This window comes from Papaver somniferum, chromosome 4 (assembly GCF_003573695.1).
Source record: "Papaver somniferum cultivar HN1 chromosome 4, ASM357369v1, whole genome shotgun sequence".
Lineage (NCBI taxonomy): Eukaryota > Viridiplantae > Streptophyta > Magnoliopsida > Ranunculales > Papaveraceae > Papaver > Papaver somniferum.
The window spans coordinates 125,508,864-125,580,952 of NC_039361.1; the positions used below are offsets into that span (position 1 = coordinate 125,508,864).

The following is a 72,089-nucleotide window of genomic DNA, read 5'->3' on the forward strand; positions in this document are numbered from 1 at the left end:
ATGCAAGATCACATCACACAACTACGATAAAAGTAGTATCAGTCTGGCTTCACAATCCCAATGAAGTCTTTAAGTCGTTAACATGGTTTTAGAAGAAGAAAACCAAAGGTTAAAAGAGACACGACTCTACCACGCAAACTAGTATCACACGTGAGGTGTGGGGATTAGTTTTGCAGAGTTGCTAGATGTCCCCTTATATAGTCTTTCAAATCAGGGTTTCTCCTTGGTCACAAACCAGCAATATCCACCGTTAGATGAAAACCTTATTTAGATTCAAGTTAATATTTCTCAACCGTTAGATCGAAAACTTAGCTTGTTATACACAAGTGAAATGGACGCTTCTAGGTTTGTTAACCGTACCCAAACGTGTACATTGTTGGTTCAACAATAGTTAACCAAAAGGTTAGCCATATGAGCATTTCATATCAACCATATTCTTCTTCACCATAACTAGTTCAAGTGACTCGAATGAACTAGTTAGAGAGTTGTTCAATTGCAAGGAAATCTTATGTACTACACAAGACACAATTGAAGCAAAGATGGTTTGATTCACTTGAATCAGTTCATGAGCTTTATAGCCATGGTTTGCAATTTGCATTCCTTAGTCTTTATAAGTTTAAGTTCAGAAATCATCTTCAGATATATAACCTTCTTAAGTTCGCACACTAGGTTCGCGGACTTAATCAACCGAGTAGAGTTTACAAACTCCAGCAGAAAATATCGGCAAAGACTTTCCGCCAGTTCGAGGACTGGGTTCGCGGACTAGTACTCACGTAACAAGTTTGTCAGCTCCAGCAGAATTTCTCGGGATGAGAATTTCGGCAGTTCGCAGGCTGAGTTTGCGGACTTGGCAACAAGCCATTCTTCCGGATTCTCTTGATCAACAAAGTTCGCAAACTTTGATTCAAGGAATAGGACTTATGCACATATGTGTTTCCACAACAATACTTATGTCCATCATTGGTTATGTAATCTAAACTCTCATTCCAACCATTGAAACATTCTTAGAGGAAGTTACATAGTTGTTACACCATTTCTCGTCAAAGCAATTTTCAAAGTGATTGAAACATATCATGACTTTCGTCACTAGGTAAAGATAAACATGGTCGAAGCGAAACGCTTACCAACACATATTTCGAGATATAGATAGGCGAGGTATACTCGGCTCGAAATACCAAATGTGTATAATCTAAGTCTATATATATCATACGACTTTTTGTCTCAAGAAATAGGAGATATAGTAGATATACTTTTGAGTGGCAGATAAGTTCAAGTCTTCACATACCTTTTTATCGAGAAGTTCCACCGGTTCCTTGAATAGTTCTTCTTCTTGTATGATGCATCGCCATGAAGTCCTTGAGCTCAACTACACTTTCTATCCTAGTCCGAGACTTAGATATAGTAGACTAGAAATCAAGACTTATAGTTTTGATCACTAACATTGACAAACATGCTTGAGATAGCAACGCATGCGAGTTCGGCCGATCAATGCTCTAACAATCTCCTCCTTTGTGAATTTTAGTGACAAAACTATCAATATAAAAAAGATAAAGAAACTTTAGTAGCTCCTATTCCACATGTCTAATCTTCAACATTCCTCGAAATCTTCGTCACTTCCAAGTACTCCAATGATCCCAAAGGTTGTAAGTTTAGCATCACTGTTGTTGAAGATCCGTAGCTATAACAATGAGAAAGCATCGATCTCGATCATTGTTATACAGTGTCATAGTATTATTACATAGTGTCAGAGTCCAATTGTATCACAACTTCAACAATAATACTATGGTGATATGTATCGCTCCCCCTTAGTCAATTCTCCATCTCACATGGAAACCACTCCCCCTTACAAAATGATCTGAAAACCATATGTATTTATAGTGTGAACTACATATTAATTCTCCCCTTATTGACAAAGGTACAAGAACGGGATCATAATGAAATTTCCGTAAGAGACATTTCATGACTTAAAAGAAAAAATACATACCAACTAATTTAGATGCAATCATAAAGATGAAGCTAAATGCATTCATCAAGGAGTTTAAAGATACAAGATAACCCCTTTAAAATTCCACAGCCGCACACCCCTCAAGATATGACCATTAAGCACAAGTTCAAAAGAACTCTCCCCCATTAGATGTCATTCCCAAGGGACAACAAGAGCGACCTTAATTTCAAAAGAAAAGAAGGATTTTTATTAGACACTAAAAACCCTGAGAATGATTTTTTTATATCCAAAATCTCAATCAAATTAATCACAAGTAAACCCATGATTAATTTAATCGGAATATGCAATCAAATTAAACACAAAAGTGATCAGCTTAGTTGATTATGCTCGACATAAGAGAACTTACGGAGCATACGACTAACATACCCATCAAAAAATGAATAGTATAATCGTTCATATACTCAACATAAGAGGAATCTTACGGAGTATGAAAATATTCAACTAGATTAATTACAAGAGAACCCATAATTAATCTAATTGGAATACATAATCAAACTAATTATAAAAGTAATCAATTTAATTGTCATTTGTTTTGCTCGACATAAAGAGACTTATGGAGCAATAACTAAATAACCAAACAAGATAATTAATTTAGTTCAAGAATGCTCAACATAAAGTACCTTACGGAACAACCAACAAAGCTAATAAAAAATTAATCAACTTGGTTGTATCGTGCTCAACATAAGACACATTACGGAGCCTCATAATATTACATAAAATATGGATCAGTGAAGATCAATATTGTGGAATACACAAGGATTCATTCTATCTTCCATCACTATTTGCATAACGATTTTTAATAGACATAATCCTTGAACACAAAAGATTTTAACCTATCTTCCATCAAAGAATTGACAATATAGGATTAACTTTTGCATATGTCAAAAGTCTATTCATCCTTAAATCAATACATGAATACCGATCATGAACGACGTTACTTTTGACTAAATATGGGACAACATAGTTCACAGACGTAAACACCATTATCCCATAAAAAATTGCAATATAACAATCCATAAAGATTAAATACTGCAAACCATCATCCTTCAAACATTTTTAGAATTTAAACCAACAAACCTAAAAAAGAAACAAGAAGATGAAAAATAATAGTTATGTGTAGTCACAATCATTGCTATTCAAACACTAGTTATTCTTCCAGTTAAACCAAAAAGAAGACATACTAGGCAACATAAATAAAACTCAGTTTTCCTTGATGATTTCATACCTCTAGAATGGTCCATCGAAATAGGAGTCACTGATATCCTTGATTTTTTTGATCATAGAGACACCATGTTCATGAGTCCGAAAGTTAGTTTTTCGATCAACAATGCGAACAAAGTGTTGAGCCTTAGCGCAGTCAAGAATAACTTTCTTCTGATTCCTGATCAAGATATTCTGAGTACTAAGGATTTTTGCATGTCCATCAATAAGTTGGTTGATCTGCAGTTGAAGGTTAGCAAGTTCGTTCTTTACTTCATTCTGAACGAGAATTAAATCCTTGACAGATTCTCCAACCCAAGAGTTATACTCTTTCCTTTCAAGCATCTTATTCAGAACAAAATCTTGAGATGGATCACATCCTTTTAGGTCTTCCTCCATTGTAGGGTTTACTTCTTCTTTAGGAATAGTTTCCATAGACATCCTTTTTGAAGATTAAGAACACATATATGAGATATATATATATATATGTTAAGTAGTACACCCTAGACAGAAACCCTAGTGTTCCTTGAGGAGATATGGACGTCCGTGGGCTAACCCGAACGTATGAACAAAAAGGATGGACCAAACATGGAAACTGCGTAGTGTGACATTTTCAACGCTTATGAACAGGTTAGAAGAGTCACAATGAAGAAATACCAAAAACTCACAAAGAAGCTATCAATTAGATAGATGAAAATCAACTAAATACTTGAGCATCTCTCAATCATCATCCTTGTATCTCTCAAGTTAGATATAAGAATGGAACTTTCTACTACTAGGTAGCAGAGGGAGACATAGTCTCACCATAGGTATTGAGAGAATAGTTATGTTTTTCACCTGGATGTCTGACCTCAGTATTTCTTGTCTTCCCTTGGCTGTTTTCAACCTTAGAGAAATTTCTCACAGCCCTTCCTGAAAGCTCAAGAAAAGAAGCTTTTGATTACTAAGTCTAGAACCTCTAGAGATTGGTTCAAGAGGATTTTCCGAGATGGGTTTCCAAACTCTAGACTTAGATTCACCAGAGTTGTTCTTATAAGCACAGGTCATGCTTTCATCAGCAGCATAAGACTTTATACCACTAGAATGCACAGAAGTCCTGTAATGATTCTTAGGAAGGAGATCATTTTTATAAGATGTCTGGTGTTTTGTGAGCATGAGATTCACTGCAGTAATCGACTAACTATTTACCCCATTGACAGTGGAAAGAAGCAAATTACGGAGTTTAGAAATTTGTTTCTTCCTGGCAAAAAAACGGATATCATAGTGATTCCCTTTTCCACAAAAAGTACAGGTTCGTGGAGAAGACGCAACAGATGGCATTTGTTTTAACTTTACAACCATGTGAGAAGATTGTAAGTTATATAAACTTTTCTTGACACAATCTTCTTTTGGGGGATATTTCTTCATGTACTGTATTTCAAGAGGAACAGTTGACACAGAAGAATTTTTCCTTAAGACGGAGTTTTCCTTTTCCAAGGTTATACACTTTTCATGGGCTAGTGAAAGTGATACATCTAGCTTCTCTTTTTCAACACGAAGTCCGTCAAGATCAGATGAATGCGTCTTGATCAAACTTTTTTCTCAAATTGAGCCTTCTTTGATAACCTTTTCAAGATCACAAATCTTTTCATGATGTAGATTATTCTCTTGAAGAAGTTTCTCAATATCCTTAGAGAAGGACTCAATAATGTTATAGAGGACAAGTTCTCGATCAATAGACTTTTCAAATTCATCGGTGAGTTGATCATGATTCTGAAGATCAACAAACTCAGTAGAAGTTTTTGCGATTCTAATGAGCTCCATTTCAGCTTTCGCCATTGTGTCCAGTGTCTCATTGGAGGAAGAGTGATTAACACAAGATGAGACAATCTTCCAACCTTGAGATTCGGAAGAATCAACTAAGGAACAATCCTTTGAGGTATTCTCGAGACAACTGACATAGTTGAAAGCTTTAGGAGGCATCCTGGTATGCGTAAGAGATTCTGTCCTCAGACTCAGATTGCTACAAACACAGACTTGTAAGGTCTTGTACGTGTTTGCCTGCTCTGATACCAAAAAGCTGGGGTCTAACAACACCACCCAATATTTCGCTTAGCAATCTGTATGTACAAACTCGAATATACTTTTAATAGAATCAACAAGACTCAATCAATTAAAAGTATATCAACGAGTTTATATCTCTCTCTTTTGATTTGATTTCCTCAAACAGAAACTGCGAGTACTAATCAAATACAAGGAATAACTTGGATGGTACCAAAGACCAATATCCAAGGATCAATCAATGAAAATCAACAACCAAAGGTTGGATTACTCTAATTGATGATCTAAAGCACAACCTGTATTATTTCAATTATAAAGATAAAACAATATAATGCGGAAACTAAAATAACACAAACACCAGAAATTTTGTTAACGAGGAAACCACAAATGCAGAAAAACCACGGGACCTAGTTCAGATTGAACACACACTGTATTAAGCCACTACAGACACTAGCCTACTCCAATCTAACTTCGTACTGGACTGTAGTTGAACCCCAATCAGTCTCCCACTGATCCAAGATACAGTTGTACTCCCTACGCCTCTGATCCCAGCAGGATACTGCGCACTTGATTCCCTTAGCTGATCTCTCCCACAACTAAGAGTTACTACGACCCAAAATTGCAGGCTTTAACAATAAACAAATCTGTCTCACACAGACAAGTCTATCAAAGGATCAATCTGTCTCCCACAGAAAAACCCTAAAGTTTTTGTTCCTTCTTTTGATAATAATCGAGGTGAACAGGAACCAATTGATTATCCGGTGTTATATTCCCGAAGAACAGCCTAGATAAATCAATCACCTCAAAACAATCTTAATCGTATGGTAGCGAAACAAGATGTTGCGGAATCACAAACAATGAGACGAAGATGTTTGTGACTACTTTTTATATCTTACCTATCGGAGATATTAATCTTAAGACAATCAATCTGATTGTACTCGTACGATAGAAGATGCAAGATCAGATCACACAACTACGATAAAAGTAGTATCGGTCTGCTTCACAATCCCAATGAAGTCTTTAAGTCGTTAACCTGGTTTTATAAGAAGAAAACAAAGGTTAAGGAGACATGACTCTAGCACGCAAACTAGTATCACACGTGAGGTGTAGGGATTAGTTTTGCAGAGTTGCTAGATGCCCCTTATATAGTCTTTCAAATCATGGTTTTGCCATGGTCACAAAGCACACAATATCCACCGTTAGATGAAAACCTGATTTAGATTCAAGCTAATATTTCACAATCGTTAGATCGAAAACTTAGCTTGTTATACACAAGTGAAATGTACGCTTCTAGGTTTGTTAATCGTACCCAAACGTGTACATTGTTGGTTCAACAATAGTTAACCAAAATGTTAGCCATATGAGCATTTCATACCAACCATATTCTTCTTCACCATAACTAGTTCAAGTGACTCAAATTAACTAGTTAGAGAGTTGTTCAATTGCAAGGAAATCTTATGTACTACACAAGACATAATTGAAGCAAAGATGATTTGATTTACTTGAATCGGTTCATGAACTTTATAGCCACGGTTTGCAATTTGTATTCTTTAGTCTTTATAAGTTTAAGTTCAGAAATCATCTTTAGATATATAACCTTCTTAAGTTCGCACACTAGGTTCATAGACTTAAGCAACCGGGCAGAGTTTACAAACTCTCAAGCAGAAAAAATCTCGGCAAAGACTTTCCGTCGGTTCGCGGACTGGGTTCACAGACTGGGTTCGCGGACTGGTACTCACGTAACAAGTTTGTCAACTCCAGCAGAATTTCTCGGGATAAGAAGTTCGGCAGTTCGCGGACTGAGTTCGCGGACTTGGCAACAAGTCATTCTTCCGGTTTCTCTTGATCAACAAAGTTCGCAAACTTTGGTTCAAGGAATAGGACTTCTGCACATATGTGTTTCCACAACAATACTTATGTCCATCATTGGTTATGTAATATAAACTCTCATTCCAACCATTAAAACATTCTTAGAGGATGTTATACAGTTGTTACACCATTTCTCGTCAAAGCAATTTTCAAAGTGATTGAAACATATCATGACTTTCGTCACTAGGTAAAGATAAACATGGTCGAACCGAAACTCTTACCAACACATATTTCGAGATATTGATAGGCGAGGTATACTCGACTCGAAATACCAAATGTGTATAATGTAAGTCTATATATAGCATACGAATTTTTTTCTCAAGAAGTAGGAGATAGAGTAGATAGATTTTTGAGTGACAGATAAGTTCAAGTCTCCACATACCTTTTTGTTGAGAAGTTCCACTGGTTCCTTGAGTAGTTCTTCTTCTTGTATGATGAATCTCCATGAAGTCCTTGAGCTCAACTACACTTTCTACCCTAGTCCGAGACTTAGCTATGGTAAACTAGAAATCAAGACTTATAGTTTTGATCACTAACATTGACAAACATTCTTGAGATAGAAACGCATGCGAGTTCGACCGAGCAATGCTCTAACAATCTCCTTATCTTGATCTTTCTTCTTTGATTTGGCAAAACGACTAGGGAAAGGAGGTGGTGTGGTAAAGGTGGGAACCGTGTCCTTAGGTTGGCCGGTTGAGGTTGGATTTTCTTTTGTGACGATTTTCTCCTCTACTTCCTTTTCAATGTCGTTATTAACCACTTGTTGTTGCTTTGGCTCTTCTGTTTGTTTCCCACTTCTTAGAGTTACTGCATTAACGTGCTCTCTTGGGTTCATAAATGGTTGTGATGGAAACTTTGTCGAAGCTTGTGCTTTCATTTGATTTATATCTATCGCCATTTTCCCATCTGAGTTTGTAAATCTCCAATAGCGTTATTAGTTTTCAACTGATTTTGATCAGACTTCTGTTGACTTTGTTGAAACATGGACATGAGCATGTCAATCTTAGATTCTTCAGTTGGAGATTTTTTTTGTGGTTGGAATTGTTGTTGGAAACCACCTTGTCTCGCATATGGATTAGGAGTTGCTGCTTGCTTATTCGCATAACTAAAATTTGGATGATCTTTCCAACCAGGATTATAAATATTAGAGTAGGGATCATACTTTGGCCTCTGATTAGGAAATATGGCATTTACCTCGGCATCCTCTTCATATGAAGGAACAACTGCAGATGTTATACGTTGTACCATTTTTTCCACATTACTCATCCGTTGCTCCATGTGTGAAGAATCTCCCATCTCACTAACTCTTCTAACCACCAATGAATCTCTAGTATAAAATTGTTGCGTATTTGCAGCCATGCTATCAATCAAACTAGTGGCCTCCTCGATAATTTTATTAGCCAGTGCACCACTGCTAGCCGCATCAATCAAGTGTCTCTCATGCGATAGTAACCCCTCATAGAAGTGTATAATGATAAGTTATGGTGGTATCTGATGGTGTGGGCAACTCGCCAACAATCTCTTGTACCTCTCCCAATAGTCGTACAAAGATTCTCCAGTAATCTGCACAATTCCACTGATTTCCTTACGAATAGCTGCACCTTTAGAAGCAGGAAAATACTTCTCTAAAAATAGCTTTTTCATTTCGGTCCATGTGGTATTACTTCCGGCAGGGAGATAATATAACCATGATTCTGCTTGGTCAGTTAACGAAATCGGAAAAGCTTGTAGAAAATCTGTATCATCATCATCGGTCTTTTTCATACTTCAAACTGTATTCTGAAACTGCCGCAGGTGTCGATTATGATCTTCACCCGGTAGTCCCTTGAAATTTGGAACCCAATGAAGAAGATTTGACTTAAGTTCACCTGTGTCAGTTAGAGTAATACACAATGGTTTAGATTCTAAACATGGTGATGTTAGATCTCTCAACGTCTTCCTCTCCGGAGGTGGAGGTGGAGGTTGATTATTTGTACCGCCTACCATTTTTGATGTAGAAGGTTCTTCTTACTTGTTTGAAGTATCGTTCCTTTACGGGTTTGAATTCCGCACCTCTGGTAATTCCAATCCTTCGATGCCAGAGATTAAGTACCTAAAACAAAAATCTGGAAAACAAAGTTAAAAACTAAAAAGAAATTCTGAAAACAAAATAAAACTAAAAGAAATAAGTAAAGCTACCGACTGTTCCCCGGCAGCGGCGCCAAAATTTGATGCGTGTCGTGAGTGCAATCAAATTAAATAACTTATTTCCACACAATTAACTGGTAATATAACGGAAGCAAGGATCTTTCCCATGAAGAGCAGGGAGTTTAGTTGTCAAAAAGGTCACAATTGGGGGGTTTTGTTTTTAGAGTGTAAACAAAGTAAATAAAGCAATCGAAAATTGAGTTGCAAGCAATAGAGAGAAATATGATCAGAGAATCCTTCTTCGTTACTAAATAGTCATCAAAGTAGCATATTCATCTATTCGTTATCATTCACAGATTATTATCAACCGTAGGAAAGCAGCTAGCGCAGTTCTATCCTCAAAATTCCTTAAGTCATTGGAGACCGAAGCGCTCGAATGCCAGATTCTATTCTATAAACCACCTAGAAGTAGCGCACTCTAAGTGTAATTTGTTCGAATGCTTTATATTTTGTGAATTTAGGTCAATCCTAGTAGTTGAACTCTTAGCGCAAGGTTCACTTTCTAGTGTTGTTTCTACTTGCGATTGTTCCACAGAATCCCTCTGCAAGGTTTCACAATTTCTACTCATGTATAGAGAATTTTTCAACAATTACGGATATCTTAATTATCTACTAGCATTAGGTTAACTAATAAACTAGTTCAGTTGGCCACCTAAACAATTTATCAATCAAACATAAAATTAATTATTGTAAAACAAACAATAATCATGTGAAGAGTTAAAATAGATTTATATGCTAAACTGAATCATATTTTAGAGCTTAAAATTCATCCCCAATCACTAAGAAGTTTAGCTACTCATGGGATTAGTGAAACCCATGAGATACATATGATAAAAGTAAGAGAAATAATTACGGTGATGAAAATAGCTCCAAAACCCTAGGTTTCTCCTCTTGTGTTCTCCTCTCCAATGGCTTGATAAAATATTAAAAGATCCCTTGTAGAAAAATCTCTTTTATGGGCGTCCCAGTTGTAGTTATGCCCGTGCGCCAATCCCGGTCGAAATAGGTTGTCGTTCTTGCAAAATAACACCAAAACCTTGTTGAATCCGTGTACACAAGCAAATTACGTCCAACGAGTCTTCACGGGCTCTGTCGTTAACACTAAAACCCAGCCCAATACATCTTCTCAGATTCACTTGGCTTGTCAGTTCTCGAAGACTGACAAGCATAATTTTCAGCTACCCCTTTAATCTTCTCGCGGACATACCAATCTCAGTGAAAAATAATCAAGGAAATACCATATAGTCCTAGGAATAATATATTAGAGAGAGTCTAGCCAATTGACCTAGTCAATTGTCCCTTTGGTCCATTTTGGCAATATAAATTATAGTTTGGTCCTAGGGTTTTGTCCACCTACACGGAATATTCTTTTTCTGTTACCAAAACACCCCTGCACGTGCAAAAATTATCTTTTGGTCCTAAATTTTATTGTTTGGTCCTTTTACCAACATATATAAACAAGAAACATCAACAATATATTTCAGGTTCAAGATAATTTTCTCTCTCCTACTCCGATCTCGTTTTTCTTCTTTTGCTGCAGATTTTTTTCTAGGGTTTACGAAATCTTCCTCGATTTTGTTTTTGATACCAAGATTGATTCGATTTACAGCAGATTGACTTGGTTATGAAGATTGATTTGATTACAGAGTGAATTTGATTACGGTGTTTTGATTTTTAGTGAATTTGATTCGAGATTTTGATTACAGAAGATTTGATTCGAAGATTTGATTCGAGGCTTTTTGAAGATTTGATTTGAGACTTTTTTGAAGTGAAGATTGATTTAGTTGGAGTTGATTTTTTGGAATTACAGATTCGTAGATCGGTGTTTTTTTGGAGTTTTGATTTTGAATTCTTCTTGTTGCTGGTGAGTTTTCATGCTAATCCTTTCCTTGAATTATAGATCAGCAAAGTTTTTCTTTGATTTGAATGAATGCAGTCGTTTTGTTAAGGCTTCATTTGTTAGAATGAACTCTTTATTTTGTTAAGGAAGAAGCTATTAATAGCGTTACGGCTTCATTCCAATAATAAACTCTTCTTTTACCATGGAATAAGTATTGTTGGTGCTTTGTTTTTTTTATCTTTTTTAGGATGTTAACGAAATGAAGTCATTCTATTAAGGCTTCATTTCTTGGAATGAACTCTTTATTTTGTTTAAGGAAGAATCTATTGGTGCTGTTCTGTTAAGAATATTTATTATGTTAATGCTTCATTTCTTGGAATGAACTCTTTATTTTGTTTAAGGAAGAATCTATTAGTGTTTTTCTGTTAAGAATCTTTATTTTGTTAAGGCTTCATTTCGAGAATGAACTCTTCTTTTATCATGGAAGAAGTACTGTTGGTGCTTTTGTTTATCTGTTAGGATATTAACGAATGAAGTCATTCTATTAAGACTTCGTTCCGGGAATGAACTTTTCTTTTTTTGTCATGGAAGAAGTATTGTTGCTGCTCTGTTTATCTGTTAGGATGTTAATGAATGAGATCATTCTGTTTAAGGCTTCATTCGTGGAATGAACTCTTTATTTTGTTAGAATGTTATTGAATGAAGCTATTTTCTTTCAGCTTCATTCCAATACTGAACTATTTTGTGTGTGTGTTCATTTTTCAGGTTCGGTATGGCCCTATCCAGTTGTTATGCTGTTGTGTACTACAAAGGGGATGGTATTCCGTTGAAAGTTTCATTAGATACTATGATTCGTGACTTTAAAATATCTGTTTGTGATTATTGGAGAAACTTGACTCCTCGGAGCATAAGATTTATTAGTCGTTGTGATAAAGCTCTCATTAATTGTGATTATTCTCTTCAAGGTCTAATTGTTGTTACTTGTTCAAGGGAATTGTCAAGTTTTGATCTGTTTGTTGAGGAGGCTTGTCATGGTGTTGCTTCTAGCTCTTCGTCTGGTATTTCCACGCAGCCGCTCAGTGACGATGAATCATGCACTGGGTTCACTGAGACTTCAAATATTAAATACCTGACGGAAGTTCATGAGCAATTGAAACCTCTTTTATCCGAAGGTTGGGAAGATATTTTTAAAGGTGTTGGTCAAGTTTTTCATGGTGGTGTTGATGAGGTTCGCTTAGCTGTCATCAAATACTGCAGCAAGTCTGGCTATAAAGTTGCAAAGGTTAAGAATGACAGACTCAGGTTCACAGGCAAGTGTGGTAGGAATGCAGAATGTCATTGGTATCTGCACTGTATTCCAATCGATACTGCTAAAAGTGTCTTTGCTATCAAGGAATTCAATGGGGAGCATAAATATGGTGGTGCTTATAAGCTGAAGGACCCACCTGTGAAGAAGAAATTGATTAAGCATCTATTCAAGGATCAAATACAGTCAAATCCGTCGATAAAGCCTAATGATATGGTTGCTCAGGTGAAGAGTTGTTATGGAATTGACATAAAATACCATCATGCTTATAAAGGGAAGGAAGCATCTAAGGCAGAGATATATGGTGATGATGTAAAAAGTTATACAGATCTTATTTGGTATGTTGAAGCAATAAAGGCTACCAATCCTGGCAGTTATATTAAGTTTGAGTATGATAAAGAGACTAAACGTTTTCAGAGGATTTTCATATGTTTTGTTGCCTGTATGGAAGGATACCGGTTCATTCGCCCTATGCTTTACTGTGATGCAACATTTATCAATGGGAGATTCAAGGGAACAGTGATGGCTGCCACTGGTGTGAATGGAAACCAAGGTAAATTTTCGTTCTTTTCTGAATAACTCATATTAGTTTGTTGTTTGATTTTTAAGAGCAATGTGAATGAATGAAGTTTCTCTGTAAAGGCTTTTCATTTTTTAGGATGAACTCATTTTATGTTCAAGAATAAATTAATTTCTATCAGTTTTACTTTTGTTATTTTCTTAAGAAGGTCTTCATTTTAAGAATGAACTCTTATTTTTTGTTAAGTTTTTAGTTGTTCATAAGTGGGAATGAACTCCTGCTGCTCTGATTCTACAGTTCATGTTATAGAATGGACTTCATTTTTGGAATGAAGTGTAGAAAAGTTATAGATTTTTTGATTATACAGTTCATGCTACAAAATGGAATTCATTATATAGAATGAAACCTTTATTTTTTTGATTTTTAATAGCAATGTGAATGAATGAAGCTTCTCTGTTAAGTTTTTTAGTTGTTCATAAGCGGGGAATGAACTCCTGCTGCTTTTGTTTATGTTTTACTTTGTTATTTTTTGAAGAAGAAGGTCTTAGTTCATGTTATAGAACGGACTTCATTGTTGGAATGAAGTGTAGAAAAGTTATAGATATTGATTATTCTACAATTCATGTTACAGAATGGACTTCATTTTTTGGAATGGTGTAGAAAAGTTATAGATTTTTTGATTATACAGTTCATGCTACATAATGGACTTCACTCTAAGAATGAAACTTTCATTTTTGTTATAGATATTTTTTAATGAACTGACACTTTTAGTTCTTTTTTGTGTTATTTTCATTCTATAGGATTTTTTCCTTTTGCGTATGCTTTAGTTCCTGGAGAAGACATTGAAGGGTGGGAGTGATTTATTGAGAACTTGCATCATTGTGTCGACTCTCGTCCTATCACCTTTATCACTGATCGTCATGAAGGGCTGAAGCAAAGTATTCCCAAGTATTTTCCCAACTCTTATCATAGTTACTGTTTCCATCATTTGAAGAATAACCTCCCCATCAAGAAATCACATGAGAAGTATAAACAAGTTCAAGATTTGTTCCATAAAGCTGCATACTGCTATAGTGTTGCTAAATATGAGTCTGCTTTAAATGAGATGTGTATCATAGGATGTGGTTGGGTTTCCAAGTACATCAGAAATATCGATCCCAAACATTGGGCAAATGCTTTCTTCGTAGAATGTAGGTATGGGACACACTCGTCAACTATTACAGAGTATTTCAATAACTGGATTCTTCCTAAAAGGGATCTGCCTCCATCTTCTCTTGTTGATGAGATTAGGATAAAGATTATGAGGATGAGTGCAGAAAGGCGTGAGCTCGGTAGAAATTATAGTGATAGTTTGACTCCCATCTATAAAGCTCTACTCAAGTCACATGTCGATATAGGGCGTCCATGGAGTGTCACGGAGTCAGGTAATGGTATATATGAGGTTCACTCTCCTAGCTCTCATGTTGTTGATCTGATGCATATGACGTGCACTTGCCAGAGATGGAAAGTGTTTGGTTTCCCCTGTGCTCACTCCACTGCTGCTATTACTATGACTGGTATTGAAATGTTGAGGTTTGTTCAGCGTTACTTTGGTTCGAATCATTTTCTCCATACGTATGCTCCTGCAATTCGACCCATTCTCAATTACGACAGGCCAGAAGCGTATGAACCTGAAGAGAGAGTCCTACCTGGTATTCCAAGGCCACCTCCAGGAAGACCACCAAAGAAGTTCATTTGTGGTGCTTATGATAAGGAGAGGAGGCCTATGAAGTGCACAAATTGCAAGAAGATTGGGAACCACAAAAAAGTTACCTGTCGTGTATTAATGATGGAGTAGTATGCATGGACCTTTTTTTCTAGTTTATGTTTTTTTATGTTTTTATGAACTTCTCTTACCTGTTTGATTATGCGCTGGTTGTAGTTTTTTTGTTTTTTTTTTAACTTTTTGATATGCACTTCATTTTCTGGAATGAACTTCATTTTCTGTAATGAACTCCCTTTTTTTTCTTAGAAATACTTTTTTAGATATTATTTCTTTTTGGATATGTATGTACTGATATTTTGTAGCAGGTTATGGTATTTTTCCTACAAATCAACTCTATGGGATATGTATTTTTCATTATCAGGGATATGTATCAGTTCATTTACTGAAATGAACTTCATTTTCAGGAATGAACACAAGTTTTCCTATAACCAATAGAGTTCATTTTGGTAAATGAACTGGTATACATAAGACAGAAGAAAAAATGCTGAAGTACTAGAGTTAATAGGTATCCATTAGATAGTAAGACAATGCATAATTTCTCATTATCTGGAATGAACCGCCCCTCTATCAGTTCATTTACTGAAATGGACTTCAGTTTCAGGAATGAACACTAGTTTTCCTAGAACTGACTTGAATTCCATAAAGTTCATTTTCAGGAATGAAGTCCACCAAAACATCAAAGAAGGAACATTCATCTACAAAATAAATTCATAAGAAAATAAGACAGAAAGACAAGGCATAAGATAGAACATTGATATTATATATTATCCAAAATATGATAGATGAAAATATAAAACATACTAGAGTACCAATTACATTAGAAGGTAATTCAGGTGATATTACAATAATAATTTTCTGTTGCAATAAGAATTAATCTAATGTGCTATATACTATAGTTAAAAAGAGTTTTGTCTGTTTAATCTGTTCCAAGTAAGCAATTGCTAAGGTATTCTGAGTTGGAAAATTCACCCCAGCTCTCTTTATCCCCTGATGCAGTAAGCAGTTTGTAGGCCATCCAACTCTTCTTGCTTGCATCTTCTCTATCATGTCAGCTTTCTTCAACACACTCCGCGACTTGTTTATGGTTGGCTTGACACTTCTCTTGATCCAATAGCAGGTGTACAACAAGCAATCTGGATATGCTCCTTGATCTGGCACTCCTGGCAGATTTTCAAAGTTGACGTTGCTGCATCTCACCCTACCATGAGCTTGTGGCCACAAGTTGATGTGTTTCATGCAGTACATAGCCATTCTGTTTGCGTCAGATTTGCATTGCTTACCAAGCTCTCCCTTTTTGATGGAGTTTAATGATCCCATGTGTAGTTGCCGACATCAAAAACCAGCAGATGCCAGTGTTCACCTAGTGACCCTTTTGATTTTGCATTACCACTGTGTGGGTCAGTATTCATAGGAATGAGCAGCTTTTCGGTTTTTTAAGGCATGCTTTTTATAAACTGGTCAACTTCTTCTGTTTTCTTAAGTTCATTGTGCCACGCAAAAAATGTCTGAAATACAAAAAGAGAAATGAATTAGATAAGCAGTTCTCATTCTATGCATGCTGGATTATACAGATCATTATACAGTTCAAATAGATAAAAAATCAAAATAACCTTCATAGGCATGCATTTTTCTCTAAATCAGACAAACTGCAAGCAAATAGTTCACTTTTTATCAATGGATAGGAAGAAACACACTTACGAATGTTGTTGAATTCATAATCTCGAAGTTGATATACTTTCTTCGAGTCTCACTGTCCTCGCTATCATTGAGCATTCTATCGTTGTTTGTATCTTTATACTTTCTGTATATATAGTAATCCAGCAAGGTGGTATCCAAGTAATCATTGAAAAACAGAGAAACGATTTCACTCCCTTGAACTGAAATTGGAATTTGCGTGTGATTCTCTGCTTTCCAAGCTGCTTGACTGCAAAAATAAAAATAAAAAATGAACTGTCAAAAGTTTATACCAAAAAACAATTATTGAAGAGAAACATATAAAGAGTTCGTAATAGAAACATACGTAGTCATAGCTTTGCCGAAGAAATCACCAAATACCGCCAGCGCAGCATTATCAAATCTGTGGTACAAAGAAGATCCTCTCAGTTCTGGTAGATTTGGCTTGATTTATTGTCTTACTCTTCGAGGAGCTTGTGTTGCTGCTTCTTGAAGCTGATGTTCTTGTTGCGCCTGTGGTGTTGGTCGCTGAACATTTGCAGGATCGGATCCTCTTTTCCTCTTACCAACAGGGTTCTTCTTTATCTCTTGATGCGCCTGTGGTACATTCTTCTTCTTCACTTCTTTATCTCTATCAACTTGAGGTGGTACCTTTGCCACTACCTTCTTTTCTTTGTTCAACATCAGTCTGAATCTTATTTTCTTTAAACTGTAATCTGATCCTGATATGAATTCATCCCCTATTGGTTTCACTGGTTTGTTTGATTTAGTAGCCATTCTAATAGTTTCTTCCGGTACTACTTTCACAGGTGTCTTCTGAGTCTGCTCCATCGATGAACCAAGTCCTATTTCATTCAGTTCTGCAACTATTTGCGAAATTGTTTCCACATCTGCGACAGTTGTATTTGCTTTCTTTGACCTAGTAACCACTCCAGTTGCTTCTTGTGACACAGGGGTGGGCTGGTACTGTGTCATCCCAATCGAGAAACTAGGAGGACTACAGTCATTATTGATCGCCTTTAGTGTAGCCTTGATGACGGTGTCAGCTTCTTCATCATTCAAATCCTCATTCTTCTCATTCTTGTCATCAATAAACTGCAGACTCACATGCTCTTCTCTATCTAATATATCATCTGTGTCACTTGATTTTACAAATAATTCAAGAAGCATATCAAACAAAGATACACCTTCATTCTAAAGAATGAACTCATAAATAGATCTAACTTCATTCTACAACATCATCATATAGATCTACTAATTTCATTCTATAAAATGAAGTCCAGCAAACATCAAAGGAGAAACATGGTTCACTATAGGAATGAGCTCTTTACAATTTTTCTAGACTTCATTCTAGAAATGAAGTCCAGCAAACATCAAAGAGGTAACTTGGTATACACCTTCATTATAAAGAATGATCTCATAGAACACGGTATACACCTTCATTCAGAAGAATGAACTCAAACAACAATTTTCAGTACAATTTTTCTAGACTTCATTCTAGAAATGAAGTCCAGCAAACATGGTATTATTCATCAAACATCAAACATGGTATACACCTTCATTCAGAAGAATGAACTCCAACTTCTATATTTGTAGCCAGAGTTCATCCATGAGAATGAACTGTAACCTCTGCTTGAAAAGTCAGAGTTCATTTCCAGAATGAAGTCAAACTTATATATTGTAGCCAGAGTTCATCCATGAGAATGAAATCCAACCTCTGCTTGAAAAGTAAAACTAAAATATTTGCATATGGAAGAAAAAAAATTAGAATTCTTACCCAGGTTCACACATTGATCAATACTCAAAGGAGCTGCGGTGTTGTTTGGAATTGAAGGAAGCTCTACTTCAGTCATCTCATCAAGGAGCTTTTGCTGAATATCACTTGCATCAACTTCTACAGAAGGATCTCCAACAGATAAGGCGGGAAAGAGATGATCAGAACCTCCAGCAGCTTCATTTACAACATCTGGTACTGCTTGCATTCCATCATCCACAGCAACATCTGGGTTTGCAATTCCAACATCATCATTCATATTTCCAACATCAGCTTCCACGGCCTCATCCACAACAGCATCTGATTGCATATCTTTAGCAGCCTTATGCTCATCAGTGAAAAGTTTAGTACGCATGTACTCTAATGCTTGGTCTGCCATGAATTTCGCCACATTCCCTCCTTGAGCTAGCAATGCATCAACTTCAGGTTGCTTTGAAGCCAAGTATATTTCAAGGCATTCCATCTTTCTATCAAAGAGTGTCTTCGAAGTTGTGGCTTCTGCAAGTGATTTGTCAAGGTCTTCCTGCCTTAAAAAAAGATCCAACATCTCCTCAGTATGATTCTTTGTAAACTGTTGTATCTCTTGAGCATTTTTACCTCTCAGGTCCTCTATTTCTTGAACATGTGTAGCTTTCATATGTTCTATATGGGTATTCATTTGACTGAATTCTTCCTCAAGCAATTCAGCCTTTGTCTTGGCTTTTTTCTTTTGCAGGAGCTTGTTTTCAACATCGGTATATTCTTCCAAGAACATATCCGACAGCTGCACACACAAAAAAAAAAAAGAGTTCATTACACACAATGAACGTACTCATTAAACATTCCTTGTAGGTATCCATTACAATACAAAGAGAATGAACCAGAACATCAGATGATTCGACATTAACAGTCAGAGTTCATTTTGTGGAATGAATTCCCAGTTTTATCTTAAAGCAGCATAGTTCATTATATGAAATTGAATAAAATATAATGGTACTAGATTTTCACCTCTCCAAAATCATCAACATTCATCTTAGATGTTAAGTGTTTGCAAATGGTATCGATAATCCACCTTGAAAATCTTGGACGGTAGTCTACTATTTTCTTCACCTGCCACTTGGGTTTTAATTTCTTTGAATACTCAGCAAACCAAGGATGTAAAAGAGAAGAATTATACTGGTCAGTTATCAGCAACAATTCATTTCAACATCAAACCTCAAAATGAAAAAATGAAAAGTCTTTTATCTCACCAACAAGTAAAGGTAACACCCTTCAGAAGAACCTCTTCTCAAGTTTTCCATCAAATGCTTGTGTATGAGATGCGGCAGAGACACTCTATCTATTGCCTCTAGGAAGGCTAGGTACTTGGTGTGGATGGAACCTCCATCACCAGTAGTAAGAAAAATAGTAGACAACAGAAAGAGCTCAAACATGGTTACATGATCTTCAGTAGATCCTTTATTCCTAATCAACTCAACGATTTTTTCTTTCAATTTTGTGTTCTTTATATCAGAAAGTTTATTTTTAGGTGGAACAAATTCGTAGGTTCGATAGAACCTTCCAATAGTGTAGTTAGCTACGTTTCTAGTGTCCAAGAAAGATTCTTCTATTCCACCTCCAGGAATACATGGTATTCCAAACATTAACGACAACTTTTCAGGTGATGATCTTAGCACATATTTTTCTTCCCCTACTTTGAAAACGAACGTATGGTCATTTGTTTTAGGAATGAACTGATGTGCATCGCAGACAACTTGGACAACAGGTATTGACTTAATCCATTCAGTAGAAACAATCTCCCTTTCCAGAAATACTTTGGCTACACTCCCTAACGGACTCCTATACAAAGCATCTCTCTGTTCTTCATTCAAAGCCTCATATTTTGGAAGAGCTTTAATCTTAGCAGCAAGAGCAATGGCTCCAGCAAAGCTACACTTTATCTTCTTATCTACAATTTTTTTAAAGACAAAAGAAAAGAAGATTAATGGTTACATTTTTTTAAATAGTAGCTTATAAAGAAGATAAAGTGTGGCTTGAGAAGGACCAATACTTCAGTTCATTCTACTTGGTGAACTCTCAATCATTTCGAAGTTCATTCAATAAAATGAGGCTTTCAAAGAAGAACCAACACAAGAATGAATCTAGATAATGTCAACACCGGATTACTTCATTTTTGTACAAAATCTAGGTAGAATATGCAGGTATAAGAATGTAGATAATGAACTGTAAAATGTTGAAGCGCAATTTTTCTAGACTTCATTCTAGAAATGAAGTCCAGCAAACACCAAAGGAGAAACATGGACTTAGTACAATTTTTCTAGACTTCATTCTAGAAATGAAGTCCAGCAAACACCAAAGAAGAAACATGGACTTAGCGCAATTTTTCTAGACTTCATTCTAAATATGAAGTCCAGCAAACACCAAAGGAGAAACATGAACTTAACGCAATTTTTCTAGACTTCATTCTAGAAATGAAGTCCAGCAAACATCAAATGAGAAACATGGACTCAGTACAATTTTTCTAGACTTCATTCTAGAAATGAAGTCCAGCAAACACCAAAGGAGAAACATGGACTCAGTACAATTTTTCTAGACTTCATTCTAGAAATGAAGTCCGGCAAACACCAAAGGAGAAACATGGACTCAGTACAATTTTTCTAGACTTCATTCTAGAAATGAAGTCCGCAAACACCAAAGGAGAAACATGGACCAAGGGTACAATTTTTCTAGATTTCATTATAGAAATGAAGTCCGGCAAACACCAAAGGAGAAACATGGACTCAGTACAATTTTTCTAGACTTCATTCTAGAAATGAAGTCCGGCAAACACCAAAGGAGAAACATGGACTTAGCACAATTTTTCTAGACTTCATTCTAGAAATGAATTCCGGCAAACACCAAAGGAGAAACATGGACTTAGCACAATTTTTCTAGACTTCATTCTAGAAATGAAGTCCGACAAACACCAAAGGAGAAACATGCAGACAGCAGAAAAATTGGAATACATGCACAATTCAACAACAAACAGATCAAAAATCAACTTCGAATTAGTGTTTTTACCTTTAGCTGCTTTCTTTACTGTTGATTTCTTTGTCACTGGTTCTTCTTCTTCTTGACTATCTCCTTCAAAAACAACTAATTGGCTATCTCTTTCTTCAACTTCTTCGTCTGAAGATGTATCTACTACTACTTTCCTCTTCGATTTACCCATTTAGGGTTTTGATTTCTTCAATTTTTCTAGGGTTTTTCGATTTTCTGGGTTTGGTTTTTTGATTTTGAAGACTGTTTTGATTTTGATTTGCGAAAGTTGAAATGATTTCGACTGATTTTGGTGGATTCTTGGTTTTGATGATGTTCGTTCTCTGAGTTTTGGAGTGAAGAAGAAGAAGAAGTTGTGGTTCTCTGAAAATGAAACTGAAAAGAAGGAGAGAGACAGTTAACGCGTTTTTAGGAGATCGTGGGTTGAAGGCGGTAACAGTTAAGGTAAGGGTATTATTGTCTGTTTGGTATTTTTTTTTAATTATGGATCAAACAGTAAAGGTGTTTGACCAAAGGACTAAACAGACATGAGCCCACCTAAAAAAGGACCAAACGATATTTTTCTCAAAAATAATTTCCCCAGGATTTTCAATTTCTCCCGTCAGACTCACGGGTACTCGACTATCCGTGAAAATATAATTCACCTGAGTTTCACTTTCTCCGTCAGTAACCCTCGGATACATATCCCTCCGTGAGAAATAAATTTCCCTGAGTTTTAATATTTTCTTCCGACAGAATCACGGACACTCTGGTGACCGAGAGTTTTCCATTCTTCTGACTTTTCTTCCTTTTGGTCATAACTCACGTATACCAGGCCCTCCGAGAAAACCATCTGCTTCTCCATCATTGCCTAGCAAACTCACCTCAGCTCCTTTCTTTTTCTTACCTGCAATCAAACCACATCCCTGTTTTGCTCGTTCAACTCCTAAACATCACAGCCGTTAGAATCACCAGCAGTTATCGTCTACTGCAATGAATGGCTCGAAAAGCAACCAACAACTTCATTCTTTCGATCAGTCACCGTTAAACCTTCTCGATACTCTGCTCGACTTCTATCTATCCCATCATCTCCAATTATCACCATCTTCCATTCCAAACCACCATCGCTGCATCACTGCCATCTCTCCCAGCATCTAGCTTCATTACTACTACGGCAAGTGCCAGCGGCAACAAAACTCGGACCATCTCCCGCAAGAACCCAGGCTCAACTCCATTGTCTTTTTACTGTCCAACTCGTTATTATCATTGATCTCAGCAGCGACCACAACTTCATGTTTGTTTCGAGCTCACTTCCCTGTCTGTCAACAGCTCGTCACCACAGTACCAGCGAACTCCTCCATGTTTTTGGTCATTCTCAAACTCAGTTCCTTGTTAATGGCAGCAGCCATCAATGATCTTCATTATCAATCACAGCAACCATCGTGAACAGCAAACCAAACTCATTCTCCATTCTTTCAACTGCCTAGTTCTTCTCCTTCATCGCCTAGCAAAACTCGGCAGTCCTTTCACCCTCTCATGCCAATGGCAGTAATACCAAGCTTCATTATCGTCTTCAGAAGTCACTTTCTACATCTCCATCAATCCATGCTCGATGGCAGCAGCTTCAGTCACCACCATTACCATGCATGATCATTCCCTGCCATCACTCCAAACTCAGACTCCAATCAAAATCGAGAGTCAGTTCGACAAAATAACCAGCATCAGGTTCATGATCATCAGCCTATATGAACGGCAGAAACAAATTATTCCCTGAGCTGATAGGGAGTTGAAGAAAACGATGGTGGCAGCCTCAAGTAGTTATGATGGATGCCTTTATCATCTTAGCTTCAACTGTCAGTCTTGCAAGACTGACAGTGCAATTTCTTGTTTCCTTCTCAATTAAGGCTTAACCTCTTCTTTTGCTCCTAGCTTCTCCATATGATGTCAGAACGAGCTCGTTCTTTCGCCGGTTGCTTCGTCTTTTCGTCCTTTTCAAGATGATGTCAAGGACTCCTAGGTTTGAACGATTTCCACTTGGTCTTTGGCCCTTCTCCGCTTGCGGATAACTTCTTTCTTTGCACAATTAAGTGCATATTCGCTTCTTTTAGATGATTCGCCTAGCGAAACATAAATAACACAAAGCAAACGTAATATACAATAATATGCAAGACACTAAGCAATTACTAGCATGGATTCGACACTAAGTATATGCAAAATATGCACTTAGCAAATTCCCCCACACTTGGCTTTTCCTAGTCCTCGAGCAAACTGTCTAAAATACAACAACTCCATATCGTCGAGAAAACGGATGCACTTGGCTAATGCAACATGCCTTTAAACCCCTAGGTGTCCCTAGTGGACGAGTTATAGTCTCGTGAGGGCTTACGAGAGGTATACACACAAAATCAGCTCTAACTTCAAAGCGTTCCGGCTTCCCAAGCATCCAAAGAGCTATGAGTACATAGAGTTTCTGCATGCTAGTAATAAGAAGTTAAAAATAGCAAAGAACATATTCATTCTTAAATCTTGAGTGAGAAATAACCACACCACAATGAGAGAATGCGTGTTTGAGAGCGATCAATAAGCATTTCTCCTCGACTTCTGCCTCACTTAAAAGGATTTTATGATAATTGCACTCAATAAGACATCTTTTTTTATGGGTATCACAAGTGTGCAGGTAGGAATGAAGAGAGTATCCTACACACGTTGAATGGTGGGAAGGAAACCTTCCGAATTATTTCTGGAGACTCCACAAAATCGTGGAAAATAAAAATATTTTTCTGATGATCTCTAAGAAAGGAAATCAACCATTATTATTAAAAATAGAGGATGAGAGTACTTACCACCTTCACATTTGATTGAAATGATGATAACACCACTCTCACAACATCCAATAGAAACGTAGTCTTCAGCTCGTCTTCTTCATCTTCTTGGTCTTTGTCTTCGGTCTTCAACTATTTATGATGAACTCTTGAACTTCATAAAACTTTGACAATTGTAATTTTTTCATCTATTCCTTGTTTCTCGAAACTTCCTTATAAATTTTTCTTCCTTCCCCGCGGCCTTATTAAATAAATAAAAACAATATAACAAAATTTTCTTGTCTCATTTTATTTTTTATTTTTTTTTCTTTTATTTTTCTTTTATTTTTCTTTAAGAGAACAAGAAAAATAATACAAAAATTAACAATGGAAAAATATCCATGGGTGAAGTACTTTACCGCTTGATTCTTCACAACTTGTATTGTCTTCGCTATCATAAACTCCAATAATTCTCATCTTTTGATTTTCTTCGCTCTTGTACTTAGTCTTCCACTTTGATATAGAATTTCGCTCCTTTTATTGTAGGTCTTCAACATGTATTTAAAATTCTGCCCGTTGTGTGGATATGAAATTTGCTCTTCCTTGTATTGTTGCTTGTAAACCTCAAACGTCTTCAACCTTCCTTGTAGATTTTGATGTCGCTCCACTTATTGTTGATGATGGTGTTTCTATGGATCTGCTGATGGCGAGAGAGAGAGAATGGTGCTAACTGCAAATCAAACTACAAGAAGGTGGTTTTCGTTCATAGACGTCACCCTCATGATTGACAAAATTAGCACTCAAGAGATCAAAGAGTAGTGATTCTATTGGTGAGAGGTTGGGTAGTTCACCATTCTACCCGGAATTAACGTACGGTGATACACACTCAAAAGAAAGCTCATTTACAAAGAAATCTGGTCTGGTGCCTCGGTTGATATGAAAATGGGTAGTCTCCACTAATGATTGATCAACAACTCTAATAATTCATTTATCCCTGCACCTAATTTGCATCACCGGCATGATTAAATCCATTATTTAACACCCCAATTCGTAAGAAATCTGAACGTAGTTCCCTAACACTTCCAAGTTTAGTTATGTCGGTCAGAATTCTCTATGTAAACATACCTAGAAGTATGCTACTGACTCTAAAATCTCTACAAGTTGGAGGTTTTTATGCAAATTTTTCTAAAACTCAAAAATAACTAAAAACTATATATGCAAAATACTTCCCCACACTTAAACTTCACATTGCCCTCAATGTGTAAAACTGAAAAATCTGAATTCTCACGTAGCAGAAGATAAAACGAAATAACTGTGCAAATGGTAAGAAATTTGGAAAAACTCCATTTCACAAAAGTTGTTCATCTACATGTTTTCTACACAGTGTCAAAAGGGCACAGTGTTTCGATAAACGTTCATATAGTTATGGTCTCTGGACTGAACTACACACAGTCTGAATTTTTCTGACGAAAAGGTATTCATCATAATTCTCTTCTAAGATAGATTCCAGAATCAATGAAATTAAACATGGGGATGCAAATATGATATGAAAACAATAAAACAAAAAATAAAAGGGTTTAAGATACAAAACCTATGGGTTGCCTCCCATTAAGTGCTTAGTTTTACGTCCTCAGCCCGACTTGGCATTCTCCAAACTACTCCTCCAGAGGGAGTACATCACGAAGCTCAATCACGTCCACATTCTCCGTAGGGAAGTTTTCGTAATATGTCTTTAATCTATGGCCGTTTACTTTGAATATCGTCCCTTTCGTGAGACTAGTAACTTCAACTGCACCATAAGGAAAAACATTAGTAACAACAAAAGGTCCACTCCAACGTGACCTTAGCTTACCTGGAAAAAACTTAAGACGAGAATCAAATAGAAGAAATTTTTGGCCCACAACAAAACTCTTTCTAGAAATCATCTTTTCATGAAAAAGTTTAGTCTTTTCTTTGTAAATTCGAGCACTCTCGTAAGCATCATTGCGTATCTCCTCTAGCTCATTAAGTTGTAACTTTCTATGTTTCCCCGCATTGTCATAATCCATGTTGCACATATTTATCGCCCAATAAGCCTTATGTTCAAGTTCAACCGGAATATGACAAGCTTTTCCATACACCAACCGATATGGAAATATACCAATCGGTGTTTTGTACGTCGTTCTATACGCCCAAAGTGCATCGTTGAGTCTATATCTCAAATCTTTCCGTGTTGTTTTAACGGTTTTCTCCATGATGGACTTGATCTCACGATTTGAAATTTTAGATTGCCCACTAGTTTGTGGGTGATGTGGCATACCGACCTTGTGATTTATGTCGTACTTCTTGAGAAGGGCATGAAAGGATTTCTTGAAGTGCGAACCTCCATCACTGATAACTACTCTTGGTGTACCATGTCTAGAAAAAATATATTTCTTCAAAAACTCACAAACAACTTGAGAATCATTAGTAGGGGCGGCTTTAGCTTCCACCCATTTTGAAACATAATCCACAACAATAAGTATATAAAATTTTCCATTCGAATTGACAAAAGGACCCATAAAATCAATTCCCCACACATCAAATACTTCCACAGAAATAATTGGTGTGGGTGGCATTTGATTTCGAGCACCTAGATTGCCCGTTCGTTGACATCTATCACAAGCTTTACAAAAATGTATGCATCCTCAAATAAAGTGGGCCAATAAAATCCACTCTCAAGGACTTTGAGAGAGGTACGTTTTGCACGAAAGTGACCACCACAAGCATAAGAATGACAAAAAGATAGAATTGACTGAAATTCAGAGTTTGGTACGCACCTGTGGATAATTTGATCAGCACCATATTTCTACAAGTAGGTCTCATCCCACACATACTGTTTTGATATTTTCTTAAGCTTTAGCTTTTGAAAAGTAGACATTGTACTAGGTACTTGCCTTGTAACCAAATAATTTACTATATCAGCGTACCAAGGTGTTGATTCTTCAATCGAGAAAATCTGTTCGTCAGGAAAATGATCTTGAAATGAGAGTTCTTCTTCGGAAACAACAAGTCTACTAAGATGATCAGCAATTGTATTCCCAATACCTTTATTATCTCTGATTTCCATATTGAATTCTTGCAGCAAAAGAATCCAACGTATGTGTCTTGGCTTAGCCTCCTTCTTTTTTAATAGGTACCGTAGTGCTGCGTGATCAGAATATACAATCACATTGGTACCCACCAAATAAGCTCTAAATTTTTCTAATGCAAATACTATAACCAACAACTCTTTCTCAGTAGTGGAATAGTTGATTTGAGCATCATTTAGGGTCCTTGATGCATAATAAATCACATGTGACCTCTTGTCTACTTTTTGACCCAAAACAGCTCTGACTGCATAATCACTTGCATCAAACATTAACTCGAACGGCAAACTCCAGTCAGGTGACTTGATAATTGGTGCAGTAGTCAACAATTCCTTAAATGTACTAATGGCATCCTTGCACTCCTGGTCGAAGTTAAAGGCAACATCCTTTTGCAACAATTTGCACATCGGCATTGAGATTTTGGAGAAATCTTTGATAAACCTCCTATAAACACCTTCATGACCAAGAAATGAGCGAATTTCCCTCACCGAAGTGGGGTATTGTAAGTTCCTAATCAGGTCTATCTTTGCCTTGTCTACCTCGATCCCTTGAGAGGACACGATGTGGCCAAGTACAATTCCATGGTTTACCATAAAGTGATATTTCTCCCAGTTTAAAACCAAATTAGTGTCTATGCATCTTTTAAGCACAAGTTCAAGATTATTTAAACAAATATCAAATGAATCACCATAAACACTAAAGTCGTCCATAAATACCTCAATGATGTTTTTCACATAATCAGAAAATATATTGACCATACATCTCTGAAAAGTGGCAGGCGCATTGCAAAGACCAAACCGCATCCGTCTATAGGCAAACGTACCAAAAGGACAAGTAAAAGTTGTCTTCTCTTGATCCTCCGGTGCAATAACAATCTGATTGGACCCCGAATAACCGTCCAAAAAGAAATAATGTGAATGTCCCGCTAACCTTTCTAGCATTTGATCAATGAAAGGCAACAGAAAGTGATCCTCTCTTGTTGTGGCATTAAGCTTTCGGTAGTCTATGCACACTCTCCATCCTGTTTGGACTCTTGTAGGAACAAGTTCATCATCTTGATTTCTAACCAGTGACACCCAATTTCTTAGGCACCACTTGTACCGGACTAACCCATTTGCTGTCATAAATTGGGTAAATTACCCCCACACTTAGTAATTTGAGGATCTCTTTCTTCACGACCTCCATCATTGGGGGGTTAAGCCTACGCTGAGCATCACGTACTGTCTTGATATCGTCTTCCATAAGGATTTTATGCATGCACATTGATGGACTAATGCCTTTGATGTCAGCAATAGTCCACCCAATGGCCGTTTGGTGCTCTTTCAGAACCCGAAGTAGACGTTCTTCTTGTATGGCAGTGAGATTCTTTGCAATAATCACCGGAAGCTCCTCTTTATCACCCAAGTAAGCATACTTTAAGTGATCTAGAAGAGGCTTCAATTCTAGCTTAGGTGCCTACACAATAGAAGGTAAGGGAACCTCATTAGTTACGGGTAAAGAAATATAAGAGATATTACCCGTTTTAGCTTCTTGTAATGTTGTTAGAGAAACACACATATCCACAAGCTCAACGTCCAAATTTGACTACCCATGAACGTCCAAATCAATGCTATTTCACAACGCAACTCCAAGTTCATCTTCATTGCTCAAATCAAACATTTATTGTGCTAACGAATCAATAACATCAATAGAGAAAGCGGGGTGCACATCACTAGGATAACACATGGCCTCAAATATGTTGAAGTGAATGATCTCCTTATCAAATTCCATAGTGAGTGTACCATTTTCCACATCAAGCTTCGTCTTTGCAGTTTTCATAAACGGTCTCCCAAGAAGCAACGAAGTAGATAAACAATTATCTCCATTTTGCATATCCACAATGTAAAAATCAACCGGAAAGATTCACTGATTCACTTGAACTAACACGTCCTCCACGACTCCCTTCGGATATATATTGGACTTGTTTTCCAATTGAATAGTAATATTTGCCTCTTTCAGAGGTCTAAGATTCAAAGAATCATAAACATCGGGTGACATAACACTTTTGGATGCTCCCAAATCAAGCAAAGCACGCTCGAATCATCGTTTATCAATAGTAATTGGCACTGTGAAGCCACCCGGATCTTCACACTTTGCAGGCATCTTCTTCAATATCATAGATGTTTCACTTTCGCCCACCTGAGTAATTTCATTAGCAATCAACCTATCCTTCCTTGTACACAAATCCTTCAAAACCTTAGCATACCTAGGTACGGTTCTGATGGCCTCAATAAATGGAATGTTGATGTGTATCTTGCTAAAATTGTCCATGATCTCCTTATCTTGAGCTTGCTTCTTTGATTTGGAAAAACGACTAGGGAAAGGAGGTGGTGTGGTAAAGGTGGGAACCGTGTCCTTAGGTTGGACGGTTGAGGTTGGCTTTCCTTTGGGACGGTTTTCTCCTTTACTTCCTTTTCAATGTCGTTATTAACCACTTGTTGTTGCTTTGGCTCTTCTGTTTGTTCCCACTTCTTAGATTTACTACATTAACGTTCTCTCGTGGGTTCACAAAAGGTTGTGATGGAAACTTTGTGGAAACTTGTGCTTTCATTTGATTAATATCTGTCGCCATTTGCCCCATCTGAGTTTGTAAATCTCCAATACCGTTATCATTTTTCAACTGATTTTGATTAGACTTCTGTTGACTTTGTAGAAACATGGACATGAGCATTTTAATATTAGATTCTTCAGTTGGAAGTTTTTGTTGTGGTTGGAATTGTTGTTGGAAGCCACCTTGTCTCGTATATTGATTAGGAGCTTCAGCTTGCTTATTCGCATAATTAAAATTTGGATGACATTTCCAACCAGGATTATAAGTATTAGAGTAGGGATCATACCTTGGCCTCTGATTAGGAAATATAGCATTTACCTCGGCATCCTCTTCATATGAAGAAACAACTGCAGATGCTATATGTTGTACCATTTTTTCCACATTACTCATTCGTTGCTCCATGTGTGAAGAATCTCCCATCTTACTAACTCTTCAAACCACCGATGAATCTCTAGTATAAAATTGATGCGTATTTGCATCCATGCTCTCAATCAAACTAGTGGCCTCCTCGATAGTTTTATTAGCCAGTGCACCACTGCTAGCCGCATCAATCAAGTGTCTCTCATGCGGTAGGAACCCCTCATAGAAGTGTGTAATGATAAGTTGTGGTGGTATCTGATGGTGTGGGAAACTCTCCAACAATCTCTTGTACCTCTCCCAATAGTCGTACAGAGATTCTCTAGTAATCTGCACAATTCCACTGATTTCCTTACGAATAACTGCAGCTTTAGAAGCAGGAAAATACTTCTCTAAAAATAGCTTTTTCATTCCGGTCCATGTGGTAATACTTCCGAAAGGGAGATAATATAACCATGATTCGGCTTGGTCCGTTAATGAAAACGGACAAGCTTGTAGAAAAACTGTATCATCATCATCATCGGTCTTTTTCATACTTCTTACTGTATTCTGAAACTGCTGCAGGTTCGATTAGGATCTTCACCCGGTAGTCCCTTGAACTTTGGAACCCAATGAAGAAGATTTGACTTAAGTTTCACTGTGTCAGTTAGATTAATACACAGTTGTTGAGATTCTAAACATGGTGATGTTAGATCTCTCAACGTCTTCCTCTGTGGAGGTGGAGGTGGAGGTTTATTATTTGTACCGCCTACCATTGTTTATGTAGAAGGTTCTTCTTGCAACTTCTTACTTGATTGAAGTATCGTTCCTTTACGGGTTTGAATTCCGCACCTCTGGTAATTCCAATCCTTCGATGCCAGAGATTAAGTACCTAAAACAAAAATCTAGAAAACAAAGTTAAAAACTAAAAAGAAATTCTGAAAACAAAATAAAACTAAAAGAAATAAGTAAAGATACCGACTGTTCCCCGCAAGCGGCGCCAAAATTTGATGCGTGTCGTGAGTGCAATCAAATTAAATCACTTATTTCCACACAATTAACTGGTAATATAATGGAAGCAAGGATCGTTCCCATGAAGAGCAGGGAGTTTAGTTGTCAAAAAGGTCACAATTGGGGGGTTTTGTTTTTAGAGTGTAAACAAAGTAAATAAAGCAATTGAAAATTGAGTTGCAAGCAATAGAGAGAAATATGATCAAGGAATCCTTCTTCGTTACTAAATAGTCATCAAAGTAGCATATTCATCTATTCTTATCATTCACAGATTATTATCAACCTTAGGAAAGCAGCTAGCGCAGTGCTATCCTCAAAATTCCTTAAGTCATTGGACACCGAAGCGCTGGAATGCCAGATTCTATTCTACAAATCACCTAGAAGTAGCGCACTCTAAGTGTAATTTGGTCGAATGCTTTATATTTTGTGAATTTAGGTCAATCCTAGTAGTTGAACTCTTAGCGCAAGGTTTACTTTCTAGTTTTGTTTCTACTTGTGATTTCTCCACATAATCCCTCTGCAAGGTTTCACAATTTCTACTCATGTAGAGAATTATTCAACAATTACGGATATCCTAATTCTCTACTAGCATTAGGTTAACTAATAAACTAGTTCATTTGGCCACCTAAATAGTTTATCAATCAAACATAATATATATTATTGTATAAACAAACAATAATCATGTGAAGAGTTAAAATAGATTTATATGCTAATTGAATCATATATTAGAACTTAAAATTCATCCCCAATCACTAAGAATTTTAGATACTCATGGGATTAGTGAAACCCATGAGATACATATGATAAAAGTAAGAGAAATAATTACGGTGATGAAAATAGCTCCAAAACCCTAGGTTTCTCCTCTTGTGTTCTCCTCTCCAATGGATTGATAAAAGATTAAAAGATCCCTTGTAGAAAAATCTCTTTTATAGGTGTCCCAATTGTAGTTATGCCGGTGCGCAAATCCCTGTCGAAATAGGTTGTCGTTCTTGCCAAAATAACACCAAAACCTTGTTGAATCCGTGTACATAATCAAATTACGTCCAACGAGTCTTCATGGATCTATCGTTAATAGTAAAACCCAGCCCAATACATCTTCTCAGCTTCACTTGCATTGTCAGTTCTGGAAGACTGACAAGCATAATTTTCATCTACCCCTTTAATCTTCTCGCGGACATACCTGTCTCGGTGAAAAATAATTTCCCCTGGATTTTCAATTTCTCCCATCAGACTCACGGACACTCGACTATCCGTGAAAATATAATTCACATGAGTTTAACTTTCCCCGTCAGTAACCCTCGGATACATATCCCTCCGTGAGAAATAAATTTCCCTGAGTTTTAATATTTTCTTCCGACAGAATCACGGACATTCTGGTTGCCGAGAGTTTTCCATTCTTCTGACTTTTCTTCCTTTTAGCCGTAACTCATGTATACCAGGCCCTCCGAGAAAACCATCTACTTCTCCATCATTGCCTAGCAAAACTCACCTCATCTCCTTTCTTTTTCTTACCGGCAATCAAACCACATCCTTGTTTTGCTCGTTCAACTCCTAAACATCACAGCTGTTAGAATCACCAGCAGTTATCGTCTACTGCTATGAATGGTTCGAGCAGCAACCAACAACTTCATTCTTTCGATCAGTCACCGTTAAACCTTCTCGATACTCTGCTCGACTTTTATCTATGCCATCATCTCCAATTATCACCATCTTCCATTCCAAACCACCATCCCAAAACCCTAGTGAATGTCCCCCCATATGAATGATTGATGTCTCATGAATGTGGAGTCCGCAAGGCAGACATGTATTTAATTGGTCAATTATTGACTTGAATAGACCATGAGTCTTAGCCTTGATGAGTCTAGCACAATGAAAGAATGTGGTGTGCTCTGAGACTCATGGATTGAGCATAAGGTGTATGCTAGGACAGGATAATGCACAGACGTCGATTCCGATGAATTTTGATGTATTACTTTACTAGTTGAGACAATAATGATGTACTGATAATTTGGATTCACGCGAGTCTGATGAGATATTTCGATCATGGACCTATTCTGGTATGTCGAGTATCAGATGTTGCTGATTTATGAGTTATGTAGAGTGCTCATTCCTGATCTACTTGTAGATGGGACAGAACGAGTTGCTGGTTTTTTAGGAATTGAGGAGACGACCGTGCGGAGGAAACTCCTAGAACCGAGCGAACTGTCTAACCTTGTTAAGTGCATATTTTGCATATATTTAGTGTCGAATACATGCTAGTAATTGCTTAGTTTCTTGCAAAATATTGTATATTATGTTTGTTTTGTATTATTTATGTTTCCTAGGTGAATCATCCAAAAGAAGCGAATATGCACTTAATTGTGAAAAGAAAGAAGTTAGCCGCAAGCGGAGAATAGCCAAAGACCAAGTGGAAACCGTTCAAACCTAGGAATCCTTGATATCATCTTGAAGAGGACTAAAAGACGAAGCAATCAGCGAAAGAACGAGCTCGTTCCGACATCATATGAGGAAGATAGGAGCAAAAGAAGAGGTTAAGCCTTAATTGACAAGGAAACAAGAAATTGCACTGTCAGTCTTGCAAGACTGACAGTTGAAGGTAAGATAATTAAGGCATCCATCATAACTACTTGGGGCTGTCACCATCGTTTTCTTAACCTTACTATCAGCTCATGGAATAATTTGTTGCTTCCGTTCATACAGGCTGATGATCATGAACCTGATGCTGGTTATTTGGTTGAACTAACTCTCGATTTTGATTGGAGTCCGAGTTTGGAGTGATGGAAGGGAATGATCTTGTATGGTAATGGTGGTGACTGAAGATGCTGTCATCGAGAATGGATTGATGGAGCTATAGAAAGTGAATTCTAAAGACGATAATGAATCTTGGTATTACTGCCATTGGCATGAGAGGGTGAAAGGACTGCCGAGTTTTTCTAGGCGATGAAGGATAAGAACTAGGCAGTTGAAAGAATGGAGAATGAGTTTGGTTTGTTGTTCACGATGGTTGATGTGATCGATAATGAAGATCATTGATGGATGCTGCCATTAACAAGGAACTGAGTTTGAGAATGACCAAAAACATGGATGAGTTCGCTGGTACTATGGTGACGAGCTGTTGACAGACAGGGAAGTGATCTCGAAACAAACATGAAGTTGTGGTCGCTGCTGAGATCAATGATAATGAAGATTTGGACAGTAAAAAGACAATGGAGTTGAGCCTGGGTTCTTGCGGGAGATGGTCCGAGTTTTGTTGTTGCTGGCATTTGCCGTAGTAGTAATGAAGCTAGATGCTTGGAGAGATGGCAGTGATGCAGCGATGGCGGTCTACGGCACGTGTGTACACCCACGATGATAAATGTGTCGTGGTCTCAGTTGAGAGACTGCAGATGTATGCTCTAAGAGGCAATACACTCAGTCAGATGTTCTTAGGGATGTTCTGAGAGGCAGTACACTCAGTCAGATATCATCTGAAAAAACGGGGGTCTAACAAGACCACTCAATATTTCTCTTAGAAATCTGTATGGACAAACTCGAATATACTTTTAATAGAATCAACAAGACTCAATCAATTAAAAGTACATCAACGAGTTTATATATCTTTCTCTTGATTTGATTTCCTCAAAAAGAAATTGCGAGTACTAATAAAATACAAGGAATAACTTGGATGGTACCAAAGACCAATATACAAGGATCAATCAATGACAATCAATCAATGAAATCAATAACTTGGATGGTACATATCAATAATTGATGATCTAACGCACAACCTGTATTATTTCAATTATAAAGATAAAACAATACAATGCGCAAACTGAAATAACACAGACACCAGAAATGTTGTTAACGAGGAAACCGCAAATGCAGAAAAACCACGGGACCTAGTCCATATTGAACACACATTGCATTAAGACACTACAGACACTAGCCTACTCCAAGCTAACTTCGGATTGGTCTGGAGTTGAAACCCAATCAGTCTCCCACTGATCCAAGGTACATTTGTACTCCCTACGCCTCTAATCCCAGCAGGATATTACGCACTTGATTCCCTTAGCTGATCTCACCCCACAACTAAGTGTTGCTACGACCCAAAATCGCAGGCTTTGACAATAAACAAATCTGTCTCACACAGACAAGTCTATCAAAGGATCAATCTTTCTCCCACATAAAAACCCTAAAGTTTTTGTTCCGTCTTTTGATAATAATCAAGGTGAACAGGAACCAATTGATAATCCGGTCTTATATTATCGAACAACAACCTAGATAAATCAATAACCTCACAACAATCTTAATCGTATGGTAGCGAAACAAGATGTTGCGGAATCACAAACAATGAGGCGAAGATGTTTGTGACTACTTTTTATATCTTGCCTATCGGAGATATTAATGTCAATCTAATCAATTTGATTGTACTCGTACGATAGAAGATGCAAGATCAGATTACACAACTACGATAAAAGTAGTATCGGTCTGGCTTCACAATCCCAATGAAGTCTTTAAGTCGTTAACCTGGTTTTAGAAGAAGAAAACCAAAGGTTAAAGGAGAATCGACTCTAGCACACAGACTAATATCACATGTGAAGTGTGGGGTTTAGTTTTGCACAATACTAGATCTCCTTTATATAGTCTTTCAAATCAGGGTTTCGCCTTGGTCACAAAGCAAACAATATCCACCGTTAGATGAAAACCTGATTTAGATTCAAGCTAATATTTCTCAACCGTTAGATCGAAAACTTAGCTTGTTATACACAAATGAAATGCACGCTTCTAGGTTTGTTAACCGTACCCAAACGTGTACATTTGTTGGTTCAACAATATTTAACCAAAATGTTAGCCATATGAGCATTTCATACCAACCATATTCTTCTTCACCATAACTAGTTCAAATGGCCTCAAATGAACTAGTTAGAGAGTTGTTCAATTTCAAGGAAATATTATGTACTACACAAGACACAATTGAAGCAAAGATGATTTGATTCACTTGAATCGGTTCATGAACTTTGTACCCACGGTTTGCAAATTGCATTCCTTAGTCTTTATGAGCTTAAGTTCAGATATCATCTTCAGATATATAACCTTCTTAAGTTCGTACACTAGGTTCGCGGACTTAAGAAACGGGCAGAGTTTATAAACTCCAGCAGAAAATCTCGGCAAAGACTTTCTGCCGGTTCGCGGACTGGTACTCACGCAACAAGTTTTTCAACTCCAGCATAATTTCTTGGGATGAGAAGTTCGGCAGTTCGTGGACTTGGCAACAAGCAATTCTTCCGGTTTCTCTTGATCAACTAAGTTCGCAAACTTTGGTTCAAGGGATAGGACTTGTGCACATATGTGTTTCCACAACAATACTTATGTCCATCATTGTTTATGTAATCTAAACTCTCATTCCAACCATTGAAACATTCTTAGAGGACGTTATTTAGTTGTTACACCATTTCTCGTCAAAGCAATTTTCAAAGTGATTGAAACATATTATGAATTTCGTCACTAGGTAAAGATAAACATGATCAAAGAAAAACGCTTACCAACACATATTTCGAGATATAGATAGGCGAGGTATACTCGGCTCAAAATGCCAAATGTGTATAATCTAAGTCTATATATAGCATATGAATTTTTGTCTCAAGAAGTAGGAGATAGAGTAGATAGACTTTTGAGTGACAGATAAGTTCAAGTCTTCATATACCTCTTTGTCGAGAAGTTCCACCGGTTCCTTGAGTAGTTCTTCTTCTTGTATGATGAATCGCCATGAAGTCCTTGATCTCGACTACACTTTTTATCCTAGTCTGAGACTTAGCTATAGTAGACTAGAAATCAAGATTTATAGTTTTGATCACTAACATTGATAAACATGCTTGAGATAACAACGCATGCGAGTTCGATCAAGCAATGCTCTAACAGTCTCCCCCTTAGTCAATTTTAGTGACAAAACTATCAATACATATGGAATATAAAAAGATAAAGAAACTTTAGTAGCTCCTATTCCACATGTCTAATCTTCAACATTCCTCGAAATCTCTGTCACTTCCAAGTAATCCAATGATCCCAAATGTTGTAAGTTTAGCATCACCATTGTTGAAGATCCGTAGCTATAACAATGAGAAATCATCGGTCTCGATCATTGGTATACAGTGTCATAGTATTATTACACAGTGTCAAAGTCCAATTGTATCACAACTTCAACAATAATACTATGGTGATATGTATCACTCCCTCTTAGTCAATACTCCATCTCACATGGAAACCACTCCCCCTTACACAATGATCCGAAAACCATATGTATTTGTAGTGTGAACTACATATTAATTCTCCCCCTTTTTGTCAATAAAATTGGCAAAGATACAAGAACGGGATCATAATGAAATTTCCGTAAGAGACATTTCATGACTAAAAGAAAAAATATACCATCTAGTTTAGATGCAATCATATAGCCGAAGCTAATAGCATTCATCAAGGAGTTTAAAGATACAAGATAACCCCTTTAAAATTCCACAGCCGCACACCCCTCAATATATGACCATTAAGCACAAGTTCAAAAGAACTCTCCCCCATTAGATGTCATTCCCAAGGGAACAACAAGAGCAACCGTAATTTCAAAAGAAAAGAAGGATATTGATTGGACACCAAAAACCATGAGAATGATTTTCTATATCCAAACACTCAATCAAATTAATCACAAGTAAACCCATTATTAATTTAATTGGAATACGCAATCAAATTAAACACAAAAGTGATCAACTTGATTGATTATGCTCGACATAAGAGAACTTACGGAGCATACGATTAACATAACCATTAGAAAATGAATAGGATAGTCATTCATATACTCAAGATAAGAGGAATCTTACGGAGTATGAAAATACTCTACTAGATTAATTACAACAGAACCCATAATTAATATAATTGGAATACACAGCCAAACTAATTACAAAAGTAATCAATTTAATTGTCATTTGTTTTGCTCGACATAAAAAGACTTATGGAGCAATAACTAAATAACCAAATAAGATGATTAATTTAGTTCAAGAATGCTCAAAATAAAGTATCTTACGGAACAACCAACAAAGCTAATCAAAAATTAATCAACTTGGTTGTATCGTGCTCAACATAAGACACATTACGGAGCCTCACAGTATTACATAAAATATGGATCAGTGAAGATCAATATTATAGAATACACAAGGATTCATTCTATCTTCCATCACTATTTGCATAACGATTTTTGATAGACATAATCCTTGAACACAAAAGTTTAACCTATCTGCCATCAAAGAATTGACAATATAGGCTTCACTTTTGCATATGTCAAAAGTCGATTCATCCTTAAATCAATATATGAATATCGATCATGAACGACTTTACTTTTGACAAAATATGGGACAACATAGTTCACGGACGTAAACACCAATATCCCATAACAAATTGCAATATAACAAATCATAAAGATTAAATACTGCAAATCATCATCCTCCAAATATTTTTAGAATTTAAATCAATAAACCTAAAAAAGAACAAGAAGATGAAAAATAATAGCTATGTATAGTCACAATCATTGTTATTCAAGCACTATTTATTCTTTCAACTAAATCAAACAGAAGACTTACTAGGCATTGTAGATCTTTCTCAGAGCATCTACATAAAATTCCTTCTTATTATTGAAAAACCCATTGATTATGGGATCGGTCAATTCCTGTAGATCTTCAGAAATATCAGTTAACTCACTAAGTTCTCTTTTTTGATCACGCAGGGTATTCTTATTCAGAGACAACCTTTGTTCATAGTGATTTATCTCTTCCAAAGAGGAAATGATTCGATATTTTAAATCATTTCGCTTGTTGATGAAAACTTTCACCATGTCTCTATCACGATAAACAGAAAAGATACAGTTAGAGGAAGAACCTTCTCCATTGATTGTTGACTTCTTCTTTATCATTCTCGAGGGAGTGATTCCTTTGCATAGATGTACATTGACTGCTTCTACTGCATCCTTTTTGGTAGTACCTCTAGTTACAGGAGCCATGAGAACGTAATTGAAAGAAGGAGAAAACAAACAATAAAATGAGATTTATAAGTGTCAAACCCTAGACCATTTTGACACAGTCTTCCAAGAATCTAAAAATAAGATTACCTACACAAATTGAAATTCAAGAACATTGACTTGAGCCACTTCTCAGACACTTCTCGTCTTTCCAAAGTTAAAGATGAGAAAGAAAACGTCACCATTCAGTTGGTGACCGGAAGGGCCAAATGCCCACTTCCCTTGTTTTTTCATGGCTTGTCACTGTTGGTTGTGCTAACAGATTTCTTACTTCTTCTGGAATATTTACCTTGCTTATCTTTATCCAGACTCACTCTTTCCATGTTCTTTTGAAGTTTGGTGACTCTTTTGTTGCTTTTCTTGAATCTCCATCAGGTATCTTTATCATGCCCAGAGTGTCCACAGAAGGAGCAGATCAATGTGTATTTTTCATCTCCATGTAATTTTTCCTGTTTGACACAACACCCAACCATTGTTTCCTGATTTGCAGAATCCATCACTTTTGTTGTTTTGCTTTTGAATCCTAAACCATGATTGTTCCCAAAGGATCTCTGACCAAACAACATTGCTGCAATTTTGTCAGAGCTTCCAAACCGCCTTTGCAGGTCATCTCTGAGATAGTTAATCTCTTCTTCCTTTAGAGACATGGTTTTGACGAATTTAATATGAAGATGCTCTATCTCAATATTTTTCATCTGGAGTGATGATTCAACATTCCTCAAGGAGGCTTTAAGAAGAAGGTTTTCTTGAAGAATCTCTTTATTCAAGAGATCAACCAACTCAGTGTCAAATTCAAGTTCCGAATCAGAATTTGAAGTTGAAAGAGAATCTGAAGTAAGGGCAGTAAATCTATTGCACCAGTCAGACTCATCTGAGTTATATAGAGAAGTATTGTCTTCTGTTGAATTATTTTCAGCAACCAGAGAAGATGGAAAACCTGCAAATCTATTCTTCCTTTATTAGATTCTTGACCTCTTTGACTACTAGTGAATGATCACATTCATCAGCCCAGGACAGGTGAGAGGAAGACATCTCAGGTTTGTTCATAGCGTTGAGTGCGGACGTTTTTCCTGTCTCTTGATCAAGAATTCTTAACTTTCCAATTAGTGAAGTCTTGGAAAGTGTATCAGGGTTATTTCCCTCAATGATGGCATGCTTCTTAGAATCGTATCTTGATGGCAATGATCTGAGAATTTTCATCACAATGTCCTTTTCAGGAATGGTCTTACCCAATGCAAATGATGCATTAACAATTTCAGACACTTTGTGGTAAAAATCATCAATCGATTCATTATCTGCCATACGAAGATTTTCCCATTTGGAATTCAGATTTTGCAGTCTGGCTTCCTTTTCACTGGTATTTCCTTCGAATAGGTTTTCTAAGATATCCCAAGCATCTTTAGACCTAGTGCAATTTGACACATGGTGCTGAAGGTGTGGGGTAATGGCATGTATGATGGCATTCAAACCGTCGGAGTTTTTCTTTGCAGCAAGTAGCTCGGCAGGACTATATTCACCAATATTCTTGGGAACGTTTATATCTCCAACTCCCACGACGGGAGCATCATAGCCATTAACAACATATACCCATGATTGAAAATCACGCGCTTGAAGAAAAGCTTGCATAGAAATTTTCCACCACAAGTAATTAGAGCCATCAAAGATTGGTGGTACGTGTTTGCCTACTCTGATACCAATTGAAAAAGCGTGGGTCTAACAACAACACCCAATATTTTGCTTAGCAATCTGTATGGAAAAACTGGAATATACTTTTAAGAGAATCAACAAGACTCAATCAATTAAAAGTACATCAACGAGTTTATATCTATTTCTCTTGATTTGATTTCCTCAAATAGAAACTGCGAGTACTAATCAAATACAAAGAATAACTTGGATGGTACCAAAGACCAATATCCTAGGATCAATCAGTGACAATCAACAATCAAAGGTTGGATTACTCTAACTGATGATCTAACGCACAACCTGTATTATTTCAATTATAAAGATAAAACAATATAATGCGGAAACTGAAATAACACAGACACCAGAAATTTTGTTAACGAGGAAACCGCAAATACATAAAAACCCCGGGACCTAGTCCAGATTGAACACACACTGTATTAAGCCGCTACAGACACTATCCTGCTCCAAGCTAACTTCGTACTGGACTGTAGTTGAACCCAAATCAGTCTACCACTAATCCAAGGTATAGTTGTACTCCCTACGCCTCTGATCCCAGCAGGATACTGGGTACTTGATTCCCTTAGCTTATCTCACCCACAACTAAGAGTTGCTACGACCCAAAATCGCAGGCTTTGACAATAAACAAATCTGTCTCACACAGAAAAGTCTATCAAAGGATCAACCTGTCTCCCACAGAAAAACCCTAAAGTTTTTGTTCCGTCTTTTGATAATAATCAAGGTGAACAGGAACCAATTGATAATCCGGTCTTATATTCCCGAAGAACATCCTAGATAAATCAATCACCTCACAACAATCTTAATTGTATGGTAGCGAAACAAGATGTTGTGGAATCACAAACAATGAAACGAAGATATTTGTGACTACTTTTTATATCTTGCCTATCGGAGATATTAATCTCAATCTGATTGTACTCGTACGATAGAAGATGAAAGATCAGATATCACAACTACGATAAAAGTAGTATCGTTCTGGCTTCACAATCCCAATGAAGTCTTTAAGTCGTTAACCTGGTTTTAGAAGAAGAAAACCAAAGGTTAAAGGAGAATCGACTCTAGCACGCAAACTAGTATCACACGTGAAGTGTGGGGATTAGTTTTGCACAATACTAGATCTCCTTTATATAGTCTTTCAAATCATGGTTTCGCCTTGGTCACAAAGCAAACAATATCCACCGTTAGATGAAAATCTGATTTAGATTCAAGCTAATATTTCTCAACCGTTAGATCGAAAACTTAGCTTGTTATACACAAATGAAATGCACGCTTCTAGGTTTGTTAACCGTACCCAAACGTATACATTTGTTGGTTCAATAATAGTTAACCAAAAGGTTATCCATATGAGCATTTCATACCAACCATATTCTTCTTCACTATAACTAGTTCAAATGACTTCAAATGAACTAGTTAGAGAGTTGTTCAATTGCAAGGAAATCTTATGTACTACACAAGACATAATTGAAGCAAAGATGATTTGATTCACTTGAATCGGTTCATGAACTTTATAGCAACGGTTTGAAAATTGCATTCCTTAGTATTTATAAGTTTTAGTTCAGAAATCATCTTTAGATATATAACCTTCTTAAGTTCGCACACTAGATTCGCGGACTTAAGCAACCGGGCAGAGTTTACAAACTCCAGCAGAAAATCTCGGCAAAGACTTTCCGCCGGTTCGTGGACTGGTACTCACGCAACAAGTTTGTCAACTCCAACAGAATTTCTCGGGATGAGAAGTTCGGAAGTTAGCGGACTGAGTTCGCGGACTTGGCAACAAGCCATTCTTGCGGTTTCTCTTGATCAACAAAGTTCGCAAACTTTGGTTCAATGGATAGGACTTATGCACATATCTGTTTCCACAACAATACTTATGTCCATCATTGTGTATGTAATCTAAACTCTCATTCCAACCATTGAAACATTCTTAGAGGATGTTATATAGTTGTTACACCATTTCTCGTCAAAGCAATTTTCAAAGTGATTGAAACATATCATGACTTCCGTCGCTAGGTAAAGATAAACATGATTGAATAAAAACGCTTACCAACACATATTGGAGATATAGATAGGCGAGGTATACTCGGCTTGAAATACCAAATGTGTATAATCTAAGTCTATATATAGCATACTAATTTTTGTCTCAAGAAGTAGGAGATAGAGTAGATAGACTTTTGAGTGAAAGATAAGTTCAAGTCTTCACATAGAAATTCCATCGGTTCCTTGAGTAGTTCTTCTTCTTGTATGATGAATCGCCATGAAGTCCTTGAGCTCAACTACACTTTCTATCCTAGTCTGAGACTTATCTATAGTAGACTATAAATCAAGACTTATAGTTTTGATCACTAACATTGACAAACATGCTTGAGATAGCAACGCATGCGAGTTCGACCGAGCAATGCTCTAACATCATCTTGGCATGAGTTTCATGCTTAAACGAGAGATATGAGTCTCAATATTTCGTATGACTGCTGGATCAGGAATATGTAAGGTTGCGATTTTAGCCTTTGTCAAAAATCCACCATTAACACCCACGACCATTAGGCTTTTCATTCACCAATAATACTAAAATAACAGTATCTTAATATTCTAAAATGTTGTACCTACGAGCAAATTCCTAGTTACTCATTCACGCAAAATTAAGAGTTACAATCAAGATCAAACTCTTCTGAAATCCAAAATATTGCTTAAATGACCAACAAAATACCTAAGATTTTCAGGAATGAACGCACGGGGGACATGGTGACCCATGCACCACCATCACCGGACCTGGACGGTCCCTTGGCCACAATGGCCGGCAGGTCCCACGTCTCTCAATTATTATTTATTATTTAATAATAATTTATATGTTTCATAATTCTCCAAATCCTTGTTCATGGACGTTTCTCGGCACGCACGGACGTCTGTTCACCACCAATGGCCGGCTCCCATTCCCATTGGTTGGTCGATATTTCTTCACCCATGTTGGACAACTCCACATCTTCATGGTTCAGGGTTCTCCAAAATTAGGGTTTCGAATTTACAATAATTCGATAAACAGTGAAAAATTTTATATCGATCTAGCAATTAATATTTTTAATATTTGGTCCTGCTGCCAGCATTTTTAATTGCTCGACTGTACGAGAGAACCCTCATTGGATGACCATCAACTTGGCCGATCATCCAATACTTCATTGGACGTCCATCCAATTGGACATTCATCGCCTAATATTCACTAATATTTTAATCCTACTTTGTCATTCGATAATACATGACATAGTAGATCAGGAATGGGCACTCTACATAACTCATAACTCATCAACATCGGATTTTCTGTCAAATACTCGACATATCATAATAAGTCCATGATCGAGCAATCTCATCGGATTTGTGACAATCCAAATTATCATAAAGTCATTATTTCCTCAACAGGTAAAGTAATACATCACAATTCATCAGACTCGAAGTCTGTGCATTATCCTGTCCTAACAGATACCTTATCCTCAATCTATGAGTCTCATAGCATACCACGTTCTTTCATTATGCTCGACTCATCAAGGCTAAGACTCATGGTCTAGTCAAGTCAACAATTGACCAATTAAATACACGTTTGCCTTGTAGACTCCACATTCATGAGGCATCAATCATGTCACATGGGGGGATATTCATTAGAGTTTTGGTTTGGCGGCCTATGGCATGTGTGTACACCCACGATAAGAAATGTGAGTAAGTCGTGCAAGCAATTGAAGGAGTTAGCAAATTAGTGGATGGAAAATCAACCAATTCTCCCACGCACATGGAACTAGTTTATCCACGATTTCCCACTTTCCCACTCTTTCACTCCTCAACCGTCACACTTACTGGAGATCAATGTGTATATTATTTCTGCAATATAAATAAGTTCATCAATCCACGGTTGAACAAAAAGAACTCAACTTATCGAAAATTATATGATCTCAGCAGTTCAGAAAACTTGCAAAACTCTTCAACATATACATAATCTCCAATCGTCATTGATCTCACACACTTCTCAGCTTCCCTCCTACATATCGAACCTCATCCCTCTTTGTGACCGAATTGACTCTGGAATGGCCATTGTATTGGTTTAGTACGGAGTCCTATAGATTTATCTCTTGAACCCAAAGCACTTAGGAAATTTTCTCGATCGACGAATCGCTCTCTTCTCCACTTTTCCTCAAAAACCAGCAAATCGTTTTCACCTATTAATAGATTTTCGACCAAAGTGGGAGATTAATCTCTCGGTTGCAATCTTAATTCAACAAAAATAGTAGATTTAAGGTCAGGTTCAGTTACAAATCCTAACCCTAACCCATATAATGCTAGCACTAGCAACAGTGGTAGCCAGTACTCCAGTCACTCTTCCTGATTCCAACAACGGCGCTACTGATACTACCCCTCAAACCAAAAACACTGTTGTCCATGGTGAAACCAACATCGGTACATGTAATAATCCTATCTTCGGCCGATCTTCTGAAGAAATCAGAAAACATCCACCTACCATAACTGATCTTATGAAGGTTCAGGAAGTTCTCACTAAGAATCAGACAAACATGGATGCAACACAGAAAGAACTGTGCGGCTATTTAAGACTCTCACTGAGAATTTTCCGCCTGAACAAGCTCAGCCCCAACTTCAGTCGGAAAAAGGAAAAGGGAAGGAAACATCCTCAACCGCTGACCCTGAAATCTCACCAATCCATATTCTGGAAGATGATGAAGTCTGCAATGCTGCTGATAATCCACCAGCAGAGGAACCATCAAGTTTCATCACTCGTGAAGATTTGAAGAGCTTTTTGGAGGATCATGGGAAAGATAAAAGCACCATCTGTCCATCATCGCCAACCTCCATATCCTTCTTCTATACAGAGAGTTCATCTCCCAAAAGGTTACACTTCTCCAACATTTACGCTTTATAATGAAACAAGAAATGTTCGAGAACATGTTTCTCGATTCTTGGAATCATTAGGCGAGCATGAATACAACCATGTTGTTCGTGTGAAGGAGTTTTCAAATTCTTTGACAGGCAGAGCATGCACATGGTACAATAACATCGCACCAGGAAGCATCGCCAGTATGGGAGAAATGATTAATCGTATCTACAGAAACTACTTCTTTGATTCAGAACAAGTTACTCTCTCTGACCTGGGAAGGATGTTTCAGAGGAACAATGAACATCCCAACGATTATGTGAAAAGGTTCGGAGTCCAAGCTTTGGATTGTCAAGATCCAAACGTCACGGAGCAGCAACTTGTAGACTTGTGCATAAATGGAATGATCCCGGTCTACAGAGCCTTATTGGAAAATTTCCGATTCCAGAATTTCTCAGAACTTCATGAAGAATCCAAACGATTGGCATGGATGATTGCATTCAATCCGTCAGAATTTTAATTTGCAGCAAGAAGACAGCATCGTAATCACCAATATCTTCTGGAACAGTTACAGTGCCTATTGTAACAACTGGAGGATCATAACCATTAACAACGTAAACCCATGATTGAAAATCACGCGCTTGAAGAAAGGCACGCATAGCAATTTTCTACCATAAGTAATTTGAGCGATCGAAGACTGGTGGTACGCTTATAAAGATAGCACATCTGTCCATAGAGTCGGGACTTATGTGGTCTTAAACGTGTTTTCCTGCTATGATACCAATTGAAAAAGTGGGGGTCTAACAACCCTACCCAATATTTCGCTTAGCAATCTCTATGGACTAACTCCAATATGATTTTGAGAGCACCAACTAATAAAGCGAGCTCAATCAAGAAATATATCAAAGAGTTGGTATCTCTGTTTCTTAATGTAATCAGCAAATCAAACAGATAGAAATCCGTGAGTCTGATTAATATAAAAAACAACTTGGACGGAATCAAAAAGAAATATCTAAGTGTCAGTCAAGTTAATCGACAACCAAAGTTTGGATTCAAAATTGATTGAACTTACGCACAATCTTCAATTATCATTGGGAAAAGAAATAACACAGACACTAGAAATTTTGTTAACGAGGAAACCACAAATGCAGAAAAACCCCGGGACCTAGTCCAGATTTGAACACCACATTGTATTAAGCCACTACAGACACTAGCCTACTATCAAGTTAACTTCGGTATAGAATGTAGTTGAGCATATTCAATCTCACATTGATCAAGGTACAGTTGCGTTCCTTACGCCTCTTGAACCACGCCAGATTCTGCGCACTTGAAAAGTAGTTTTTTTTATGATCCTTCTGTTCATATTCCTCCTTTAGAAGAGTTGATGTGTTTTCAAAGTTGTTGTAGTAATATGATTCGTTCAAGACTTGTGAAAGCGGATTTTTAGATTTTTTTAATAAATAAAAATAGCGAACTAAATTAAAAAGATGTTGTGAAAATTATGGAGAGAATAGGGCTAGGATTCCACCATTGGTTGATATTACTGATTTAATAAAACAATAATTATGCAACTCAACATTCAAATTATTGCCTAGACATGTAGATTTCCAAAAGAATAGATGCTAATCCAAGCATAGAATATCAAAACCCTAAAGCAAGCATATTCTATCAAGAGAAAATACACCTAACTAATCAAAATCATAAAAACGATTTTTAGTTCAATGCAAAAATCATAATAGAGTTGTTGCAATTAATTAATAGAAATATATCACTTTTACCGAAACAACGGCTTCCTCCATAGCCCCAAGGATTGGGTTTAGCTCATTATGATGTTGGAAACATGCTCAAAAGTTGATTTCATTGCTCAAAGTAGGTGTACAAATGATGAAATAGAGAAAATGATGAAAATTGGGTGTTTGCAACGTTTATAATTGTTGCAAAACACTGTTACAAAGAACGTTAGAAAAGAACTGTTGTTGTTGTAACTCTGCGACCCTCGTGTGGCTGTCGTTGTCACTGTTGATAAACGACTGCCTCTGGTGGTATTTTGTTCTTCGTGTTCATGGTGCAGCAGCAGAAAAAAAGTTCTGAAAGCTCTTGATTCACGCCTCCTGAGCTCTCCTATCGACCCCAAACTCTCCGTCCCCCTTCTCTATGATCCCAGCAATCTATTTATACTCCCCAGCCTCATTTAATCACGCCATAATTCTCAATATTCTTCATTGAACTCGGGCAGTAAAGAAAATATTCTGGGAATATTTTCTTCCATGATCTAGCTTCTCACGCATTTCTACATCTGCAAAATCTCCTTATTTATCTTTGTCAAGGTCCAAAGTGTTGCTCGATTCATCAAACATGAGCAGAACACGTTTAAATTCTCCAAAACTCATGCAATCCCGTGAACTGTTCCTCTCATGCACGTGCTGCCCTGCTTTCTTCTCACGGATTTTTCAGCCAAATTTGATCGAAACAAACACCCATATCAGCTCTGCTAGGACATATCACAACTACCCATAAAGTTTCAGCGATTGAATCGCACAAAAACTCCTCCAAAATCCGATCGAAAAATCTGCCAGTGATTGGAAATATTTTCCCGCCAAAATATTCTTTTGAAATGTTGAAGATGAAGTGCACCTATCCTTTTCTGGGGTACGAATAGCAGATGGGTGATGAGGACAAATTTGGGTGCTGAGGATGAATTTGGGCTACGCATAACCTTGGGTGTCCCTTAGCCAAATATAGGGTCAGTATAGCAAATGTCCTCCAGGGGTACAAATAGCACTTTTTGAGCAACTTTTTCCGCACAAGTGTATTTCTCCAAAAACACCTACACAAACATAAAAGCACCATAATAAGTACAAAACCAAGCACTAGCAATAGAGACACTGAGGACAATTCAGACACAAAAATGTGTCTATCAAATACCCCCAAACTTATTATTTGCTAGTCCTCGAGCAAATCTAATATAGAAAATAAAAATGACTACACTTAGCACGTGCAGCAAGCCGTTAAACCACTAGGTGACCCTAGTGGCGGAGTGTTGTCTCCGGAGGGTTTACCAGAGGTGTACCCACAAAACCTTTACTCCAGACCCTAGCTATCTACGCAGAACCTTGGAAGGCACTAAAGAATTTCCTTGGTTGGCATACTCTCATTGACTACAGGAGGAAGTACCCTGATGCGAAATTCCAATTGTTGTACACGAGTTTGCACTCAGCATACTAAAATTCATATATAAGTGACAGAGCTCTACTCAAATAGTTTTTGTACATCATAATCGGAGTCAACCAATCACATGGAAAGATTAATAAGATGGATAAATAGATGGTTAAAAGTGAACGGTGTTTCCCATATCTGTCTGAAGGCCTCTGCCAAGGTGAACCTATCCTAATGGACTGACATACCGGTCTGAATAATATCAACACATCTGGCATATACAAGGGGACCAGAGGTCGATAAACCTAACTCCAGGTCAACATAACTGGCATATACAAGGGCACCAGTGGTCGACTTTATTGAATTTATTCTGGTTGGTCTAATGGTATGGTCTCTCTTTTTTTTCTTTTTTTTTTCTTTTTTTTTTCTTTTTTTTCTTTTTTTTTCTTTTTTTTATGTTGGTATCTCAATCACTCTATTCTACCCTAGCAAAGGTAACAACTTGAATCGTGTGCCCCACCAAATCACTTAAAAAATAAAAACAGAAGGATTAGGATTCAACGAGATATGGCGAAACTACCATGTTTTTTTTAATTCTAACACCTGAGCTCTGTGCTTTTATGAATAGACTCTTTAGATGTTTCCATCTAATCAGATTGGTTTCTCAACTCCTACAACCAAGATGTTCCCATCCACTTAGATTGGTTAGCGCCAACCTTAATAAGCATAAATTTCTAGGCTCTGGAGTTTATTTGTTGCAGCTAAGAGCTAACAAAAAGTTTCTTCCCCACCCCCAAACTTAAATCTAACATTGTCCTCAATGTTCTAATGATGAAATTAAAAACATGAACAATAAGAAACTGTTACCACTTGATGGATGGAAAAAGAAATAAGGAAGGATATTACCGTAAGCATGAGTACCTCCCAGGGAATGCTAAAGTTAAAGTCTTTAGCTAGACATCAAATACCTCAAAAAGGATTGTCACTTTCCAAAGTCATATATCAATAGTCGAAACAATTGTGGGTCCATAAGACCAAATAGAGCTAACACCAGTATGAGACAACTTCAATGATTCAGAAAAATGAAAAGAATGAGCACGTCCTTATCTAAGGTTCTGTCAAAACAACTGGGTTTATCTGCGGCGCGTAATTGAACTTCATATGTGTGTCTCGATAAATAGATTCATCCGAAAAAAGGGTCTCTAATACCTGGGTTACCTCCTGGACAGTATCAGTAGGATCGGGTTGCGGAGTCTGAAAAGACTCAAGTAATATCTCAGATGTACAAGGCTCGAGTCCCAAGTTAGGGACTCTAATTAGGGATACGATACAGTCACAAGAACCATCACTACCCCCGAACTTAAGGTTCACAGACAAACCTCTAACTATTTCTTGAATTTCCGGATCTTCAGATTCCTTAAAATACTCAAGAGATTCTTCTAGTTCTCTACCCCCAAACTTAGGGTCATCATTATTCTCAGAAAAACCTAAAACTATTGCCTGAATTTCTGGGTCCATAGAATCTTTAAAATACTCAAGATCTTCTTCTAAAGATTGATCACATATCTGATCTAAGAGAATGGTTTCCTCAAAATCATCTAAAGAATCTACCAGTAAAGTGTCAAGCCAATTATCCTGAACCAAATCCTGAATTAAAGCGCTAATCATATTCACTTCTTCTAAATCATCGTTCTCAAAAGGTTGTCTAGTAACATTAAAGACATTTAGTTCAGTGGTCATATTACCAAAGGATATGTTCATAAGCCCAGTCCTACAGTTGATGACAGCGTTAGCTGTGGCTAAAAATGGGCGACCTAAAATCACTGGGATTTGACGACTTGGGTCCTGAACAGGCTGGGTGTCTAGAACAACGAAATCCACAGGATAAATAAACTTATCAACCTCCATCAAAACATCCTCTATGACACCACGAGGGACTTTGAAAGACCTATCATCTAATTGTAGTGTCATTTTAGTCGGTTTCAACTTACCAAGACCTAGCTGGGTGTATACATGATACGAGAGTAATTTAACACTAGCACCTAAGTCAAGTAAAGATTTATGGACCATGTGATAACCAATCGCACAAGATATGGTGGGGCATCCAGGATCCTTATACTTAGGGGGTGTTTGGTTCGGAAGAAAGGAACTTACTTGACCAGCTAAAAAAGCTTTCTTATGGACATTAAGCTTACGCTTTCGTGTACAAAGATCTTTAAAGAACTTGGCATAAGCAGGCATCTTCCTAATTGCTTCTAATAGTGGAGTGTTGATGTTCACCTGCTTAAATGTTTCCATTATCTCGTTGAAAGTCGACTCCTTCTTTGTTGGGGCTAAAAAATGTGGATATGGGGCTCTAGGCACAAAGGTAGACCTATTAGGAATTTCTTGGGAATCCTTAGAGACTGTTTCAGTTTCCTCCTCTACGGGCTCCTTTGGGAAGTAGAATCTGGAACTACAATATGTCCACTAGGCATGGCTACCTTATTGTCTACCGTTTTACCACTCCTAAGGGTTGTTATCGAGTTCACATGGTTTGATGATTTCTCACCAGCTAAAGATATTTGATGGACTCCCCTAGGGTTGGGTTGTAGTTGATTAGGAAACTTTCCTTTTTCTCTCAATGTCTCATTTATCTGACTAACCTGGGTTTTCAACTCGGAAATAGCCTGAGAGTTAGCTTGTACCATCTTTTTATTTTCATCTAATCCTTGTGAAACCGATTGCTGAAATTCTAAAGTGTTCCGAGTTAACAAGGCAAGAGACTCTTCTAACCAAAACCTGGGGGAACCTGAGCATTACTAGACTTACCTTGATTCTGGCCCTTGGACCAAGAAAGGTTTGGATGGTTTCTCCATCCAGGGTTATAGGTTTATGAATATGGGTCAAACTTCTGTTGGTTATCAAACCTAGTGTTGTTATAAAGAGCATTGGCTTGCTCTTCAACAACATGGCCTTCCCAAAAAGTCTCATTTCTTCCACTACTACCACTAGAATGACCTAATTCTAAGGCTTCTAACCTTTTGGCTATAGCTGCTATTTTGGCATCTGACTCATAAGATCCTTCTACCCTATTAACATTTCCTCTACTTAGAAGAATTTTTTTCTGGGGTTCCCTACTATTTTCCCATTGTTGGGTCTTATCAGCGATTTCATTCAAAAATATCATCGCTTCATCAACAGTTTTATTCTCAAACCCACCTGTGCATAAGGACTCAACCATGGTTGTTATTGAATATTCTAAACCCTCGTAGAGGATCTGAACTAACCTAACCTTCTCCAAACCATGATGAGGACATTGAGATATCAAGTCATTTGAACCTTTCTAAGTACCTATATAAAGATTCTCCCTCTTGTTGGGCAAAAGTACATATTTGTGTCCTAATAGACGATGTTTTATGCCTTGGGAAAAACTTATATATAAAGGCAGAAGTAAGTTGGTCATAGGTTTCAATTGACTCAGAGTCCAAACTATACAGCCAAGATTTGGCTTTATCTTTTAAGGAAAGGGGGAATAACCTAAGTTTCAACGCATCATCACTTAGGTTTTTAATTTTCAGAGTACTACAAACTTCCTCAAATTCCCTAACATGAAAATAAGGGTTCTCATTCTCCTTCCCTAAAAACATTGGGAGCATCTGTAAAGTCCCAGGTTTCAGTTCATAATTTGCCTCGGTTTCAGCTAACTTGATACAAGAAGGACGAGAGGTCCTAGTTGGGTTTAGCAAAGCTTTCAAAGTTGCCATTTCTGGTACTACCAAAGGACTAGGAGTACTAGGGGTACTTTCCTCACAAAGAGACAGATTCTCAAAACTGAAGTTTCCAAAAACGGGGCTCTCAAAAGAAGAGTCTTCGAGCTCCCCGCCTTCACAAGAAGAACTACTAGGTTTATCACTAATCAAACGACCTAGAGTGTTTCTTTTTCAAGCCTGTTTAAAAACTTCGGGCATACACTAGAAAAACAAAATCAAAAAGAAAAAGTCTTAAAAAGGAAGGGATGTTCTATGCAAACACAATCAAGTCTGACTCCACCACAGCAAACCTACTGATTTCTAGCAAACAAAAAGCATGATGGCTCCACTTAGATTGTTTCTAGACCAGCTTCTAATCCTTCGAACGGGAATTCGTTACAATTTAAGCAAACCCCTCTGGAATCAATCCGAGTTAAAGTAATTTGAATAGAGGCGAGGGAAGCTCGGTGGAGCTTTGATACCCAAGGCCTCACTGGTATTACAAGGCGGCGCAGTCACGCATTCAACTTACAGAAACCGTCAAGAACTTCGAAGTATGCTTAAAAGAGTAACCAATATTTTTCGAATGACTTTCCTGTTAAGCTCGTTACCCTATCGGTCTCGTTCTAGTCAAAATTTTAGGCTTAGGTTCGCGTTTGGTGTCGTTTTCCTAAGGCGGGCAAGAAGAGAACGGTGATGAAATCCGAACCCTTATCTTGTATGACCAGTCCTTGCCCTTTACTAGGAAATTAAAGCAGCCGTTTTCAAGTCCTCAACATTATGCATACGAAGGAAGACAATAACTCGCTGACAGGGGATTCGCGAGTGTTTCGACAAACTTACCTCCCGTACCAGACGGGGGATGAACCTTTTTGGTCGACTCGGGCCACGACTCCTATGTCATGTACGAACCCGAGGGGCCGAGGTGATATCGTAATCACCGTCCTTCTCTGCAAACAGTTTATATTTAAACTACCCTTCCGTAGGGTTTAAAAATAATGTCCCAAAATTTAAAGTCCAAAGTCCAAAAATATAAAGTGCAAAAGAAAAAGAAAGTCTAAAAAAAATAAAAATCTACAAAAATAAAAATGTCTCTCTTTTTTTTTTATAAAAAAAAATCTTCTTCTTTCGCTCCTTTCGCTTTGCCTTTTACTCCAGTCTTTAAGTATTCACCAAAAGCTTTGGCAAAATTTTCTTTCGCTCCAAATTCCAAAATCTGAAAGAAAAAGACAAAAACCCAAAAACGTAAAAAGAACAAATAAAATAAAAAAAAAACCTAAAAAAAAAATCTAAAAACTCTAGCCTAAAGACAAGTCCGCGTCGGCGGCGCCAAAAATTTGATGTGTTTTCAAAGTTGTTGTAGTAATATGATTCGTTCAAGACTTGTGAAAGCGGATTTTTAGATTTTTTTAATAAATAAAAATAGCGAACTAAATTAAAAAGATGTTGTGAAAATTATGGAGAGAATAAGGCTAGGATTCCACCATTGGTTGATATTAGTGATTTAATAAAACAATAATTATGCAACTCAACATTCAAATTGATTCTAATAGTATTGCCTAGACATGTAGATTTCCAAAAGAATAGATGTTAATCGAAGCATAGAATATCAAAACCCTAAAGCAAGCATATTCTATCAAGAGAAAATACACCTAACTAATCAAAATCATAAAAACGATTTTTAGTTCAATGCAAAAATCATAATAGAGTTGTTGCTATTAATTAATAGAAATATATCACTTTTACCGAAAAAACGGCTTCCTCCATAGCCCCAAGGATTGGGTTTAGCTCATCATGATGTTGGAAATAGGCTCAAAAGTTGATTTCATTGCTCAAAGTAGGTGTACAAATGATGAAATGGAGAAAATGATGAAAATTGGGTGCTTGCAACGTTATAATTGTGCAAACATACCGTTACAAGAACGATAGAAAAGAACTGTTGTTGTTGTAACGGTCTGTCTTGGTGTGGTTGTCGTGGTCACTGTTGAAAACGACTGCCTCTGGTGGCTTTTGTTCTTCGGTTCTGTGGTTGCCGCAGCAGAAACAGAGTTCTGAAAACTCTGATTCACGCTCTAGCTCTCTCGACCCCAAACTCCCCCTTCTCTATGATTCCCAGCAATCTATTTTACTCCTCAGCCTCATTTAATCACGCCATAATTCAATATTCTTTTATTGAACTCGGGCAGTAAGAAAATATTCTGGGAATATTTTCTTCCATGACCTAGCTTCTCACGCGTTTCTACATCTGCCAAACTCTCTATTTTAACTTTGTCAAGTCCAAATGTTGCTCGAGTCCAAACATGAGCAGAACACGTTTAAATTCTCCAAACTCATGCAATCCGGTGAACTGTTCCTCTCATGCACGTGCTTCCCTGTTTTTCTTCTCACGGGATTTTTTCAGCTTAAATTTGAGCGAACAAACACCCATACCGCTCTGTTAGGACATATCACAACTACCCTAAAGTTCAGCGATTGAATCGCACAAACTCCTCCAAAATCCGATCGAAAATCTGCCAGTGATGGAAATATTTTCCCGCCAAAATATTTTTTGAATGTTGAAGATGAGTTCCCTATCCTTTTCTGGGGTACGAATAGCAGATGGGTGATGAGGACAAATTTGGGTGCTGAGGATGAATTTGGGCTACGCATAACCTTAGGTGTCCCTTAGCCAAATCTGGGGTCCGTATAGCAAATGTCCTCCAGGGGTCCTAATAGCACTTTTTGAGCAACTTTTTCAGCACAAGTGTATTTCTCCAAAAACACCTACACAAACATAAAAACACCTAGGGGTGTAAATTCGTGCAGGCCGGGCCGCCCGATCCAAAAACTAAGACGGGCCGTGCAGGCCAGGCTTAATATTTGTGAGCCCGTAAACAAATTCAGGCCGGACAGGTCGGGCTCAAGTAGATAATTTGCTACCCAAAGACCGCCCAAAGCCCGCTTTTTATACGGGCAGGCCAGATCGGGCCGGACAGGCCACTATTTTGATTTTTTTTTTTTTAAGTTTAAATTTTCAAATGAACGGTATTAAATACAATATCCTTTCCTTTCCAACATCGCATATCGTAAGTGATAGTATTATTTTATATTTAAATTACACTGACAAATTTTTAATTTTAGCCTATAATAAATAATTAATTAGAGTACAATAAACTTTCTAATAAGAAAATATATTACCATTAATGTTTTGAAAAGGTTAATTATAAGTAAAAAACAATTATATATTTTATTTTTCTTGACACAAATTGACAATTATAAAATTGTAATTTTTAAGTCTTTTAAGAGGATATTAAATGATTAATGGCACATAGAAGGCTTTCAGGCCGGGTATCAGGCCGGGCATCATAATTAATCGCAAAGCCCGAGACCTCCCAATAAATTAATCCAGGCCAGGCCGGGTGGTCCATGACGGGCCATAACAGGCTGTGGGCTACTTCGGGTACAGGCGGGCTCGGGCGGATATAGGCAGGCTGAGTATTTTCGGGTATTATTTACACCCCTAAAAACACCATAATAAGTACAAAATCAAGCACTAGCAATAGAGACATTGAGGACAATTCATAAACAAAAATGTGTCTATCAAGAGTCCCTCGGGCAATTAAAGGAGTCGATACGTAAGATAGCTGAGATGGATAACTTAGTTTATGACGAAAGAAAACTTTCTATAGAGGAATCCCTCAAGCTGATGGCTGAGACGAACGAAAGACTTGCTCGAAATAATCTTAATTTCCAATACAATGTTTCCAATAATACCCTTGAAAATAAAGATAGTTATTTTCATAATCTAGATGACGAGGTTAGAATTGGTAACATTACTTGTTTAGATGAGGTTCTACCATTTTCATGTTATTATAATGATGATTATGATGAGGATAGTGCTGATGAAGAATCTGAAATATGTAGGCATAGTGATCAGGAAATTATTACTCCAATTGAGATTTATAATGATAATGTTATTTCTAGTTCAAATCCAAATAATTTCAACAATTATTCACCTATTCAAAAGAACGAGGATTTGACTAGAGATACCCCTGTTTTAAACAATGTAGTATTTCCTTTTGATTACGAGGCCGATTTTAGAGGAACGAGTTTATTCTGAGAATACTATTTTAGAGTCTAGCGATTTAGAAACAATAGCCTTAGACAAAGAAGATGAACTCATAGAGCTTTTAAATTTTCCTGAGGATGCATCACCTGAGTATAACCTAGAAGAAGCAATTGACTATTTTCAGGATTCTGACGATCTAGAAATTAGGGAAATTATAGCAAGTCTATCTAGAGACACTCAAAACTCTAAGTTCGGGGGTGATTATCATTCTCCATGTTCCTTACCTTTAACTCTTACAAATATCTCGCACGTTGGACTTGACATATATGCTTCAACCATTTTAAAAGATTATTTTCATACACGTTTTCCTGAACTTACTGATGTCCATAAAGAAGTTCAGTTGTTAAAAACTCATCCTCTGATTGATGTGGTTTACCCAGGCTACGATACCCAGGTTGACTTTGTTTTCCCACCAAATATTTTTCTTCCACATGTGGGAATGTATAGGTTTCAAATGTGTCATTTTTTGAGTTTTGAGACTAAACCTAAGTACTTTAGGATAATAGAATCAACACATTTTCTTAAGAATGATCACCACTCTCATTGTGGTCAACTGTGTAAGTCAAATATGATTGACTTTGTGGATCCTCAATTATTCAGGTTATTATTATGTGCTTCTAAGTTTTTAGTTTTTTTCTAGACTCCACAACCTCATTATTCAGATCTTAGCTATGAAATCCAACCCATGAAAATGTTTTATTTAGACCCTTTCATAAAGCCTGAACCCGAACCGCAACTAGATGTAGTTGTCTTAAACAGGAAATTAGATAAGGGCGTGCTTTATTTGTTCATTTTCGTGGCATGTTGCATATTTCTTTTATTTGTGGTAGTTATATTTGATTTTGATGACCCACAGTTGTTCCGGCTATTGCTATATGATTCGAGGTGATTAATTATTTTTTATGTCTGGATGAAGATGTTAAACTTAGCACTTCTTGGGAGGTAACCCATGCTCATGTAAAACGGTAATATCTTTCCTTAACTATTTTGCTTCAACAGTGTCTCCTTGTTCATGCTTTTAATTTTATCAACTCCTACAACCAAGATGTTCCCATCCACTTAGATTGGTTAGCGCCAACCTTAATAAGCATAAATTTCTAGGCTCTGGAGTTTATTTGTTGCAGCTAAGAGCTAACAAAAAGTTTCTTCCCCACCCCCAAACTTAAATCTAACATTGTCCTCAATGTTCTAATGATGAAATTAAAAACATGAACAATAAGAAACTGTTACCACTTGATGGATGGAAAAAGAAATAAGGAAGGATATTACCGTAAGCATGAGTACCTCCCAGGGAATGCTAAAGTTAAAGTCTTTAGCTAGACATCAAATACCTCAAAAAGGATTGTCACTTTCCAAAGTCATATATCAATAGTCGAAACAATTGTGGGTCCATAAGACCAAATAGAGCTAACACCAGTATGAGACAACTTCAATGATTCAGAAAAATGAAAAGAATGAGCACGTCCTTATCTAAGGTTCTGTCAAAACAACTGGGTTTATCTGCGGCGCGTAATTGAACTTCATATGTGTGTCTCGATAAATAGATTCATCCGAAAAAGGGTCTCTAATACCTGGGTTACCTCCTGGACAGTATCAGTAGGATCGGGTTGCGGAGTCTGAAAAGACTCAAGTAATATCTCAGATGTACAAGGCTCGAGTCCCAAGTTAGGGACTCTAATTAGGGATACGATACACAAGAACCATCACTACCCCCGAACTTAAGGTTCACAGACAAACCTCTAACTATTTCTTGAATTTCCGGATCTTCAGATTCCTTAAAATACTCAAGAGATTCTTCTAGTTCTCTACCCCCAAACTTAGGGTCATCATTATTCTCAGAAAAACCTAAAACTATTGCCTGAATTTCTGGGTCCATAGAATCTTTAAAATACTCAAGATCTTCTTCTAAAGATTGATCACATATCTGATCTAAGAGAATGGTTTCCTCAAAATCATCTAAAGAATCTACCAGTAAAGTGTCAAGCCAATTATCCTGAACCAAATCCTGAATTAAAGCGCTAATCATATTCACTTCTTCTAAATCATCGTTCTCAAAGGTTGTCTAGTAACATTAAAGACATTTAGTTCAGTGGTCATATTACCAAAGGATATGTTCATAAGCCCAGTCCTACAGTTGATGACAGCGTTAGCTGTGGCTAAAAATGGGCGACCTAAAATCACTGGGATTTGACGACTTGGGTCCTGAACGGCTGGGTGTCTAGAACAACGAAATCCACAGGATAAATAAACTTATCAACCTCCATCAAACATCCTCTATGACACCACGAGGGACTTTGAAGACCTATCATCTAATTGTAGTGTCATTTTAGTCGGTTTCAACTTACCAAGACCTAGCTGGGTGTATACATGATACGAGAGTAATTTAACACTAGCACCTAAGTCAAGTAAAGATTTATGGACCATGTGATAACCAATCGCACAAGATATGGTGGGGCATCCAGGATCCTTATACTTAGGGGGTGTTTGGTTCGGAAGAAAGGAACTTACTTGACCAGCTAAAAAAGCTTTCTTATGGACATTAAGCTTACGCTTTCGTGTACAAAGATCTTTAAAGAACTTGGCATAAGCAGGCATCTTCCTAATTGCTTCTAATAGTGGAGTGTTGATGTTCACCTGCTTAAATGTTTCCATTATCTCGTTGAAAGTCGACTCCTTCTTTGTTGGGGCTAAAAATGTGGATATGGGGCTCTAGGCACAAAGGTAGACCTATTAGGAATTTCTTGGGAATCCTTAGAGACTGTTTCAGTTTCCTCTCTACGGGCTCCTTTGGGAAGTAGAATCTGGAACTACAATATGTCCACTAGGCATGGCTACCTTATTGTCTACCGTTTTACCACTCCTAAGGGTTGTTATCGAGTTCACATGGTTTGATGATTTCTCACCAGCTAAAGATATTTGATGGACTCCCCTAGGGTTGGGTTGTAGTTGATTAGGAAACTTTCCTTTTTCTCTCAATGTCTCATTTATCTGACTAACCTGGGTTTTCAACTCGGAAATAGCCTGAGAGTTAGCTTGTACCATCTTTTTATTTCATCTAATCCTTGTGAAACCGATTGCTGAAATTCTAAAGTGTTCCGAGTTAACAAGGCAAGAGACTCTTCTAACCAAACCTGGGGGAACCTGAGCATTACTAGACTTACCTTGATTCTGGCCCTTGGACCAAGAAAGGTTTGGATGGTTTCTCCATCCAGGGTTATAGGTTTATGAATATGGGTCAAACTTCTGTGGTTATCAAACCTAGTGTTGTTATAAAGAGCATTGGCTTGCTCTTCAACAACATGGCCTTCCCAAAAAGCTCATTTCTTCCACTACTACCACTAGAATGACCTAATTCTAAGGCTTCTAACCTTTTGGCTATAGCTGCTATTTTGGCATCTGACTCATAAGATCCTTCTACCCTATTAACATTTCCTCTACTTAGAAGAATTTTTTTCTGGGGTTCCCTACTATTTTCCCATTGTTGGGTCTTATCAGCGATTTCATTCAAAATGTCATCGCTTCATCAACAGTTTTATTCTCAAACCCACCTGTGCATAAGGACTCAACCATGGTTGTTGTTGAATAATCTAAACCCTCGTAGAGGATCTGAACTAACCTAACCTTCTCCAAACCATGATGAGGACATTGAGATATCAAGTCATTGAACCTTTCTAAGTACCTATATAAAGATTCTCCCTCTTGTTGGGCAAAAGTACATATTTGTGTCCTAATAGACGATGTTTTATGCCTTGGGAAAAACTTATATAAAGGCAGAAGTAAGTTGGTCATAGGTTTCAATTGACTCAGAGTCCAAACTATCAGCCAAGATTTGGCTTTATCTTTTAAGGAAAGGGGAATAACCTAAGTTTCAACGCATCATCACTTAGGTTTTTAATTTTCAGAGTACTACAAACTTCCTCAAATTCCCTAACATGAAAATAGGGTTCTCATTCTCCTTCCCTAAAAACATTGGGAGCATCTGTAAAGTCCCAGGTTTCAGTTCATAATTTGCCTCGGTTTCAGCTAACTTGATACAAGAGGACGAGAGGTCCTAGTTGGGTTTAGCAAAGCTTTCAAAGTTGCCATTTCTGGTACTACCAAAGGACTAGGAGTACTAGGGGTACTTTCCTCACAAGAGACAGATTCTCAAAACTGAAGTTTCCAAAAACGGGGCTCTCAAAAGAAGAGTCTTCGAGCTCCCCGCCTTCACAAGAAGAACTACTAGGTTTTCACTAATCAAACGACCTAGAGTGTTTCTTTTCAAGCCGTTTAAAAACTTCGGGCATACACTAGAAAAACAAAATCAAAAAGAAAAGTCTAAAAAGGAAGGGATGTTCTATGCAAACACAACAAGCTGACTCCACCACAGCAAACCTACTGATTTCTAGCAAACAAAAAGCATGATGGCTCCACTTAGATTGTTTCTAGACCAGCTTCTAATCCTTCGAACGGGAATTCGTTACAATTTAAGCAAACCCCTCTGGAATCAATCCGAGTTAAAGTAATTTGAATAGAGGCGAGGGAAGCTCGGTGGAGCTTTGATACCCAAGGCCTCACTGGTATTACAAGGCGGCGCAGTCACGCATTCAACTTACAGAAACCGTCAAGAACTTCGAAGTATGCTTAAAAGAGTAACCAATATTTTTCGAATGACTTTCCTGTTAAGCTCGTTACCCTATCGGTCTCGTTCTAGTCAAAATTTTAGGCTTAGGTTCGCGTTTGGTGTCGTTTTCCTAAGGCGGGCAAGAAGAGAACGGTGATGAAATCCGAACCCTTATCTTGTATGACCAGTCCTTGCCCTTTACTAGGAAATTAAAGCAGCCGTTTTCAAGTCCTCAACATTATGCATACGAAGGAAGACAATAACTCGCTGACAGGGGATTCGCGAGTGTTTCGACAAACTTACCTCCCGTACCAGACGGGGGATGAACCTTTTTGGTCGACTCGGGCCACGACTCCTATGTCATGTACGAACCCGAGGGGCCGAGGTGATATCGTAATCACCGTCCTTCTCTGCAAACAGTTTATATTTAAACTACCCTTCCTAGGGTTTAAAAATAATGTCCCAAAATTTAAAGTCCAAAGTCCAAAAATATAAAGTGCAAAGAAAAAGAAAGTCTAAAAAAAATAAAAATCTACAAAAATAAAAATGTCTCTCTTTTTTTATAAAAAAAAAATCTTCTTCTTTCTCTCCTTTCGCTTTGCCTTTTACTCCAGTCTTTAAGTATTCACCAAAAGCTTTGGCAAAATTTCTTTCGCTCCAAATTCCAAAATCTGAAAGAAAAAGACAAAAACCCAAAAACGTAAATAAGAACAAATAAAAATAAAAACCTAAAAAAAAAAATCTAAAAACTCTAGCCTAAATACAAGTCCGCGTCGGCGGCGCCAAAAATTTGATGTGTTTTCAAAGTTGTTGTAGTAATATGATTCGTTCAAGACTTGTGAAAGCGGATTTTTAGATTTTTTTAATAAATAAAAATAGCGAACTAAATTAAAAAGATGTTGTGAAAATTATGGAGAGAATAAGGCTAGGATTCCACCATTGGTTGATATTAGTGATTTAATAAAACAATAATTATGCAACTCAACATTCAAATTGATTCTAATAGTATTGCCTAGACATGTAGATTTCCAAAAGAATAGATGTTAATCGAAGCATAGAATATCAAAACCCTAAAGCAAGCATATTCTATCAAGAGAAAATACACCTAACTAATCAAAATCATAAAAACGATTTTTAGTTCAATGCAAAAATCATAATAGAGTTGTTGCTATTAATTAATAGAAATATATCACTTTTACCGAAAAAACGGCTTCCTCCATAGCCCCAAGGATTGGGTTTAGCTCATCATGATGTTGGAAATAGGCTCAAAAGTTGATTTCATTGCTCAAAGTAGGTGTACAAATGATGAAATGGAGAAAATGATGAAAATTGGGTGCTTGCAACGTTTATAATTGTTGCAAAATACCGTTACAAAGAACGATAGAAAAGAACTGTTGTTGTTGTAACTCTGCGACCCTCGTGTGGTTGTCGTGGTCACTGTTGATAAACGACTGCCTCTGGTGGTCTTTTGTTCTTCGTGTTCTTGGTGCAGCAGCAGAAACAGAGTTCTGAAAACTCTTGATTCACGCCTCCTGAGCTCTCCTCTCGACCCCAAACTCTCCTCCCCCCTTCTCTATGATCCCAGCAATCTATTTATACTCCTCAGCCTCATTTAATCACGCCATAATTCTCAATATTCTTTATTGAACTCGGGCAGTAAAGAAAATATTCTGGGAATATTTTCTTCCATGACCTAGCTTCTCACGCGTTTCTACATCTGCAAAATCTCCTTATTTAACTTTGTCAAGGTCCAAAGTGTTGCTCGAGTCATCAAACATGAGCAGAACACGTTTAAATTCTCCAAAACTCATGCAATCCGGTGAACTGTTCCTCTCATGCACGTGCTTCCCTGTTTTCTTCTCACGGATTTTTCAGCTAAATTTGAGCGAAACAAACACCCATACCAGCTCTGTTAGGACATATCACAACTACCCATAAAGTTTCAGCGATTGAATCGCACAAAAACTCCTCCAAAATCCGATCGAAAAATCTGCCAGTGAATGGAAATATTTTCCCGCCAAAATATTTTTTTGAAATGTTGAAGATGAAGTTCCCCTATCCTTTTCTGGGGTACGAATAGCAGATGGGTGATGAGGACAAATTTGGGTGCTGAGGATGAATTTGGGCTACGCATAACCTTAGGTGTCCCTTAGCCAAATCTGGGGTCCGTATAGCAAATGTCCTCCAGGGGTCCTAATAGCACTTTTTGAGCAACTTTTTCAGCACAAGTGTATTTCTCCAAAAACACCTACACAAACATAAAAACACCTAGGGGTGTAAATTCGTGCAGGCCGGGCCGCCCGATCCAAAAACTAAGACGGGCCGTGCAGGCCAGGCTTAATATTTGTGAGCCCGTAAACAAATTCAGGCCGGACAGGTCGGGCTCAAGTAGATAATTTGCTACCCAAAGACCGCCCAAAGCCCGCTTTTTATACGGGCAGGCCAGATCGGGCCGGACAGGCCACTATTTTGATTTTTTTTTTTTTAAGTTTAAATTTTCAAATGAACGGTATTAAATACAATATCCTTTCCTTTCCAACATCGCATATCGTAAGTGATAGTATTATTTTATATTTAAATTACACTGACAAATTTTTAATTTTAGCCTATAATAAATAATTAATTAGAGTACAATAAACTTTCTAATAAGAAAATATATTACCATTAATGTTTTGAAAAGGTTAATTATAAGTAAAAAAACAATTATATATTTTATTTTTCTTGACACAAAATTGACAATTATAAAATTGTAATTTTTAAGTCTTTTTAAGAGGATATTAAATGATTAATGGCACATAGAAGGCTTTCAGGCCGGGTATCAGGCCGGGCATCATAATTAATCGCAAAGCCCGAGACCTCCCAATAAATTAATCCAGGCCAGGCCGGGTGGTCCATGACGGGCCATAACAGGCTGTGGGCTACTTCGGGTACAGGCGGGCTCGGGCGGATATAGGCAGGCTGAGTATTTTCGGGTATTATTTACACCCCTAAAAACACCATAATAAGTACAAAATCAAGCACTAGCAATAGAGACATTGAGGACAATTCATAAACAAAAATGTGTCTATCAAGAGTCCCTCGGGCAATTAAAGGAGTCGATACGTAAGATAGCTGAGATGGATAACTTAGTTTATGACGAAAGAAAACTTTCTATAGAGGAATCCCTCAAGCTGATGGCTGAGACGAACGAAAGACTTGCTCGAAATAATCTTAATTTCCAATACAATGTTTCCAATAATACCCTTGAAAATAAAGATAGTTATTTTCATAATCTAGATGACGAGGTTAGAATTGGTAACATTACTTGTTTAGATGAGGTTCTACCATTTTCATGTTATTATAATGATGATTATGATGAGGATAGTGCTGATGAAGAATCTGAAATATGTAGGCATAGTGATCAGGAAATTATTACTCCAATTGAGATTTATAATGATAATGTTATTTCTAGTTCAAATCCAAATAATTTCAACAATTATTCACCTATTCAAAAGAACGAGGATTTGACTAGAGATACCCCTGTTTTAAACAATGTAGTATTTCCTTTTGATTACGAGGCCGATTTTAGAGGAACGAGTTTATTCTGAGAATACTATTTTAGAGTCTAGCGATTTAGAAACAATAGCCTTAGACAAAGAAGATGAACTCATAGAGCTTTTAAATTTTCCTGAGGATGCATCACCTGAGTATAACCTAGAAGAAGCAATTGACTATTTTCAGGATTCTGACGATCTAGAAATTAGGGAAATTATAGCAAGTCTATCTAGAGACACTCAAAACTCTAAGTTCGGGGGTGATTATCATTCTCCATGTTCCTTACCTTTAACTCTTACAAATATCTCGCACGTTGGACTTGACATATATGCTTCAACCATTTTAAAAGATTATTTTCATACACGTTTTCCTGAACTTACTGATGTCCATAAAGAAGTTCAGTTGTTAAAAACTCATCCTCTGATTGATGTGGTTTACCCAGGCTACGATACCCAGGTTGACTTTGTTTTCCCACCAAATATTTTTCTTCCACATGTGGGAATGTATAGGTTTCAAATGTGTCATTTTTTGAGTTTTGAGACTAAACCTAAGTACTTTAGGATAATAGAATCAACACATTTTCTTAAGAATGATCACCACTCTCATTGTGGTCAACTGTGTAAGTCAAATATGATTGACTTTGTGGATCCTCAATTATTCAGGTTATTATTATGTGCTTCTAAGTTTTTAGTTTATTTTTCTAGACTCCACAACCTCATTATTCAGATCTTAGCTATGAAATCCAACCCATGAAAATGTTTTATTTAGACCCTTTCATAAAGCCTGAACCCGAACCGCAACTAGATGTAGTTGTCTTAAACAGGAAATTAGATAAGGGCGTGCTTTATTTGTTCATTTTCGTGGCATGTTGCATATTTCTTTTATTTGTGGTAGTTATATTTGATTTTGATGACCCACAGTTGTTCCGGCTATTGCTATATGATTCGAGGTGATTAATTATTTTTTATGTCTGGATGAAGATGTTAAACTTAGCACTTCTTGGGAGGTAACCCATGCTCATGTAAAACGGTAATATCTTTCCTTAACTATTTTGCTTCAACAGTGTCTCCTTGTTCATGCTTTTAATTTTATCTTTAGAACATTGAGGACAATGTTAGATTTAAGTTTGGGGGTATGGGAGAAACTTTTTAGTTGCATTATTTTAAACTCCGGAGCCTAGAAATTTATGCCTATTAAGGATGGCACTAACCAATCTAAGTTGATGGAAGTATCTTGGTTGTAGGAGTTGAGGAACCAATATGAGTGGATGGAAACATCTAAATAGAGTCTATTCATAAAAGCACAGAGCTCGGGTGTTAGAAATAACATGATAGTTTCACCGTATCTCAGAATCATCTTATTACTTCTGTTTTTATTTTTTGCACAATTTTTATGTTGATGTCCGCTGGGTTGAAATAGGGTGATTGAGTTACTAATTTAAAAAAAATAAATAAAATAACAGACCAATTATACCAAACGGAATAAATTTTAAAAATAAAGTAAAATAACACTAGGATAACAATAAGTGTGTGTTCTCCATGTCTCCGTCGCCTAAACAAGCGTGGAACACAGGATCCACGGGAATTACCATGTAATCTGCTGATGAGAAACATGCGCTTGGATCTGCAAGATCTAATCATGTTGTTATTAAAAAAATAAAAAAATAAATTATTGAATAAAATCGACCACTGGTTCCCTTGTATATGCCAACTGAGTTGGTCTAGAATTAGGATTATCGACACTGGTTCCCTTGTATATGCCAGCTGGGTTGATATTAGTCCAGACCAGTATCTCAATCCATTAGGTCATAGGATTCATCTTGGCATTGACGTCCATTCGCAACCATCTATTTCTATTTCCATCTTCTTAATCTATTCAAGTGATTTGTTTGATTCCGGATATTGATGTCCATGGTGCGACTATTTGAGTAGAGATCTATCACCTATATATGAATTTTAGTATGCTTGAGTGCAAACTTGTATACAACAATTGGAATTTCGCATCAGGGTACTTCCTCCTGTAGTTAATGAGAGTATGCTAACCAAGGAGATTTTTTAGTGCCTTACAAGGTTCTGCGTAGATAGATAGGGTCTGGAGTAAAGGTTTTGTGGGTATATCTCTAGTAAACCCTCGCGAGACTATAACTCGGTCACTAGGGACACCTAGGGGTTTAAAGGCTTGTTGCACACGCTAAGTGCAATCGCGACGCCTACGACAATGAGTTAAGATTTTATTTTGTAGATTTGATTTTCTCGAAAACTAGCAAATAATAAATTTGGGGGTATTTGATAGACGCATTTATATGTCTATTTGGTTCTCAATTATGTGTATTGTTAGTGCTCGATTTTGTACTTATTTGGTTGTTTTATGTCTTTGCAGGTGTTTTTGGAGAAATAAGCTTTAGCTGAGAAATTGACTCGAAAAGTGATCCCGAGAGAAAATCATTAAAGGAACACCAAATTGTATAAGGGCACCTCAAATTGCTATTACACCCAGGGCAACTCAACTTATAAAGGCACCCAGATTTTGGATAGGGGCACTCCATGTCTTTGAGTTTAAAACGATGGTTTTGGCGGCTCCAGCGCGATTTCCTGGCAACATATTTATCGAGTTTCGAAGAGTTTTTCTCGTTGCTTAGGTTTGGGAACGACCTGTTTCACTAAAACAGGAAAGGTAGTTGTTTGGAAACGTAAAGAATAGAAGGTTTGATGTCTTGCATGATGAAACAGGGAGGTAAAGGTTTCCGGGTAATTTTCTCTTTCAATAATTGGAAGTTACGTGTAGAAAAGGAAAGAAGATCCTCTCTAAATATTTTATTACATCCTGTTAAGTATTGCAACAACTCAGAGGCCACGTAGGAGGATAAGAAGCAAGTTTTCAACCAAGTTTCGATAAAATAGGGAAGTTATCACATTTCCGGGAATTCCTGTTGATTAAAAGGAAAGTACGTTTGAAGTTAAGAATGGATATATTCTCTAGAGATTGTCTCTATCTTTGGAAGAGTTTTAACCAATTAGTAGACGTGTGAGGATAAAGGAAGAGGAGAAAAACCCGCGGTTTGCAGGAGAAGAAAACAAGATATTCTTGCGATATTTATCGTCTTGTGAGGTATATAAGAGAGAGGATGAGTGATAATAAGGGGTATCGGGAGTTTTGGGGACAAAACGGAGGGTTTGGAAGACCTACAGAGGAAAAACTCAGGAGTTGCAGGCGAATTCATCATCAACAGAGAAGGAACAAGAAGAAGAGAACCGTCACCATTTCTTTCGAATTATAACAGTTCTGCAACAATTATTTCAGTTAGCGTATCTTTGTAACAGTCGGCTCTATAACAACGGGTTCTGTAACAATTATATCTGTTACAAACTCAATTTTTCTTCAATAAAACACCTATTCAGCCATGCGTTATTATTTTGAGCGTGTTTTTGATATGAGGAGCTAAATCCCAACACTGGGACGACGGAGGAAGTCATTCTTCATGCATGTGGTAATTCTATTAATTTTTTTATGACTTATTGCATTTATTCTTAATCGTATTTTATGATTTTTATTGAATGAATGTGATTTCAATTGATGGGTCATCCTTTCTTAAGTGTTTTCATGTCTCATGCTTTAGATATACAGTCATTACTTTCAAAATCTACTTTCGGCAATGAATTAGAGTCAATAAATTATTATTATTTGAGCTATAAATGTCTAGAATTATTAGTTGAACCACATGAATGTGAGAATTGGTCGAATACTGAGTCTCAGTATCTCTCGATATTGTGACAATATTTTGTATATATTTTCTAGTATCAAGTCTAAAATCAATCTCAACAAGTCCGAGAATCGAATTAGGTTTCCCAGTTGCTAGAGTTCTCCTTTATATAGTCTTCAAATCAGGATTTGTAATCAATGTTATCTTGGTAACAAAGCATTCAATATTCACCGTTAGATGAAAACCTGATTAGATTCAATCTAATATCTTTCAAATGTTAGATCGAACTTAGCTTGTTATATACAAATGAAATGTACCATCATTTAGATAAAGGTAACCGTACCCAAACGTGTACACTAAGTTGGTTCAGCAATAGTTAACCAATGTTTAGCCATATGAGCACTTTCATATCAACCTTATTCATCTTTATCATAACTAGTTCAAATGAATCAAATGAAACTAGTTAGAGAGTTGTCCAATTGTTTATATTCTCATAGAAGTATACAAGACACAATTGAAGAAAAATCGATTTTGATTCACTCGAATCATTTCATGAACATTATAGCCACGGTTTTCAAAAGATTGCATTCCTTAATATATAAATGTATTAGTTCATGAACAAACCTATTTTAGAACATAAACTACTTAAGTATGCAAACGGGTACGCATACCTTAAGTAGCCAGCTGAGTTTGGTTATGCCAGTACGCGTACGGGTATTTTACTCTTCCAAACTCCAGCAGAAATTCACGGAACTTAAACTTCCTCCAGTACGCGTACGGGTATGCATACTTAGTTCCCGGACTTCCAACAACCAACCAGTATGCGTACGAGTACGCACCTTATAGTTTTGGCAACTAAACTTGACCAACAAGCTTGAGATAGCAATGCTTGCGAGTTCAACCGAGCAGTACTCTAACAATCTCCCCTTTGTTAATTTTAATGACAAAACTATCAATACATATGGATTACAAAATAAATAAACTTTGTAGCTTCTCATCTTAATGCTTGATCTCATTGGTTTCTTCAACATTACTTGAAATATTCGTCACTTCCAAGTACTCCAATGATTCTAAATGTGTTAAACTCAGCATCATAGTTGTTGAAGATCCGTATCTATAACAATGAGAAAACAATATCTCTCAATCATTATTATACAGTGTCATAGTATTATTACACAGTATCAAAGTTCAATTGTATCACAACTTTGACAACAATACTATGGTGATATGTATCACTCCCCCTTAGTCAATACTTCATCTCACATGAAAACCACTCCCCCTTACATAATGATCCGTAAACCATATGTATTTGTAGTGTGAACTACACATTAATTCTCCCTCTTTTTATCAATATAAATTGGCAAAGGTACGAAAACTAGTGGGATCCTAATGAAATTTCCATAGAGATACTTCATGACCAAATGAGAAACACATATCAACTTTATTCAGATGCAATCATATAGCCGAAGCTAAATGCATTCATCAAGGAGTTTACAAAGATACAAGATAACCCCTATAATATTCCACAACGCACTCCCCGCAAAGATATGGTAATTAAGCACAAGTTCAAATAAGAACTCTCCCCCATAAAATTCCATTCCCGAAAGAACAACAAGAGCGACCTTACTTTCACAAGAAAAGAAGGATTTCTTTGGACATTAACAAATCACATGAAACATGAATTTGTACCCAAAATACTCAATTAAATTAACCACAAGAGAACCCATGATTAATTTAATCGGAAATGCTTAACATAAGAAAACTTACGGAGCCAAACAATATTTATACAAAGATGTAGATCAGCGAAGACCAATACTGCGGAATAAACAAAGATTCATTCTATCTTTTATCACTATTTGCATAGAGACATAATAGACTTAATCTTTGTAAACAAAAGTTCATCCTATCTCCATCAATATTTTCATAATGACATAATAGGTTTAACTTTTGTTGTCAAAATTTCATTCAATCTTTTATCAATATTTGCATAATGACATATGAAAGACTTAACTTTTGACCACGTATAGGACAATCACAGTTTACGGACGCAAACACACATATCCCATAACAAGTTGTAATATATAAAACCATAAAGATTAATACTGCAAAACCATCTTCCAAATAAACTTTAGAGTTCAAATAAATAAATCGGAAAACATTGCAAGATGAGAATCGTTGGACATAGCTATGTGTACTCACAATAATGGCTATTCCAAACTCTAGTTATCCTTCTTAAACCCAAGAATAAATTATCATAAGAAGTTTCCTAGACATTAAAACCTTTGAAAAATACTTTATCGTCCCCGAACTCCTTGTCATCAACATCCATTGCAACATAAGGTTCATGAAGATTAGAGTCAATTTTAACGAACCTTTTCGACTGATGTCGAACCAGGGCCTTCTGAATTTCAAGAGTCCTAAATAAAAAAGCCTTTATTTGCTGCATCTCTTTTCTTATTTCCTTCAACTCTTCAAGAACACCAGAAAACTTCTGAAGATTTGAAGGAATAACCCTTGGTTTTCTCACATTCCTCCTTTTTCATTTCAAATTTGAGGGCAAGGGAGATACCAATTTATCTTTTTCCTTCATGATTGACGGCTTAACAATCATATTAACATCTTTTCCATCAGAATCCATGATGCTTGGAGTCTCCATAAAAATGGCTTTGTGAGAGAAAATCACTGAACAAGCTCTACAAGCAAACTTGTGATGAAAAGAGTTTTCTAGAGAAAGAAAAAGGAATGTAGGGTTACAAAAACTTTATACAAACTAAGGATTCACATACGCTCAATTCTCATCCCTAAAGATGTAGAACTATCGATTTTAACCCTTCTTTTTAACGGAAAAGGCAAGACCATTTCAAACCAATTTGTGATATGAAAGGATCAACCAATTTTTATTGAACTCAAACAAACCAAAGAAAAACAAACAAAATTTTTCCTTTTTTAAGACCTGAATGTGCTTTACTCTTGTCTCTTTGAAATCGGGCACTTGAGACAAGATGCACAGTCAATACAATTATGGTGTATTGGGGTGAACAACGATTTGTCCACCATGAACCTTTTGGAAATGGTTCTTAACTACTTCTTACACAGAGTGCTTAGACCTTGTTCTTTTCCAGAGAGGTCTAACTGGTGCTTTATAAATTAACCCTTTCAGAGAGGGATTTAGTTTACATACCTCAGACGATTTATGAACATGTTTAATCTTTTTTGCTAATCGATTTGCTCTCCGTTGAAGTTTGTTGACATATCTTACTTTATGCTTATACTTGAAACAATTTGAGAGTGTGTGACCCTTAAGAGTGCAGTAAGAACATGTCAACATGGAGGATGGTTCAGACCTAATAGCGGAGCAGGCTGCAAGACAAATTGTGGTACCTGAAACATTAGACATAGAATCTCCAGTAGATAGGGAAAAATCCATTTATCCTCCAAAACTGTTGAAGAAGTCTCTCCAGGAAAAATATCTAGATTTATGTGAGTATTGCTACAATTATCAAAATTAATATTTTCAGCAAGGAGCGCATCACTTGATTTTTCATCTTCGTTTGAATCATAGTGATTAGACATTTCATCAAGAGTTGCAGCAAGACCTTTGTTTCCAGTCTATTTTTTACGATTAGGACACTCATTTG

At 37.0% G+C, this 72,089-nt stretch overlaps 1 protein-coding gene across 1 annotated transcript; it reads left to right on the plus strand.

Annotated features, from left to right (window-relative positions):
- The first annotated feature begins 11,725 nt into the window (after positions 1-11,725).
- LOC113273100 lies at positions 11,726-14,804 on the plus strand. Its single transcript, XM_026522869.1, has 4 exons — positions 11,726-11,787; positions 11,907-13,000; positions 13,768-13,822; positions 13,940-14,804. Exons 1-4 carry the CDS (start codon positions 11,726-11,728, stop codon positions 14,802-14,804), a joined length of 2,076 nt encoding a protein of 691 aa, XP_026378654.1.
- The last annotated feature ends 57,285 nt before the right edge of the window (positions 14,805-72,089 follow it).

Bases quoted from the DNA above. Each gene is read 5' to 3' on its own strand.
- LOC113273100 (XM_026522869.1), top strand. From the start codon at position 11,726: ATGGAAGAAGTATTGTTGCTGCTCTGTTTATCTGTTAGGATGTTAATG. The intron at 11,788-11,906 runs GTTTAAGGCTTC...TTCATTTTTCAG, and splicing joins TTAATGAATGAGATCATTCT to GTTCGGTATGGCCCTATCCA. The intron at 13,823-13,939 runs GTGATTTATTGA...CTCTTATCATAG, and splicing joins GAAGACATTGAAGGGTGGGA to TTACTGTTTCCATCATTTGA.